The sequence below is a fragment of the Cornus florida genome, unplaced genomic scaffold (assembly GCF_030987335.1).
Source record: "Cornus florida cultivar Cherokee Brave unplaced genomic scaffold, ASM3098733v1 CherokeeBrave_3.0.0_Hap2_Chr02, whole genome shotgun sequence".
NCBI lineage: Eukaryota > Viridiplantae > Streptophyta > Magnoliopsida > Cornales > Cornaceae > Cornus > Cornus florida.
Window position 1 is genome coordinate 68,458,993 of NW_026775572.1, and position 70,608 is coordinate 68,529,600.

General features: G+C 35.9%; 1 protein-coding gene across 1 annotated transcript; it reads right to left on the reverse strand.

Moving 5' to 3' along the window:
• Window positions 1-4,981: 4,981 nt before the first annotated feature.
• LOC132295240 (ubiquitin receptor RAD23c-like) lies at window positions 4,982-35,131 on the reverse strand. The gene is made up of 10 exons (XM_059793420.1): window positions 35,011-35,131; window positions 33,854-34,632; window positions 28,009-28,548; window positions 27,704-27,878; window positions 25,010-25,157; window positions 24,871-24,938; window positions 24,736-24,783; window positions 24,519-24,628; window positions 24,360-24,438; window positions 4,982-5,469 (listed from the first exon to the last, which is right to left on the reverse strand). The coding sequence occupies exons 3-10, from the start codon at window positions 28,107-28,109 to the stop codon at window positions 5,353-5,355; spliced, it is 846 nt and encodes a 281-aa protein (XP_059649403.1). The 5' UTR covers window positions 28,110-28,548; window positions 33,854-34,632; window positions 35,011-35,131; the 3' UTR covers window positions 4,982-5,352.
• Between the last annotated feature and the right edge of the window lie 35,477 nt (window positions 35,132-70,608).

The following is a 70,608-nucleotide window of genomic DNA, read 5'->3' on the forward strand; positions in this document are numbered from 1 at the left end:
GAGAGCTCACCGTTTTCAAGTTTTTTCATCATAAAAATCTGGTCAATCGATAAGGACTTTATGGTCAATCTGTTCTCTCCCTCACTCACACCCACAAAAAGTGGAGGAAGACTATATACATGCACGGTTCAGTGGGAGAGACTGATGAGGATAAGCAAGCGGTCCACTATGAGTGAGACTCTAGGATTGGAGTATGGGACCCACGATGGGCTCATCACACGTGGACACTGACACCTTCCTAATCTCTTTTAGTTTTTGGAGGTTATCATTGGAAATGGGTATGATACTAAGATGTGTGTAATGTCCTGTCCGGAGGGGTGCTATTCCGCCACTCCGCACAATCGCTAATTTAGTAACTTCAAATATTTAAATATGAAATTTTATAAAAAATAAAATTTTAAAGAAGATGAAATTGTAAAGGTATATGGAGAGAGAATTTTCACAAATGATTTTTTAATTTATTTTTAAAGGTAAGAGATTAGTATAGTAATTATATATAATGAGAGATTCAAAAATAATTTAGTAAAAAAATAGTAATTAATTATAAATAAAAAAATATACACGCATCAATTGCTGAGGTAGACACGGAGATTTCACAATCGCAGAACGATTGTGATTAGCACCCTCGTTTGTGTATATGTGCGTCTGTATATATAATGCACTAAGATGGTGCGCGTTTACAATGAGATAGACGATCAAAGTCAACAATATTTCAAAAGATGTTTATTATATGGCGTCTACCGTTGACGAATAGTATACTTTGATTTGAAAACTCCTCATAATTGGGTATTAAGATAAAATGAGAGTTTTTATTACTATTCATTATTTGGGTACCTCGTATAAATATTCAATTTTTTGGATTTCAAACTTTTATTTATTAAAGAATAATGCTTGTCTTAGGCCGTAGAAGAAGAAACTCCCTTCTTATGATGAGGTGGCCCAATAAAATATCTACAAGTATTAAAGTTTTAAAAGAAAAAAAATTAAGATCACATAGAATTAAAAACTGATCCACCTTCCTCTCTCTTTCCATCTCGTCATCAGTATTTCTTGAGGCAACAAGAAATTGAAAGAGATGAGGGGAAATTGTGAAACTATAACATCAAAATATGATAGATATCAAAAGGGTTCCAATTTAAATAGGTTGTACATTGGTGTTGATCAGGTTTGGCGCATGATGGGTCTTTCTCTATTGACAGAGATGTTGGGAATCAATATCGTCTCTCTCCATTGAGAGTATCATATCCCAAGAACGAACCCAGAAATTGTAGGCGAGGACTTGGTCTTGAGTTTGGCAACTAACAATGATTGTTGGGATTGATTGAAATTAAGATGTGGGTTTATTGTAAAAGAAGATGATGATGGAAGGAAATGAATTACATACATGTGCAGTGGATTTTATTTTTATTTTTTCCTAATCATATGGTGGATTTGGTGAAAGGATATGGGTTTTAAAACTCTAGGTGGCCATGGGCGGACATTGGAGGTGGTAGCCATGGACAGACATATATATATATATATATATATATATATATATATATATATACCCACACATATATATATATATGTATTTGTATATAGATAGCTGCGTGCGAGAGAAAGATGGGATGATCAGTTTCTATTCCCTGTACTCATAAAAAAAAAATTTATTTTAAAATTTTAACACTTGTTGATGTTTTATTGGGCCATCTCATCATAAGAAGGAAGTTTCTTCTTATGCGGCCTGAGGCAAGCATTGTTCTTTATTAAATGATGAAAAAATTAAGGATGATAAAGTTTGACACGATTGGTTAATATGACACAAATTAAGCGAGTTTAGATTGACCTTAAACGAATTTAGGTAATAAACGAATAGATAACGATTAACCCGTTTAGTTAATTATATCGTATTAGGTTTCAACCCGTGTAACCCGTTTATATTAATTTAGCCATACGTGTCATAAAAAAATTTATATTTAAGTTCTAAAATAATTAAATAAACTTGTATCTTATAATTTATTCTTTTGTAAATGAGAGATTATTTTATAATTTGTTTAGATTGAAACTTTTATATATATATATATATATATATATATATATATATATATTATTGTTTGATTGAGTATTATTATTAATTTAAATAATATAATATTTTATTTTATTAAATAGGTCATTAAATAGGTTAATAAATATGTCGGTTAGTGTTGAGAGTTTCTGACACGATTATTAAGCGGGTCATTTTTGAATTGGGTTATTTAATATAATACTTTTAGATTGACACGACACAATTACGATTTACGAACATGAATTGCTACCCCTAACCCTAATGAAAATGTAAGTTCATTAACTCTTGTCATAATTATTCACCAAGTCTTTGATTTTTTGAATTTTTTTTTAATTTATAAAAACTCAATTTTATTTTATTATTTTTTTTATGGCAAGAATGATAGGAATTAATAGTTTAAGGAAAGAAATTTGTAAGGTTCGAACACGAACTCTTATACACAGAGTAATTCAACCACTTTTATGGCAAGAATAATAGGCCAGAGTTACTAGTTTAAGGAGAGAAGGGTGTAAAACTCGAACATAAACTCTTACAAGCAAAAAGCAACTCAACCACTCTAACAAAATGACATTTTTTTATTACACGAAACGATTTGAACGTGTTGCGGCTCGAAGGAAACTTCTTTATCAATGGTTTCAGTAGAGAAAAAGGGAATAATAGGGATATGAAATAAAACGAGAGTTTGGTCAAAATAAATTTCTTTCGTAGGTAAATGTGCTTCTGACATAATTATTAAACAGAATTATGTTTGAATTTGATTGTTTAGTAAAATATTTTTATATTGACACGACATGATTGCTATCTCCGAACACAAATTGCTATTCCTGATTCATTGACTCTTGTCATAATTATTTTCTAAGTCTTTGCTTTTTTGAATATATATATATATATTTTTTCATAAAAACTCAATTTTATTTTTAACGCGAGATAAAATAAACTAATGCAATTCAATTTTATTTTATTATTTTTTTATGACAGAAATGATAAGAGTTAATAGTTTAAGAAAAAAAATTAGTGTAAAGTTCAAACACGAACTCTTACCCACAAAATTCAATCACTTTTATTGATAGAGGTTAGTAGTTTAAATACGAACTCTTCCGAGTAAAGATCACAAAAAAATAAAAATAAAAAAAAATAAATAAAAAAAAACGACATTTTTCATAACACCAAAAGATTGGTGGGCCCCCAAGGAACTATCAATGGTTTTAGTGGAGAGAAAGGGTATGATAGAGACATGAAGTGGATTTTGTCCGACAATGAAATAATATGAGTCTGGTCAAAAAGTTGTAATCTTTATAGGTGTGACAAGTTGTAATCTAAAGTTTTTGGCACTATTTTCTTCCATAGAATAATTTAATTAAAAAATATGATTAAATATTTGTAACCTTCTGCTTTAATAAATACACACTTGCTTTTCTGACAATTCTGGTGCTGCTAAACTTTTTCACATTGTGTCGGATGAAAAATTGTGAAAGAAAAAAAAATAATAATTCATCCATCCTCCTTTTTTTAATTTATTATCTCCGCTTTTTATCAGATGGAAGAAATTTATTTATTCTTTTTTTATCTTTTCTTCACCCATCTCCCTTTATTCCTATCAAACAAAACATAAAATCTCTACCAAACCAAAATTTATACTTTTAAAACCAAAAAAAAAATCCCCTTTTATTTTTTATTTTTTATTTTTTATTTGTTATAACCAAATATGTCTAATGGATAATTTTCAAATTTAAAATTGCTCAAGAAAATAGAAAATATGGATAATTTTGTAAGATAGGTAGCGAGTATCTGCGTAACCCTGTTTCACCCACAACCAAAGGCCATGATCAAAATATCCTAAGAATTCACACCAATCATTATTATTAAACAGACATTTTAGCGTGCAAGTGCCCTTTCATATTGACACCACATCTTTTATGTGGTCAGAAGCTGAAAATGAATTTAACTGTGTAATGGTTGGAGCACGTTCTAATGGTTATTCGATTTGAAATGACTTAATGCTATGTTTGGGAGCACCAATTTAATATTCAAGCTTGCCAAATCTAAATTCATTCTAATTTCAAATTCAAATTCAAATTCAAGTTGTCGATTCGGTACTCTAAAAAATAGCACAAGTTTATGGCCGAAACAGAGAAACTTCAACTCGAAAAGAAGAGAGAGAGAGAGAGCATATAGAATGAATTTAACTGTGTAAAGGTTGGAGCATGTTCTAATCGTGGTTCAATTTGAAATGACCCAAGTTTATGGTTGAAACCGAGAAACTTTAGCTTAAAATGCAATGCTCACCTCCACTTTATTAAAGGAGGTGAGGGTAGGTTTGTAATGACATGTAGTCCCTTAGCTCCCCTGTTTGTTTGAGAAATTACTACAAAGTCACTGGAACATTGATCCCGACCAATCTGTGAATGAAATGCAAGCAAAAAAGTTAAATAAAACGGACACATGGTCCCGAGAACATGTAATAATAATTTCTTTGTTTGCAAGAAGAAAACTTTCATCTTCTTAAAAGTCAGCTAGCAAGAAGAGAGCCCATACCAATGTTGAAGACAATAGCATTACATCCAAAATGGAGGATTAGGGTTGAAGATTCAATTCTTATTTCTCCTAATGACAAAGAGTGCAAAAGATAAAATATAAAGTGGGATTTAGATGATGAGCCCAGTTCTTCCTATGCTTAAATTGCTGCAACACTGTCTACAGATATATTTAAATGTGTGCACTTAAATTTCAAACCGATCACACTTTTTTTTTTCCATGGGCTAAACCAATCACTCTGATTGAAACAATACTAAAAGTTAAGCCTATTTCTAGTTCTCGCGTAGAGAAGAACATTGCCAGACCAGGAAACTCGATGGGAAGTGCCGTCTCAGACAAGAATTCATGCCCTAAGACATTATTTGGTGACAAAAACTATCATAAGACCAATACGGGACCATGTTACCATTTCAACATACTTGTGTATACACTGAGAATAATCGCAATTTGTTAATGGCATGTGCCTAAACACTCAAATGTTCAAGCATAGCACGTAAACAAACAAACTGGCAAGAGTGTTATGTATAGAACTACTGTATAGAATCCTAATAAGGCAGAGATACAAAAAGAAGAGGGTGAAAACATGATAAGAGTAGCTTTTTCACATTTCATGTCCTCTCGAGCAGCCAAGATTATAGGACTCCCAAAGCGAAGTGTTGTGGATGGAGCGTATGCAATAAGAAAGAGAGAAATCAGGGAAAGGGAAGAAAGAAAATACCGGATGAAAGTGTGAGAGAGAGAGAGAAGAAATTGTTCCAAAGTTACTCTTAACATCAATCCTCAAATTCATTCATGCGATCTAAAAGGTAGTTGGCCGCCAATTCTTCATTCTTGTTACAGGCAAAGAACGCCTCCAGAACAATTGCTCGATCAAACCCCATTGCTTCAAGCTGGAAAAGAAGAGGGGGGGGGGGGGGAATAAACACCATTAGTGATGAGAATTTTACACCAACACTATCTTATTTAACTAATGACAACTGCTACCCACAACAGGTATATTCCTTGAAGCTGAACCTGAAATATCACAAAGCATAAAAATGCAACAAATTTCAAATCCAAGTTGAGAGGAAAGATGATCCATCTTGAATTCAGGACTACAACCTATAATCTACATCCAAATCCAAGATAAAGAGAGAATCACTTTAACCTACAATGGTAATTTAAAGCACATATAGATAGAATAAATATCCAGTTATTCTTATGATACATTTGGAAACATCCATGGTTTAGAATTGCACTTGGAGAAAAAACATATTTTAAATTTATCCACAATTTCAACAAGAATAATTTCACGTCACCAAATGCAGCATTATTTAACATTCACACCAGCACTATGTTCACAATTAAGACTATACGGACTTAAATTTGACATAAGAGACTCCCCATGATAAACTTCTAACAATTCCTCAAATTTGGTCAAAAACTAACTTCAAAGTTTATGGAATGGTCATTCTCATTCCATTGTTTGGTTGCAATCATGGAATAACGTAATCATTCCTATTCCCGTGTTTCAATAGAGACTAGTTCAAAGGTCAGAATATAATGGGATTTAAATTAACTTTTCCAAATTACCATTTTTTAGAAAAATTAAATTAAATAGAGTGACATATATTTTAATTATCTAATTAGAAATAATACAAGTTATAATATGATATCAAATATATGATAATTCACAAGGACATGACGTCAAAGAGGTGTTAACCATAAAATTGAAATTAGAGTTAAAAGCATTCGGTTATATCGCTAAATCTCACGCCCAACAAACACTTTAGACTTCAACTATACGAAGCTCACTCTCTAAGCCCAGTCACTGTGAAAGGCACCATAGCTAGCTCTACTGTTCCCCATTTTTTCAACTTCCTTCAAATTCTGTTTTAGAATTTTTACCAGAAGTCACTAAAGGGGATTGAAGAATCCAAGATTGACCCAATCGTTTTGATCCTCTCTCTCTCTCTATCTCACACACACACACACACACACATATGTATATGAATATATGCTCTCATTACTTGCTTCAAAGATTTGGCATTTACAATGCCTTCTATCTAATTTGGTCTTATCATCTTCTTGGATTCTTTTTACCTTGAGCTATTTAATCTAGCCTTTGAAACTTATTTTCACCCAAATATTAGAATTCTTTAAGAATTGGAAAACGCTCTCTATGCTAAGCTCATGAAGAAGGACTTCAGTTTTCCCGATGTTCTGCTTTCTATAAAGAAAGAAACATGACACCTTGATTAAAGACCTAACAGGGTTGGAATCAATGTACTAAGTTTGAGGGCTCCATTGAGGTTGAGAGGAGAGAGTATGTATGTATGTATGTATGTTCAAGGTGATTAAATATACCCTTGAGATTTTGATTATACAGGTTGACGCCATTGATGAAGAACTAGAGCTTGAGAATACAGTTTCTAAAACGAAGAAGTGAAGAAGATTGACAAAATGATTGGGTCTTTTAAAAAAGAAACGGCTTAAAAAAGCGCAAACCTACACTGGGAAATCGTTAACACAGACTCATAGCATTGCTTGGTTGTGTTGTACATAAACACACACACACACACAGAGTTGAATGGTGATTAGGGTTTGTAAAATAGGGGTTTATAAATTTACTGCAAATATAGACATTCCGTATATATTTTATAGTTCAGGGGGGTTAACAATCAAGAATGAGAGCCAATTACGTCATTTTAAAATTTTGCCCAGTCATGTGATACGCAATCCCTACTTGACGTTAGATCTCAAACGATCAGTTCAATTTTGGTGGTTTCTGCAAAAAAAAGGGGGATAATACATATTATATCATATATTAATGTTATATTTAATAATTGCGTGAGCACATTTTGGTCTTAATATATCTTATATGACTATTACTTTGATTCTCTGATAGAATGAATGCGTATTTATAAACTGTTGAAGAGAAATGATCATTCCAACATTTATGGCAGTGCTAATTCAAAAGTAAATGAAGTACGCAGACACACAATACTTGGACATGGATATGGGGATGTGTGTCTAATACTTTTACTTGGATATGTATCTAAAAAAACTTAACCAATAATTAAATTATATTACATTATTATTTCAAAACAAGTGAAAATGTCAAACCCCTCAACTTAACACTATATTATCTAAATACATTATTTTACTCTAAAACATAAAATAAAATCTTAAACTATGAATATTTAGTACTATTCATCTGTCTTTTTGTTCCAAAATTTGATACGTCCTACGCGTGGATAAATACCCGCACCCAACACACACCCTAGTTCATTTAAGACAAGTTGTGGCCTACCAAACATGAGAAAGGGGATGAAAATTTGGAATGGCCATTCCATTCCAATGTACCAAAAGTAGGCTGAGCTCATGGCAAGGAGAAATCATTATCCAACGAGGTGACAGTTCACTACTACAGGATTGTAAAGTATGTGAAGAATAGCAGTCAAGTGAAGCCAAAGGAACTCATATATTGTAATACCCCTAATTTTAAAATGATAGTCTCGACATTTTAAGTATTGTTTAATTGTATTTTTTTTTTTACTTATTTAATTGTTTATTTGCTTGTTTATTTGAATTAATTGTAAATTAAGTTATTTAAATGAATTGTTTTATTTAGGTGTTTATTTAATTGTACTTGTTGTTCTTTTGAATTGAATTAATTGTATTCTTTATTTTATTTAAATGTTTTGTTTAATTGTTTGTTTTAATTATTTGTTTTCCTTGATATATGCTTATGTTGATTAGTGAATTAAATGTTTTAATAGTTTTAGGGTTTTATTTTCTTCACGGATGTAGCCGACTTGGTTATGTAAGTAGGTTAGTTTTTCTTTCCTTCTCTCAATATAATTAGAATTAGGGTTAGTATTTGTATAAGCCTATATATATACCTTTATACGTCTGCCAAGGGTTTATAAATCCTGTTCACGCATACAGAGAGACAGAGAGAAACAGAGAGAAATAGAGAGAGGAAGATTAGGGTTTGGCTTAGACTAAGACTGAACCAAGGAGAGGAAATTGGCTTGCTCGTGGGTTGAACTAGGAGCAACAGTGGTCGGTGAAAGCAGTAAGGTCGCCGGAATTATTAAAGACGACGGTTTAAGGTTTTGAACGGAAACCTAAAGGCAAGTCTCTGTTCTAACTTTTTCCCCTAAACCTGTATTATGTGCATGCCTAAGTAGACTCCAGGGGTTTAATTAATGCTAAAACAAATCTTTTATGCATGTTTAAACTGTATTTAAACTCGTTGAATTAAACTGGTTTGCAAATTCTTAAAATTCTGTTAACTGGTTTTTGCTGTCTTTGAGTTTACACTTTATTTAATTGAGATCGTTAATGTATGTCGATGTCTTATAATTAATCTGGGACGTTGAATGAACACTAGAACAAGTATGTAAAACATTACAGAGGCCCTGAGTATAGCCGGAGGCGAGGAAGACGAAGCAAAAACACATAACGGCTTCAGGGAGTGAGAGAGCAGGCTCCCAAAAGGACGGAGCCAGCTCCCTCATTGATGGAGCCGGCTCCAAGGAGTATGGAGCCTAATCCCAACTCCTTAGAGCAAGCTCCCAAGTTAATGGAGAAGGCTCTCAACTTATGAGAGCCTGCTCTCGCCCGAAACGCACAGTTTTGGTCTTTTTAGGGGCTGTTTGGGCTGTCCGGAGTATTTTTAATCCATTTAAATTGCACTGAAGGATGTAATTAATTGTGATGGACCTATGAAAATATTAGGAAGCATTATCACATTAGCGTATTAAAGAAAGAAGCAACATGAAGATAAAGAAAGGCCTACATGTTGAGCACTGTTTTGTTAAGTTGTTTGCTTACTGAAACTTATCAAATTTTTCGCATATGATTTAATAATATTTAATCATATTTCAACAGTGTTATAAGGGTGATGGAATACCGGCAATTAACTAGGCTTGGTTTGGATTAAATTGATATTTAATTTATTAAAACGGTATCAATTTCTGGACTGTTTGAAGGATTTATTTGCTTACTATAATGCTAGCATTTTGTGTATGTATGATTAAACAGTATTAATCATGTTTAAGCACTGAAACAAGCATAATTGATTAACTGAAACTGTAGTATGCTTATATGGAGTTAATTGATGTTTTAACGATTTAGATTGCATCAATTGTTGGATTTATGGATTGTTATGAAATTTACGTTTAAGAATTTCACTATAATGTGTTCAGTAACGATTCTGATTATTAATATATGGTTCTGGATTATAATTGATGAACTGCTTGTACTGCTTTGTCAATTGTTGGATTGGTTGTGTGTGTATGCACCAGTATGGGACGATGGCATACTAGGGACGGATTAGTTCAAAACACTAAATCCTACCTATCCTGGAATAAGTTGGATTAACTATAAAAGTTAAATCCTACTTATATGTATGTATATGCACCAGTATGGGACAGTGACATATTAAGGATGGCTTAGTTGAAAACACTAAGACCTACCTATTATGGGGATGGATTAGTTCAAAACACTAATCCTACCTATTCTGATGTAAGGTGGATTAACTATAAAAGTTAAGTCCTACTTATATATATGACAGGTCAATAAACATTTGAATGTCATACCTTGAACTGATTTTTTATATATATCTTTATGGTGCCGTGATATGAGCTTTAGTCTCAGGATCATAGTTAGGGTGCGTATATCGCCTAGGATGGATAACTGGACATAGTTGTTGTTCCTTGGTAGGTCTAGGTATACACGACCACGTTACGTGCGATTTGCATGTTACCTTCTATTCAGGCTGAGATTACACTATAGTCTAGTGAGCGTCCTATAGTGTGTTCTTATATCTATATAGACTACTTTAATTATTGTTGAGCTATCTAGGATGTATCTGCGTATTGGGTTTCTGTATGGATTGTAGTAGGATAGGACTTACCTGTGGGCCTAACCCACTCCCTTATTTTTCAGGTGTTCGTCACTTCCAGGGTTAGAGCTTGATCGTGCAGAGCAGACACAGTCACTCACTCCTCCGACTACGTAGGACTGCTTTCTATGTTTCGCTTTAGATTTTATTGCAGTTGTTTCCTTTTCAGTGTGGGATTTGGATAGGGGTCCATTAGATGGATTCCCGAGTTGTACAGATATTAGAAAGTTTGGAATTTATATTAATTTATAAATTTTGAGGATTTTATAATTAGAATTCTTTTCAGCTTATTATTTTATTCTTATTTCATTTTAATATTCTGTGCTTCGTTACATATTAATTGTCTGTATCCCTTGAATCTGTACTCGGACTTGATCACCCGTGGTTCTAGAATCGAGGGGTATCACAGTTGGTATCAGAGCATTCCAGGTTCAAGTATCTCTAGGATTCTATCGTATAAGACTTCCGCGTAGTGTATTCTCTTGTTTAGAGCTTTAAGTATAGGATTCGTTGAATTCATTTACGGTCCGTTTAACTCGTATTGATGTCTGTCTTTCTATGTTAAAAGTATGGTTAACGCTAGAAGATGACAGAACATGCAAGGAAACAGTTGACAAAGGAGAGCGGCACGTAGGCAGCAAGATCGCCTATGGCGTCGGCAAATGGAGGAAGAGCAACAACTGCCTAGGCTTCAGGAGAAGGAGCAGGGGGAAGGAGGTCAGTTGCGCACTGAGCAGGAGGATGTACAGCAGACTCAGGGGTCTCAGGATCGGGGCTATAATCAAGGCAGGAATCCAGAGTTTTCTCCTCCATTGGTTTACATCATTGCTCAGGCTGTAGCTGCAAGCGTAACAACTGCACTTCAGAATCAGTCACACGTTTAGCGAACACTCGAAGCAGTACCAGTGGTGCAGAATATGGTCAAGGTTCATTGTTTTGGCTGCGGAGAGGATAGGCATACATCCAACCAATGTCCTGGGTTAGCTCAGAGACAGCAGAATGGAGGACCACAAGCAGGACGGGATCTGCTACAGTCTAACCAGCAGAGGAGGCCATTTGGTACTTTTAGAGGTACTTGCTATACCTGTGGAGAGTCTGGTCACACTTCCAGGTAGTGTCCTAAACAGAGGGATATCGGGCTGTTCAAGCAGGAGGATACCGAATCACAAGGAGAATAGCTCTTTTAAGAGTAATTTTAATTACTAGTAGTAGTGGAGATATTAATAAAAGTGTGGTACGGATTTAATCACGTACACTGGTAGTGTGTTAAAGAATATTTTACAATTATTCTTTTGACCGTTAATGGTTTAAAGAAGTTCTTAATAAAGTGAACTAGTGGTTTTGGCTATCTCTATTATGATTTATGATAACATTTTAATGATTTATTCATAAATGGTTTTAATAACTTATTTTGGAATGTGATTGTCACGATAATAAATGATTATCACAGTGGGGTAATTAGTTTTTGGACAGGCAAACGAATATTTGCTTGTAAGTCCATTGTGTTGAGACGGGACGATTGCCAGGGAGTTTGTAAAAGAACTTGTGTAAATTAATAAGGTAACTTTGATTTCGAGGGAAGAATTCCCAAGATGGAGCGATAATCTAAAAGTGAGTAGATTTCAGAGCATTTTGTATTACCTTATGTGTTTTGCTCTACGGAGTATTCAGGAGTTTTGGGTTTTGTAGTTTAGTGGACACAAGTATGTTGATAGATCTCATGGTGTTTTTACACTTTTAGGCGATGTTGCCATTTTACATGAGAGTGATGGGTCTGTGACACTAGATAATGGTAGACTCAGATTTCTAGCCAAACTATTGGTCCTGGACATGCACATTTATGCGGTGTTACTTGGGATGGATTGGTTATTTCACTACCATGCCCAAGTTAAATGTTTTGATAGGATTATTGTGTTCACCATACCCAGACAGGATAGGTAAGTCGTCGCTATGCCACGTTCTAACGGAGTTGCTAGCACTTCTTTGTTACATATGGAGGAGGAAACGGAAGAAGGGATTACTGTATCATTGGATAGTATGTCAATTGTACAGGACTTTCCGAATGTATTTCAGGAGATTCCAGGGTTGCCACCTAGTCGCGAGATAGACTTTGGGGTTGACTTAGCTCCAGGCGCTGTGCCTATTGCTGGAGCAGCATACAGGTTGGCACCAGTAGAGATGCGAGAGCTGAGGGGTCAGATTCAGCAGTTACTCAGCCAGGGTTTTATTCGCAGGAGTACTTCACCCTGGGGAGCACCAGTGTTGTTTGTAAAGAAGAAGGATGGTTCGTTTCGCCTGTATATAGATTATAGGGAGTTGAACAAGGGTACTATTTGAAATAAGTATCTTTTGCCGAGGATTGATGATCTTTTCGATCGATTGAAGGAAGCTACGTATTTTTCTAAGATTGATCTGTAGTCTTTATGGACTTAATGAACAGAATTTTCAAGATTTATTTAGATCAGGTTGTCATTGTCTTTATAGATGACATTTTGATTTGTTCAAAGTCAGAGGACGATCATGCTAGACATCTTCACATAGTCTTGCAGACGCTTCGTGAGCACCAGTTATATGCCAAGTTCGAGAAGTGTGAATTTTGGCAGCGGGAAGTGAAATTTCTGGGTCACGTGGTGTCAGAAAGGGGAATAACGGTAAATCCAGCCACGGTTTCAGCAGTGGTTGAGTGGGGACAGCCTACTTCACCTACTGAGATTCAGAGTTTCCTCAGATTGGCAGGATATTATCGTAAGTTCATCCAGGGGTTCTCGAAGATAATAAGACCGCTCACTTATCTAACTAAGAAAGGAGTACGGTTCGTGTGGAATGAACACTGTCAGAAAGCTTTTGATGAGCTAAAGCGCAAGTTGACTTCTGCACCGGTTCTGTCTACTCCACAGAGCGGGATTGAGTATCTTGTCTACACAGATGCTTCTTTGCAGGGTCTTGGATGTGTTTTGATGCAGGAGGAGCGACCAATTTCGTATGGATCTCAGAAACTTAAGCCTCATAAGCTTAATTATCCAACACATGATTTGGAATTGGCAGCTGTAGTCTTTGCTTTACGCATTTGGAGGCATTATCTGTTGGGAGAATCCTTCAAATTATTTAGTGATCACAAGAGTCCGCAGTATTTATTCACTCAGCGGGAGCTGAATATGAGACAGCGCCGATGGTTAGAGTTTGTGAAAGACAATCATTTCTCTATACAGTACCATCCAGGGAAAGTGAATGTGGTGGCAGATGCACTCCGTCGCCGACCTGTTGCTAGTCTTTCTGCTCTATTTACTACTAAGTGGAATGCTTTGAAGACGGTGGATGCTTTGTCGGATGCTTTTATGGCTTGCATGGTAGTTACGCCTTCTATTATTCACAAAGTTTTGAAGGCTCAGCTCACGGATCAGCAGTGCATTGACAAAATTGCAAAGATAACTTCTAGGAAGGTCGGATGCTTTTATGGCTTGCATGGTAGTTACGCCTTCTATTAATCACAAAGTTTTGAAGGCACAGCTCACGGATCAGCAGTGCATTGACAAAATTGCAAAGATAACTTCTGGGGAGGTCCCATTTTACTATGTTGGGGCTGATGGAGGTTTGAGATACAAGGGACGGTTGGTGGTACCTTTTGCTGATGATTTGACGAAGGATGTAATGACTGAGACTCACTACTCTGAGTTTTCTGTTCATCCAGGTGGAGACAAGATGTATCAGGATATGAAGCGGCAGTCTTGGTGGGCAGGTATGAAAAAGGACATTGCTATTTTTTTTGTCTCTCGATGTAATACTTGTCAGATGGTCTAGATTGATCATCAACGACTGCCAGGAGCTCTACAGCCACTACCTGTACCAGAGTGGAAATGAGAGAACATTTTTATGGATTTTATGGAGGATTGCCTAATTCCTTTAGGAATCACAATTCCATTTGAGTCATCGTTGATAGATTAACTAAATCAACTCATTTCTTGCTTATTTGCACTAACTTCACTTTGGAGCAGTTGGCGAGACTTTACATTGCAGAGATTGTAAAACTGCACGACATGCTGTTGTCTATTATATCGGACAGGGATTCGAGCTTTGTGTCAGAATTTTAGAAGAGATTTCACCAGGCTTTGGGTACAGAGTTGCATCTTAGCACTACTTATCATCCTCAAACTGATGGACAGACTGAAAGGGTTAATCAGATCGTGGAGGATATGCTTCGTTCGTGTGTTCTTGATTGCAAGGGCCATTGGGAGGATTATTTGCCACTTGTGGAGTTTGCATATAACAATAGTTTCTAGAAGACTATTGGTATGGCTCCATTTGAGGCATTGTACGGCCGACCGTGTCGGTTGCCTGCTTGTTGAATGGAGGTTGGCGAGAACAGATTTTTGGATCCCGAGTTCATTAAGGATACCTCTGAGAAGATTGCTCATATTAGGGATCGCATGCGCACTGCCCAGAGTCGGCAGAAGAGTTACGCAGATCGTCGTACTCGTGCATTGGAGATTCAGATGAGGATCGGTATCAGCATATCAATGTTAGGGAGATCGAGTTGACGCCAGATGCAACATATTTGGAGTCACCGTGTCGTATTGTCGACCGTCGGGATCAAATCCTTCGTAATAAGGTTATCCCTTTAGTGCATGTTCAGTCTAGTCATCACAATGAGGCTGAGTCTACTTAAGAACGAGAGGATGTCATTCGCTCGCAGTTTCCTAACATAATGGAAGAAGGTAAGAGCGAATTCCGAGGACGGAATTCATTTTGTTAAGGGGGAAGAATGTAATACCTCTAATTTTAAAAAGATAGTCTCGGCATTTTAAGTATTGTTTAATTGCATTTTTTTTTTTTAATTATTTAATTGTTTATTTGAATTAATTGTGAATTATGTTATTTAAATGAATTATTTTATTTAGGTGTTTATTTAATTGTACTTGTTCTTTTGAATTGAATTAATTGTATTCTTTATTTTATTTAAATGTATTGTTTAATTTTTTGTTTTAATTATTTGTTTTCCTTAATGGTGATTATGACAAAGATTCTCAAATTTCATCTGCATAGTTCATATAAAGTTTATCAATGCCTAGTAAGTCTCCCTCATAATTAATGTGCTTTTATGACTAATGTTTGACTTTCCTCTCAACTTTTCTTTTCTCTTTTGACGCCGAAGTCTTCTACTCCGGCGTTTATCGTTCTCTTTCTTTTCTCTTTTGGTTTTGACAGATCATGCTACGTTCGTATCTCAAAGTAGCGACCCTACCATGTCTCAATTTTCACGGGAAGATCCAAAGTTGTTCAATTGATAGAGATGTGATCCTTAGGGTTGATCGTCAGAGCATTGCAAAACGTGAATATATACTGAAATCTTGTCTGCTTGGTCGATTTGATCATGATGTGGGGTGCATTAAGAGGATTGAGGAGTGGGCAACGATATCTTGGCAGATCTCGTGTGGAGTAAAAGTCTCAACCCTACCTGACGGCCTGTTCTTGTTCCGTCTACCATCGGAGGCCGAAGCTTGTAGAGTTTTGCATGTGGGGAGGAAGAGATGGGGTGAAGCTTCCTTACACATCGACAAATGGGATTTCGAGGTGGGTTGCTCAGCCGTGGTTGATCGTGACAGGTTACGAAGGGTGGTGTTGTTCAGATTGCTCCTCCATCTCTGGTGTCACAAACTGTTTGTAGCTATTGGTGACCTCTGCGGTGGGTTTAGAGGAGTGGAAGCGGATGATCAAGCAAGAGGCGAACGAGTTCTCATTCTTGTTTCCGCCGGAGCTGTGGTGCCGAAGTTTGTTTTTGTTGAAGACCAACGAGTAGCATTCAAGATCAGGTTGATTGAGAAAACCTCACCTTGCATTCTTCCAAAATCCTATTATGGGTCTGGTGAGGCCTCTTTCCTCCCGTTTGATAGAGAATTCAACGGCGGGCGTCATCGGCATTTGCAGGCTCAATTGAGTTCTCAAGGAAAACGAAGAGCGTTCGCCGATGCGCCAGAAGCGAGTGTGGTTGATAGATTTCCAAGGTGTACGCATAACGCCCGTTTTCCACGCTTTTCAAATCCTCGTCTTGATCGCCTTGATGGTATTCAACCACGTGCTTCACGAGGGCCTTTCATACAGCAGAATCAAATGGGCGTAAGTATGGGCCTCTTTCTTCTAGGTTGAACAATGGGCCTTTAGGTTCTTATGGACCACAAGCTTCACTTAAAAGGAATGTTATGTGGAGGCCCAACAATAAGCTATCCATTTCTTTCCTAAATGATGAGCCCAACCCACATTTGCCCAAGTCCTTGGGCCATTTGAAGACTTAAAAAGATTGGTTCATTGGGGGCCAATGATAAGAAATCAGCTTCTTTTTTTAATACAAAACCCAGTCCAGCCACCAAACCAATTCATATACAAGATTGTCTTCCTCATGTTCCCTCTGTGAAATTCTGGAGCTCACCAGAGAAGAGGAGGTGGATGAAATTCTGGAGCTCGTCATCTACAATGTTGTGCTGATGCTTTAATCAAGCCCCCTCCAGCTACATCTCGGATAATGGGAAACAGCTCTAGACTTTCATTTCGGGATTCACACAGAAGCAACCATGTTTATAGATGGTCGAGGAAAGATAAACAAAAATGGACCTCCACTGACCCAGGTATGTCCTCTGTTTCTCATTCTCAGAGCTCCCTTAACGCACCTTCTTCTTCTTCCTCCCTTTCTGGAGAGGTGAGGGGCGATGTTGAGATGTCAATGGAGAAGAGTTGTGTTATGATTGATGTGCCTTTGGCCCCTGCTGAAGAGTTTGGGCTGATTACAGAGACGACTGCCAGCGAAATTGTCACTTCAGGCCAAACAAATTCACTCAATTGTGAAGTTCAGGACTCATCAGATGGGGTCTTGGTTCGAGTTGAAAGAGACCTTCACTTTCAGTTGTCTAATGAGTCAACCATGGCTCTGCTCAAAGAACTTTGCCTTTATGTTGCTTTAAAAGGTTTTAATTGTACATCATCTGTTGGGGAAGAGGAGAAAAAATTGGTTAGTTACTTGAGCAGTGGACTGGGAGACTGTACTGATTCTGACTCGTTTTCAGAGCCTTTTGATTTTGGAAGGGCTTGTGATGAGGAGGTGGCTACTGATTTGGTTTCTATCCAAGAAGTCTGTTCTAACGAGTTTGTACCTTGGATGGAGAATGATTTTTCTGAAGTGATAGAGGAGGAACCTTTGGCAATTGAGAGATCTGGTTGTTCAATAACAAATGTTGATTTGGGTAAGGATTGGATGATTGAAAACATAGGAGCTGCTAGTGAGTTGCTAGGTGTTTCTTCAGAGGGAAACAGTAACCAGACACTTTCCATTCTTCAAGCTATAGTGGAAGGCAGAGAGGTTGCTGTGACTGAAGAAGTAGTGAGCGCGAAGCCTTTATCATCCTGGAAAGGGACACAGGAGATCAAGAATCTGATCTCTGAAGTCAATTATGAAGGAAAGAAGGGGGTGGTGAAAGAGAGGGGAAGGACTAGGAGTCGGAGCGCGAAGAAAGGAGGTGGGGAGATTATCTTATCTGGTTTTTAATGAAGCTACAAAATATTTCTTGGAATGTTCGTGGTCTCAACGACCCGAATAAAAGGAGGGTGGTTAAGGTTGCTTTAAGGAAGTGGGGGGGCCATGTTGTATGTTTGCAAGAAACAAAGTTGGCATCCATTACGGATGGGGTGGTTAGGAGTTTGTGGGGAGGAAGGTTTGTAGAATGGGAGGTTTTGAATGCTACAGGTACTTTGGGCGGTATCTTAATTATGTGGGATTGTAGATGGGTGTCACGGCTGGATGTGTGGGTGGGAAGATTCTCAGTGTCTCGCAAGTTCAAGTTGGAAGAGGACAATTTCAGTTGGGTTTTCACTGGGGTCTATGGACCAGTTGTTGATATTGATCGGCCTTTTTTCTGGGAGGAGCTTAATAATGCTCAAGAAATGTGGTTTCTTCCTTAGTGCTTGGGTGGGGACTTCAATTCTGTTAGATTCCCATTAGAGAGGTCCACAGGGGGTAGGAGGTCGTCTGAAATGGATCAGTTTTCTGATTTCATTGACAAGCATCTTCTTATCGATTTACCTATGCAAGGCGCAACCTATACATGGTCTAATGGCAGGGACCAGTCACTTTTTCAAGGCTGGATCGTTTTTTGATTTTTGGGGTGTGGGAAGAAAAATTCCCGGATGTCGTTCAAGCAGTTTTAGCTCGAGTCATTTCTGATCATGTTCCTTTGGTCTTAGATTGTGGAGGTTTGAGTTCTCAAAGGTCTCCGTTTCGATTTGAGAATATGTGGCTAAGAGCGGAGGACTTCCAAGGGAAAGTTCAGTCTTAGTGGGAGGGAGTTGTTGTCATAGGCTCATCTAGCTTCATGTTAACTACAAAGTTGAAGGCTCTCAAATTCGATCTTAAAAAGTGGAATAAAGACGTTTTTGGGAATCTTAAATGGAGGAATAGTAGAGTCCTTGCTGATTTTTATGAGATTGATCGCCTTGAAGAGGCGGGTGGGGATGTGGAGTTCTTGCGTTCTAGGAGAGCTTCTTGTCAGGCAGCTTTTGCAGAGATTGCTAGTATGGAGGATATACCTTGGCGACAAAAATCTCGGGCTCTTTGGTTAAAAGAGGGAGATCGCAACACAAAATTTTTTCACAGACTCGTTAACGCTCATAGAAGAAGTAATCACATAGGACGTATTCGGGTAAAAGGTGTAGAGATGTGGAAGGAGGAAGATGTGCGTAATGGGATTGCTTCTTTTTATTAGAAGCTTTATACTGAACCGCTTGTTTGGAGACCCAAACTTGATGGTCTTCATTTCAAGGCCATTTCTGAGATCGATAGGGAAGGGCTTGAGATTCCTTTTACTGAAGAATAAATTCTAAAGGCCTTATCTAGTTGTAATGGGGACAAAGCTCCGGGGCCAGATGGGTTCACTGTGCGGTTTCTTTTGGAAAGTTGGACAGTTGTGAAAAATGATGTCATGGGCACTTTTTAGGAGTTTTATTCTATTGGTGCTTTTGAGAAGTCGTTTAATGCAACTTTCATTGCCCTTATCCCTAAGAAGGGAGGTGCTTCTGACATTAAAGACTTTCGTCCTATCAGCTTAGTGGGTTGTATCTACAAGCTTCTGGCTAAGGTCCTTGCTCTTAGGTTAAGGGGAGTGATGGATGGGATTATTTCAGATTCCCAGAATGCTTTTGTTGGAGGACGACAAATTCTTGATTCAGTTCTTATTGCAGGTGAATGTGTGGATTCCAGATTGAGAAGTAGAGTTCCTGGAGTTTTGTGCAAACTTGACATTGAGAAAGCATATGATCATGTGAATTAGAATTTCCTGCTTTATTTGTTTCAGAGAATGGGGTTTGGAAGTAAATGGAGGAAATGAATTGAGACATGCCTTTCGTCAGTCAAATTCTCTGTTCTTGTGAACGGGTCTCCTGCTGGTTTCTTTGGGTGCTATCGGGGTTTAAGACAAGGAGATCCCCTGTCATCTTTCCTCTTTCTTATTGTTATGGAGGGCTTAAGCAAACTTATGCGAAGAGCAGAGGATCTTGATCTTATCAAGGGCTTTATGGTGGGAAGAGATCCTGTTCATTAGATGGAGGTCTCTCATTTACTTTTTGCAGACGACACCCTGGTTTTTTGTGATGCTAATATGTCTCAGCTTAGATATTTGAGGTGCATTTTGGTCTACTTTCAGGGTGTCTCTAGTCTGAAAGTTAATGTGGCTAAAAGTGTGCTTGTGCCAATTGGAGATGTTCAAGATATTTCTTCTTTAGCGGAAGTCCTTGGGTGTAGGGTGAGTTCTTTTCCAATTCAGTATTTGGGCTTGCCTTTAGGGTTTCCATTGGAACAATGGGGTGTTGGGACCCTGTGATTGATAGGTATGCGAAGAGATTAGCGGGATGGAAAAAGCAATACTTGTCTAAGGGAGGGAAAGTTACGCTTATAAAGAGCACTTTATCGAGCCTTCCTACTTATTTTTTATCTATGTTCCAAATTCCATGCTTTGTTGCTGATAGGATCGAAAAAATTCAAAGGGATTTCCTTTGGGGTGGAAGATGTGATGAATTTAAGTATCACCTTGTCAATTGGGAACAAGTTTGCAAGCCAATGAAGTTTGGTGGTCTTGGTATCAGAAGACACCATCCCTTTTAACCAAGCTCTTCTGGGTAAATGGCTGTGGAGGTATGGAAGGGAAAGGCATCGCCCGTGACTACGGTTAGTTTCATGTCGATATGGGGAAGAGAGTGGTGGTTGGTCTACTCATCCGGTTTCTCTAGTGGGAGGAGTTGGGGCGTGGAAATTCATAAGGAACGGATGGGATGCTTTTTCTACTCATATCAGATTCAAAGTTCATAATGGCAGATGTGTACGCTTTTGGGAGGATCTTTGGTGTGGAGACCAGCCTTTATCTCGTTTATTTCCCAGGTTATACAGTATTGCAGTTGATAGACTTGCCTACGTAGCCAACTATTATCAACTTGATAGTAGAGGGATTACGTGGGACGTGCAATTTTGACGCTCTTTTCAGGATTGGGAGGTGGATGAGGTATGTCTTTTCATGGATTTGTTGTATCGAAAGGAGGCAGAGGTAGTGATGTCATGACATGGATTCCCTCTTCCCATGGTCGCTTTGAAGTTCGTTCCTTATTCTTATGTCTTTCTGATTTCGATATTGTTGATTTTCCATGGAAGACTATTTGGCGTTCTATGGCTCCAACTAGAGTGGCATTCTTTGTTTGGACCGCTGTTTGGGGTAAGATGCTTACGATTGATAATCTAAGGAAAAGGGGCAATTCTCTTGTTAATTGGTGTTGTTTGTGCAAACAAGATGGTGAGTCAGTTGCTCACATTCTAATACATTGCCCTATAGCGACGGATTGTTGGAATCGTATCTTTTGTCTGTTTCATATGCATTGGATTATGCCTCGTTATCCTAAGGATTTGATTTGTATATGGAGAAGATGCCGTGTGAGTAGCGTTGTTCGCGATTATTGGAGAGTTGTACCACATTGTGTTTGGTGATGCATTTGGAAGGAGAGGAATAATAGAATATTCGAAGGGAAAGAATCATACGCTCTCTTTTCAGTTATGTGAAGAGGAAGTCCTGTTCTTCTTCCGAAGATTTAATTATTTTTTTGGCTTCTTTGGGATCTTAATCCCTAGTTCCACTTTTGTATAAGGGATGCGTTCCCCTCTTGAACGCCTTTTTTATTTCAATTATTACTTGTCAAAAAAAAAAAAATTTATTTGTTTTCCTTGTTATATGCTTATGTGGATTAGTGAATTAAATGTTTTAATAATTTTAGGGTTTTATTTTCTTCACGGATGTAGCCGATTTGGTTATGTAAGTAGGTTAGTTTTCCTTTCCATCTCTCAATATAATTACAATTAGGGTTGGTATTTGTATAAGCCTATATATATACCTTTATACGTCTGCCAAGGGTTTGTAAACCCTGTTCACGCATACAGAGAGACAGAGAGAAACAGAGAGAAATAGAGAAAGGAAGATTACGGTTTGGCTTAGACTAAGACTGAACCAAGGAGGGGAATTAGCTTGCTCGTGGGTTGAACTAGGAGCAACAGTGGTCGGTGAAAGCAGTAGGCAAGTCTCTGTTCTAACTCTTTCCCCTAAACCTGTGTTCTGTGCATGCCTAAGTAGACTCCAGGGGTTTAATTAATGTTAAAACAAATCTTTTATGCATGTTTAAACTATATTTAAACTCGTTGAATTAAACTGGTTTGCAAATTCTTAAAGTTCTGTTAACTGGTTTTTGCTGTCTTTGAGTTTACGCTTTGTTTAATTGAGATCGTTGATGCATGTCGATGTCTTATAATTAATCTGGGACGTTGAATGAACACTAGAACAAGTATGTAAAACATTACAGAGGCCCTGAGTATAGCCGGAGGCGAAGAAGACGAAGCAAAAAACATATAACGGCTTCAGGGACGGCTTCAGGGAGTGAGAGAGCAGGCTCCCAAAAGGAGGGAGCCAGCTCCCTCATTGATGGAGCCGGCTCCAAGGAGTATGGAGCCTGCTCCCAACTCCTTAGAGCAGGCTCCCAAGTTAATGGAGCAAGCTCTCAACTTATAAGAACCTGCTCTCGCCCGAAATGCACAGTTTTGGTCTTTTTAAGGGTTGTTTGGGCTGTCCGAAGTATTTGTAATCCGTTTAAATTGCACCGAAGGATGTAATTAATTGTGATGGACTTATGAAAATATTAGGAAGCATTATCACATTAGTGTATTAAAGAATGAAGCAACATGAAGATAAAGAAAGGCCTACATATTGAGCACTATTTTGTTAAGTTGTTTGCTTACTGAAACTTACCAAATCTTTCGCATATGATTTAATAATATTTAATCATATTTCAACAGTGTTATAAGGGTGATGGAATACCGGCAATTAACTAGGCTTGGTTTGGATTAAATTGATATTTAATTTATTAAAAACGGTATCAATTTCTGGACTGTTTGGAGGATTTATTTGCTTACTATAATGCTAGCATTTTGTGTTTGTATGATTAAACAGTATTAATCATGTTTAAGCACTGAAATAAGCATAATTGATTAATTGAAACTATAGTATGCTTATATGGAGTTAAATTGATGTTTTAACAGTTTAGATTGCATCAATTGTTGGATTTATGGATTGCTATGAAATTTACGTTTAAGAATTTCACTATAATGTGTTCAGTAACGATTCTGATTATTATTATATGGTTCTGGACTATAATTGATGAACTGCTTGTACTGTTTTGTCAATTGTTGGATTGGTTGTGTGTGTATGCACCGGTATGGGACGGTAGCATACTAGGGACGGATTAATTCAAAACACTAAGTCCTACCTATCCTGGAATAAGTTGGATTAACTATAAAAGTTAAGTCCTACTTATATGTATGTCTATGCACCGGTATGGGACGGTGGCATATTAGGGATGGTTTAGTTCAAAACACTAAGGCCTACCTATTCTGGGGATGGATTAGTTCAAAACACTAAGTCCTACCTATTCTGATGTAAGGTGGATTAACTATAAAAGTTAAGTCCTACTTATATATATGGCAGGTCAATAACCATTTGAATGTCATACCTTGAACGGATTTTATATATATATATATATATATATATCTTTATGGTGCTGTGATATGAGCTTGAATCTCAGGATCATGGCTAGGGTGCGTATATCGCCTAGGATGGATAAACTGGACATAGTTGTTGTTCCCTAGTAGGTCTAGGCATACATGACCACGTTACGTGCGATTTGCATGTTACCTTCTATTCAAGCTGAGACTACACTATAGTCTAGCGAGCGTCCTATAGTGTGTACTTATATTCTATATGGACTACTTTAGTTATTGTTGAGCTATCTAGAATGTATCTGCGTATTGGGTTTCTGTATGGATTGTACTAGGATAGAACCTGCATGTGGGCCTGACCCACTCCCTTATTTTTGAGGTGTTCGTCACTTCCAGGGTTAGAGCTTGATCATGCAGAGCAGATACAGTCACTCACTCCTCCGACTACGTAGGACTGCTTTCTATGTTTCGCTTTAGATTTTATTACAGTTGTTTCCTTTTCAGTGTGGGATTTGGATAAGGGTCCACTAAATGGATTCCCGAGTTGTACAGATATTAGAAAGTTTGGAATTTATATTAATTTATAAATTTTGAGGGTTTTATAATTAGAATTCTTTTCAGCTTATTATTTTAATCTTATTTCATTTTAGTATTCTATGCTTAGTTACATATTAATTGTCTGGTATCCCTCGGATCTGTGTTCGGATTTGATCACCCGTGGCTCTAGAATCGAGGGGTATCACATATATTTTATGTAAACTCTGCCAATAAAAACCTTAGTGTGCTCATCCAAACCCAAAATAAAGTTTGGAATGGGCATAACTTACACGTTCTACGGCTTCTTGTTCCTCAGGTGTTACAGTTAATTCCTCGGGCATGACCGAAGCAAGCTGCCCCAATATGTTCCTGATACCACAATACCAGTAAATTAGCATGGTGAACATTCATTATTATTAGTTCAGGAAACATGCAAATTAGGAACATACCCTCCTCCATCTTCAACAGGCTCATTGATGAGACGAAGGAAATCAGCCTGATGCTCTTGAATAAGCCTAATCAGGTTAGGATTCTGTTTCCCTAACTCCTGAAGCATTGGCTGTCAACAAGAAGAGAGTGATAGAGGCCCTTTAACCAATGTGTGTGTGTGTGTAAGTGTTAAACACAACAAAGTAATAAATAGGTTGGAGAATAGTAGTGAAGAACCTGCAAGATTTGTGGATTGGCCTGCACCATAGCTTGCAAGGCTTGGAACTGAAGCAAACAAACAAATAATGAGTAATATAGTAGAATACAAACATAATGTTGCCTAATATGACACACACAGATACATATGCATACCTGTTGACTGTTGCGTAAAAAATCTAGGGTGCCTGCACCAGCAGCACTCGAACCCATGGTGGATGGCCCTATTGCCAGAAAATACAAGTCCATTGCCAAAGATGTCATGACAAAAATAGTTGAACGTGACCACAAACACCTACTTGGGGAAATAGATCCAACGGATTTGCATTGGGTCCACTTGAAGGAACAGGTGCTGGTTGTGGAGGCTGAATTGGAGGATTTGCAGCCTGCCTGCTATCCTCGGATTGGACCAGACGTGGAACCTCAGCTTGCTCAGGTATACCCTGATATAGATAATATAGAATCGTTGCACGTAAAGACCCAAATAGTTCAATTTCTTTCTTCAAGAAGTCAAAAGGAGCTATAAACCATACATATAATTAATAATAATAATAATTCTTGTTTCTCTCTCTTGTGAAGTAGATGACCAAGAAAAAGAAGTGATGTGTTAATATTTGATGAACTAGAAAAGAAAAAGAGAAGGGAAATACTAAACTCAATTATCAGTCCCACCATATCCACCTACCACACCCACATACACACAGGGGAAGACAAAAGAAAATAATAAACTAAAATAAGTTTTTTTTTTTTTTTTTTTTTGACAAGTAACATTTCATTAAAAATAGCTCAAGGGGGGACTGCGCGCAAGGAACAAATCTTACAAAAGGGAATAGCTATACTCTTAAGCTATCTACAAACTCCAAAGATCTCCCACAGATTTACAACTTTGCCCGTTAACCCCAAAGAATAAAGAAGTCAGAGTAGTATATTTGAGATACCAAATTGGAGTTTCCTCCCCATCAAAAGAAGACAAATTGCTGTCTCGCCACAACCCCCACCATAAACAAAAGGATGTGGCCTCAAAGCATCATGAGCTTGGCTATCCAGTTTCCACTATACACCCTCTCCAAGCTTCTATTGTGCCGACCGTAAAAGATAGAAAAGAACATGGCCCAGACATCAAGTCCCACAGTGCAGCGCAAAAAGAGATGGTTCACCGACTCCTCACTCTTTATGCACATACAACACCAATTTACAATAATCTGCCACCTCCTCCTAAACTAAAAGAAATTTAAATTCCTCTCTTTTAAGATAATCTTAAAATGAATTCATCATTGCTCACTCATCATGCAAGACCAATGACATATCTCTGGGAAAAAGAAAAAGAAAAAAAAAAAGTAGATAAGAAAAATCTTCCCATGAAGAATAAACCAAGTAAAAGTTCTAACTAATAGAATGCAAAGAAGATATACAAACAGAAGTATTTATCAACTTAGCAAGAGAGGTGATGATGGAGTGTATTTTGAGCTATGTTACATGGACTCAGCTACGTGTGGTGGCTATGGGTATGCAAGTGGAGGCTCTGATAGCCAAGGGCGAGTTAGCCGAATACTTAACCGACCCGGGCCATAATCGAGTTGCCAATCAAGACAAAATTTGAACTACGTAGAGAGAGATAATTGGTTAGGTTCAGTAGTCGATCAGATCAAGCAAGAGGTAGAAGATGGAGTTATGGATTTTAGAGACATATATATAGGGCATGTTTGGTTCATCCCCATGTCATACATGTCACATCTCCAAATAGAATGACACATGGACACTAACAAATATTCATTTTAATTAATCTTTTTATTTCATTTTCTAGAGTAAAATAATGTATTTTTGTAACTTAATGTTCAATATAGGCATTTCACTCATTTTGAGGTAATAATATAATAACATTGAATTATTGGATACATATTGTTTAGGTGCATGTCCAAACAAAAGAATCAGACACATATCCCATACCCAATGTGTGTCTGACACGGGACTTCACATACTTTTAAAGAGTACATGTAACATAGATTTTGAGTGGTAGAGAGAGATTACTTCAATTTTCAAAAATGTGATTCTCTCTGGTAACACTTCATGCAAAGAATATACATGCAAGAAGAAAAAAGGGTATATAATGCTCTGCCACTACATCTTCAGATTCACCAACCACCACTCCGACTACAGGAGTATATAGAAGACACAGACATGCAAATATGTAGTACAAGTCACTAAGCCTCAGTCGAGCATTAACTTAAGTGGTACCTCCTCCACCTCCCCTAAAGAGGAAGTTGATGGTCCAAGTCTCCACTAGGACAGTAGGTCATGAGTGTTTTTCAACCCCCCAAAAACACACACACACAAAAAAAAAAAAAAAAAAAAAAAAATATTGAAAGAAAGAAAATATTAGCCTAAAAATATGCAAACAAATATCTCCCCCCTCATGTTGTATGTCCTATGTTTACAACCTTAATACTTCATGCAACTGATACATATAGAGCAATGATAAATAGATTCAGGATAATGGATCGTGATCTCTCCCTGGATCATCCAATGAAGACAAAAGAATTTCTTATCATTCATAAATTTTCAAGCTATTGAATCAAATACAGCAGAGACAATTCGAGTGAAATGCCATGCTAATATTTTCAGATTCACATCCACCACTTGGTTGGCAAAACAGGAGCTCTTACTATGAAAGGATAAGTTCGCAAACATAGCAGGACAATACAGCATAAATGACAAAGTCCAATCATATGCTAACGCATATGGAATACACGGAATCATATGACATACTCATGCCGCCCCCTGGAAATTATTCCCTGACAAAACAAAGTGGACCTTCATTTTCTATAAACTTCCAACAAGTAATAGAGAACATGTAGGAACCATCCACCAAGTAAGCTGTAATCTAACTCTAATGAGACAATGCATCTCTCCAACGGAAGTCCAGCCAAACTGCACTTCCCAGGTGAATGATTGAAACACAAATAAATCAAGTAAAAGTGAACATACTTACAGAATATAAATATTCAACAGCTCTCTTGGGGTTGTTGTAAGCAGCAAGAAGGGCACGAAGAACAATATCCCTATCCCAAGTCCCTCCACCCATATCAAGAATTTGCAGGATTGCTCCCTCAAGGATGATTCCTGCAACCAGGTTTGATGCTGTTTGACCATAGACCGGCTCTGATCTGGTTGAATAGACATAATTGGATATTAATAAGAAACAAATTCAGGAGCTATCCAAATAGAGTAAACACGGACAATATCAGATTGAAGGGCGTACCAACCACAAGTTAACTGAAAGAAGAAAATACTCACCCAGCAACAACAGAAGAAGCAGGAGATGCTGCAGGCGCAAGAGTGGGTGTAGGACTGTGAAGTAGGAATAAATATGCATATCGCAAACTGTTGACAGCCATCTACTATAAAAGCTTAAGCTGTTAGAGAGGATGTAACTTTATTATTTATATCCTCTAACACGCCCCCTCACGTAAGGCCGCCTTTTTGTTCCAGCACGTGTTTTCAATTACTTTTGGCTCCGATACCATGTTGAGAGGTAGAGAGAGAAAGGTGTTTTGTGGTGTTCTCAGAATTACAGAGAACCCTAAAAATCTGAGATATTTATATAGATAGATAGATAGATATATTTATGTACAAGTATAGCTTATTTACAAGATGACCACAACTCTATCATTAATTACACTATTATCCAACACAAACCAAAGGACAGAAAGCGACAAAATATAGCATATCAATGCCATGCGAAACTTGAACTCACGATGCCAATATAGTTACAGGAGGTTGAGGATCAGCTGATGCTGGAGTTGAACTAGGAGCTTGAGCATGTCTCTGTGGTGCCTATATGGCAGAGAGAACTGTTAGAACCACCTTAAAACAAACTCCCAAAACAAAAAAAGAAGACAACTTTTACGCAGACTGAAAGAAATGATAAGAAATGAAAAGGCATGGAACTACAATTCAACCTCAATTATATAAAACATAATATAAATACATGTACATTTTCTTGTGCAATTAAAAGTTCTATAGAACAGTTTGGCATGTCAATGGATGAAATGCAGAAACTAGAGATGGAATAAGATTAAGATTAAAATTAATGTAAAAGATACATTCTCTTTGACCCAAGAAACAAATCATTTCCCAATAGTGTAAACAAAATTGAAGCCACAATTCACCTTGTCCCACAATTTGCCAAACCATCTCATCTTACTGACAACCAAAGGCCAATTATGAATAATTTCATTCCACCAATTCAACAAGACACAATTCACCTTGTCCCACTATTTGCCAAACCATCTCATCTTACTGACAACCAAAGCCTACTTATGAAGAATTTCACTCCTAAGAGTAATATTTGTTTACAACCTCACAATGAAAAAAAAAAAAAAAAATTTGTATTTTGCTGGGAAAAAGAAAAGAAAGAATGGTAAAAAGAGGGTTAAGAAAGAGGGGAAAAAAAAAAAAAAAAAAAAAAAAAAGAAACAAAGGAAAAAAGAGGATTATGGTTTTGGTAGAATAAGAATTAGGCCTTACTTAAAAATAAAGGTAAGAATCCATAGAAGAGAAAAAAGTTCGTGGGGAATAGAGGAAAAAGGAAAAATAAACACAAAAAGAAATTTATTGTGAAAAGGAAATAAAGCAGTATCTAGGAATTGTGAAGAATAAGAAGAAAGAAAACAGGAGGATGAAGAAGAAGAGAGAAAAGAGAAGAGATAGAGAGAGACCATTCTCCGGTAGCGAAGCTAGGTTGGTGGGAGAACAAGAGAGTCAAAGATGATTGTCCAAGAGTTCGAACCTTGAACAAAAATATAAGGATAAATATCTAATTGTTTGAATATAAAATTGTTTTATAAAACAAAACTTTTAAGTAATTATGTAATTACCATCATATTGCAGAAAGTTATCAAACAATTTCCAATATTTATACTTCAACTCAACATTATTTCTAAAACTTTCTTAAAAATCGCAAAGGAACACGTGTGTCAAACATGTATCCATGGCATGTCGGACGCGTGTCCGAAGCGTGTCCAGATATTCAAGAACATAAACAAATATTCGGACACGTTTTTTGGCGTGTCCGGCGCATGTCAGTGTCCGACACGGATTCATTGCTCTTTTAGGCATGTTCGTGCTTCATAGAGTAAAATTAACATGAAGATTGTAAATTTTAATTCCTAAACTTTTAGATTATTTTCTATTTTTCTTTCTTTTTCTATTTTTACTGTCTCGTTTTTAAAAACAATTTTTTTACATTATCTTATAATAGTTTGAAGAAATACATCAGAGAAAAAATACTTTGGTTTTATTGGAACTCACATGAAGATTGTTGATTTTAATTTTCGAAATATTATAATATTTTATTCAAATTTATATATTTTAAGAAAATTACATTGACCTCCCTGACATTTGCTTTAATTACACCGTCCTCCACTAAAAGAAAAAGGGCTAACCTTGTGCACGAGACTCCCGCCATTGCAAAGTCTGAAAAGGTCATATGTACATTTTTACCTCTTCATACGGGGAGGGTTGTTTCTTGAACCCGTGACCTCTATATTGCAATGGAACAACCTTATGGTTACTGTTAGCAGATATGATAGCACGATTTAAAGAATGACTTACCATATTAGCAGAAATTTAATTATGCTATAGAAGATGCCATAGAATATGCTTTGATTTGATTTAGATTTCATTTCATTTCCTTTTTTGTAATATGAGCATGTGATTTAATATCTTTTTTTGTAATATGAGCATATACTCTTTTTATCTATATATACTAGAGCTGTGAATAAGTGATTTATCTCATTCAAGTCTTTACACAATTCTCTCCTTCTTCTTTTTATATTTCTTATTGGCATCAGAGCCAACACCTTTCCACACCTTTCAATAGCCTTGCTACTTGTGCAACAACCACCTTAAGTTGTTGCGACATCGTGTGACGTTGCCTACACATGATTTTCTGTGTTGCTATTTTGTGATCGAAAACATGTATTTTTAAAGTTTTATAATTTCTTTTTTGCTCTTCTAGGGTTGGGTAAATTGGGATAGTTGGTCTCCAACACCTAGAAGGGCTTAGGTAAATTTTTTTGAGTCTACAGAGAAGTTCCGGATATTGTGCAGGAGGTTGTCCAGCTATATGTAAGAGGACAGCGCTCTTTGAAAAAGTCTGTATTTGGACTTTTCGGAAATGATCTGAAGAGACATTGTTATTATTTATGGTCTGAGGAAACCCTTTGATTTATTAATAGAATTTGTAGTGTTTTTGGAGTTGTTTGTTGTCGTATGACAAATAATGGCAAATTTAGGGTCCTCGACTATTAAATTCTCTTGGCTTTAGTTTTGTGGGTAGTGGTGCCATTTTTCCCACTAACTCATTAGAAAATCCAGGACTTCAAATCACCACAGTGAAGTTGGATGGCTCTAACTATTTGATTTGGGCACAGTCTGCCAAGATAGTCATTAGTGACAAAGGCAAGATTGGCTATATTACTGGCTCTGAAAAAGAGCCAGCTGAGTTAGAGAAGGCATATCCACGGTGGATTGCAAATAACGCTATGTTTATGTCTTGGCTAGTCAATTCGATGTAGCCAAACATAGCCGTTGGCTATATGTTTATGAAGACTGCTAAGCAGATTGAAGATTCAGTTCAACGCACTTAGTCTCAGAGGCACAATAATGCACGAATTTTTCAGTTATGGCGAGATATCACCAGGATTTCTCATGGTGACTTAATAGTTTCAGGTTACATCGCCAAGCTTCGTACTATTTGGGAGGAGATGTCATATTATGATTCCTTCCGCTCATGGAAGGTTCCAGATGATGCAATTTTATATGCAAGGATTGTGGAGAAGAATCGAGTGTTTCAGTTTCTTGTCGAGTTGAACGACGAGTTTGAGTATGCTCATATTCATTTAATGGGCTTATCTTTATTCCCTACTCTCGAGGATGCATACTCCTATGTGTTGTTAGAGCCATCGGACTCATCCATTAGGTGTTGCTTCTGTTGATCGTTCTATGAGGGCAGTTTGTGTTCCCAACCTTTCAGGAACTGCACCATCCCAGTCAATTCAGAGTTCTACCATTGGTCCTCCCCTGGGACAACAACGTGGGCGGTGTGACCATTGTGAGAAAATTGGTCACATCAAATCTCGGTGTTATGCACTACATGGACGCCCACCGCAACAGAAACAACCTCGATCCTCTACACATTCTGTCACACAACCAGTCTCGTTGTTAACTATTGACAACTCTGCCTCGTCATCTTCTGCCACAGTTACCTTGATTCAAGCTGATTTGGACAAGTTAAAACAATTTTTCAATCAAATGGAGGCATCATCTCAGCCAACCTCAACTTATGCCCACTCAGGTACTATTGCATCTGCACATAGTGTATCTACATCTTCGACACCATGGATAACTGATTCTGGTGCTTCAGACAATATGATTGGTATGCCCGCATTCTTCCAATCTTATAGTATATGCTCTGGCTATCGCAAGGTATGCCTTGCGGATGGCTCTCCATCTTCCATCACTGGGAAGGGTCACATATCAGTTACTCCTTCATTAACATTATCTAATACACTTCATGTTCCATAGTTGACTACAAATCTTATTTTTGTTAGTATCGTCACTAAACAATTAAATTGTAGTGTAACATTCTTTCCCTCTTACTGTATTTTTCAGGATCTGGTGTCGAAATGGACGATTGGCAGTATGCGTGAAGTGGACGGCCTATACCTGTTGGATGCTCCTTTGTCACCTCAAGCTCATTCAGCTTCTTTTTCTAATTTTGTTTCATCTAATAAAGCGCAACTTATGCATTGGCACATGCGTTTAGGACATATTTCTTTTGATTATTTAAAACATTTGTTTCCTTCCTTATTTTGTAACGTGGCAGTCTCAAATTTATCCTGTGAGACATGCTACCTGGCTCCAATTATCCTGCTAGTCGTAATAAATATGCTTGATTTCGATATTTTGTGGTGTTCATTAATGATCATAGTCGTGTTACATGGGTTTATCTAATTTTTTTTTTTTCTTTTTTTTTAATTAGTATTACATGGGTTTATATATGAAAACCAAAAATGAGGTGTACACCATTTTTAAAAGTTTTATGACAATGGTTCAGACTCAATATAGTTGTACCATTAAAAATTTTAGATTTGACCAGGGTACGAAGTACACTTATGGAGAGGTACAACGGTTATGTACAGAATTTGGGATTAAGCATCAGATCTCTAATGTTAAAACTCCTTAACAGAATGGCCGTTCTGAGAGAAAGAATCGCCACATCCTTGACTTAGCTAGAGCAATCTGCATTGGCATGAATGGTCCCCAATCATTTTGGGGAAATGCAGTTCTTACAGCTGTCTACATCATTAATAGGACCCCTTCTAGGATTCTTAACTTTGCAGCCCTACTCTCAATCTTACATCCCAATTTATCTCTTTTTTTTATTCCTCTGCGAATCTTCGAGTGTGTATGCTTTGTTCAGCAGTTGGGGCAGACACGTTCAAAGCTTGACCCTAAGGCTTTAAAGTGTGTTTTTAGGCTATTCTCACTCTCAAACAGGTTATAGGTGTTACCATCCTCACGATTTATATCCATGAATGTTTCTTTCTTTGAGCATACACCATACTATAGTGGTTCAGTTGGTTCTCGAAATGAATGATTCCCATTGAGCACAATTGGTGATCACCTTCTTCCGTCTTCAACTTCTCTACCTTTGCTTGTTTCGTCTTCTATTATTCCTCCTCGTGATACCCCTCTAGCAGGGGGAATTGTTCCTTTTCCACAGGTTTATAGTCGCAACAGGTACAAGCTTCTACTCCCACGATCGACTACCTTGTTCCTTCGACACCAGCTCCGCTTTCTCAAGCTATTGTTTCACTTGATGATCGCCCCATTGCTCTTCGGAAGGGTAAACATTCTTGTACATACCCTGTTTCTAATTTTGTTTCTGACTGTTTCTGATCGCCCCATTGCTCTTCGGAAGGGTAAAAATTTTTGTAAGGCAGTTTCTAATTTTCAATCATGCATACTTAAAACATATTTGAGAATCAAAATAAGTTATAAACTTGGAAATTAAGAAATCCTAGATAAGCAATGCATGTACCCTGATTGGAGAGAGTAAATCATTGTGTATTACCTTTTTACCCTTGTTGATGAAGATTATCAAGGTGTCCTTTGTCGTGGCATGTAGTTCATCATCAATTTGGAGAGGTAACCAACAGTTAGCTAACTTTTGACAATTTCTAAACTAAACTAGAAATTAAGTAAAAGTTCTAACTTAATGTCACGATCTACAAAATTCACCAACATACGTCCTATTGACCTAACAAAGTCAATGCCGCTAAATCACTGATAGATAGAGGGGCAGAAAAAATGAAATATGGATAGATACATAGATAGATAGATAGACAGACATATTGTAAAACATATAGATGGATGAATGGTTAAATATATAGACCATTCATATTGCTTCGTGCTTCATGCACCATATTGTAAAATTAGAGATTGCTTTGGTCCAGGACAAAGAGGGAAATTAATAACTTCCATGTGTCTTGGGTCAAATGCACAATTTTGACTTCAAATCAAATTCATTCTTGAAAATATAAAAGCAAACATCAAGTTACAGAAAAAGAAAAAAATAGTTATTGACAAAAGGACCATCAACGCATAAAAAGTCCAAAAAACTTCGTTACAATGGTGACTGACCAATCATGACAAATCAAATGACAGAGGTTGCAGCCCTCTTTTTAATGCTGGAACAAACAGCTCTGCTACTGAAGTGAAAAGTGTATTACTCCTTGATTAAATTGGTGATCCCATGTAGGCATGATGACATGATACCACTGCTATGCCCAAGTTTTTCTCCTCTTAGAGAGCGAAATTATCTTGACAAAGGAGTAGGTGGAAAATGCATAACTGCCACCCAATTTTAAGCAATGAAACTCATGAATCAGAAATAATGCTAATCACTTCAGCAACTTTACACCCCCAATTTCACATTCAAAGTCCATAATCAACATGGTAAAGAAATTATAACACAAACAAAACCGAACATCACAAATAGATATGAATGAATTTAGAGAAACAAAGTATAACGAATCCAAAGCACAATTCAAATTCTTCAGTCGAATTCCACAGTGTGACAACAAATCAAGAAGCTTATGAACATTCTAATTCTTGATCAAAATTGAGTGGAAAAAACAATAGAATTGCAAAACTCTATAAGACACGTACATATATGTGTGTGTATGCGTGTGTAATCACAACACTTTCAGAAACGAAAAGAATGCGAACCGTGTCTTCAGGTTTCACGTCGATTGCGAAGTGAGTACCATTTAAAGTCTTCACCAAAATCTTCATTCTTATGTATGTAAACGATCTCCAATCGGAATGTACTCTATTCCTCCGGCGACTCTCCTCCGATCCACCCAAAGAGAGAGAGGAGAGGAAGAACAAGAAACACAACCCGAATGCGCTTATGAAAAGATGAGCAGGGACGCCGTTTAGAGTGTCACTGTTTATAGAGCGCGTGGTTTTCACATTTCCGGAGGAGTGTCGGGGTTGGAATAATTTGAAAAAGAAAAAAAAAAAAAAAAAACCTCCGGAGGGAAAATAAGTATTTTTTTTTACATTTAATAGATGATTTTATTAAGATATTTTTTTAAGATGTGAATGGCCATGTTGGATAATGGTGTTACAGAAAGTAAAATAGAACTTTGCTAAAATGATAAATACAATTTAAAAAAAATAAAAATAAAAATTAATAAATGTGAATGCCATTAATTAATGAAGTGTGAAGCAATATTGCGCTTTGTTTGTTTTTTTTTTTTTTTTTTTTTGGAAGGATATTGTGCTTATTATTTATCAGGAAAAAAATACTTTCTGCTTGTTATATACTTAATATGAATGCTTCTTTCTGAAAAGAAACTATAAATGATTAAAATGAATCTCATTTTTTCAAACAGAATTTGGGCATTAACAGATTACCAAACGGATAGAAAGGAATAGGGTGTTAGTTGATATTTAAAAAGAAATTAAATTCAAATGGATTAATTAATAAATTTATACATAGACTCGTTGCAAAGTGCTTTAAACAAAAAATAAAAATAGAAAAGAGTATTATTTTGATACCACCTGTTAGTTTTTCATTTGAAAACTATTTTTCTAAATGGTAATCTTGATGAAAAAGTTTTAGGGCAAATTACAATGATCTCTTATGAGATTTAGACTAATTACAACTGAACTTGAGGTTTGTCATTTTTTTGCAATGTTTTATTGAAGTTTGCTATTTTTTGCAAAGACCTCCCCAATGTACAAAATTCAATCATTTTTGTCATAAAATTTGGTTGTGGTGACTAAAATACCCATCAACTAAGTTTAAAAGACCATATTACCCTTATAATGTTATGAAATAACCAAAAAAAAACCATGCGTGAGTGGACCAAACTACCCCTTAATTAGGTTTTTTGATAATACTAAATTAATACATTTAAAAAAGAGGCCCCAACCAATCCACCGACCGCCACCATCACTGCCAAACAAACGGCCCCATCATCACCAACCAATCGGACCCACAACAAACCCAATCGCACCCATGACAAACCCAATTGAACCAAGAGAACCCCAAGTCAAACCTGAAAGCTTGGTGATCACCATCCATGGCTATCTTTGGTATCAACCACAACAACCAATCAAAGACCGATCGAAGGAAATTCCGACATCGGCCTACTCTAAATAGAAAAGCGATCGAAAGATGTAATCATCGGTGGCTGCCAGAATTTGAGCAGCGTGGAGGTGGAATCGGTTCTGTATAAGCACCCGGCGATGAGTGAACAGCGACTATTTTTCTGGTAAAGTCAAAAGTATGCTGCCTTAGTTGGTGTTTGGGTTTCTGATTGAACCAAACGCACACCAAACACAAGTTTGAATTTTATTTTGTGAAGGGAAAACGGGTGCAAGCAGACAATCGCACCAAACTCAGTCCTCAATTGGCTGCCACGGACGGCGGCCACTGATTCAGACTCGTCTGGAGCTCCATTTTCGAGGGCTGAGAGAGTCACAATACCCATACTACAGACAAATTGAGATGGTCTAGAGCTTAGTTACAGCAACAGAGAAATGGAGAGATAAGTAGTTGAGGCAGCCATTAGTGTCGCCGGAGTAGTGGAGGAGAGAGGGAGAGCAGCGTCGGTGAGGTGGTGCTTGGATTCTATTAAAACAGTGGGTGTTTGAATTTTGTTAGGTTAATTCAATTGATGTTTGGATTCTATTAAAATAGTGATTGTTTAGTTTGTACGATGTTGTGTTCTTTGTGAAATTCTTCAGTTTGATTTGGTGTCGACGGTGGTTGTGGGGTGATGATGGTGGCTGTGGGTGGTGGGTGGTGGTGGTAAGGGGAGGGGGAAGGGGGTTGACGAAGTGCAAGAATTTGGTTGCAAGTATAAGGGACAAGATAGTCCTTTGACATTTTTAGATATTTTGATTATTTTTAACAATTATAATAACAAGGGTAGATAAGTAAATTCATCCCAAAATCTGACATGGGGGTCTTGCAAAAAAAAAATGGCAAACCTCAAGTTTAGTTGCATATAGTCCAAACATTGTAGTTTGCCCCCAAAGTTTTATATGAAGCCTTTCAGATTGGTCACAAATTTCCTTTCATATCATATTGTTTCCAACATACCTGCTAAAATAGAAGGCACACGCTAAGGCTACGTTTGGTACACAGGAGTGGCATTGAAAGCAAATGGGAATGAAATAAAACTAAATTATTTTATTATTTGGATGCAAATATGAAATAATATAGGAATAGAATGACCATCACTATTCTATTATTTGGTTAGATCAATTTTAAACCTTGAATGGAATATATTTTAAATTGAATTCTTCAAAATGTAAAAATAAAAATTTAGGGTTAATTACACGAATTTCTCATATGGTTTATCATAATTACAGGGACCTCTCATATGTTTTAAAAAATTACTTGGACCTCCACTAAAAATGAAACTAACTTACACGGACCTCCCCTCCTAGTGATAAACTGTCAAATGCATTAACGAGCCTATCTAATTTACTAAAATACCCTCAAATTGCTATTATAAATTACTAAACTACGCATATGTTATTGATTAGACTATAACTGTACAATTTCTCTCTCTAAATAAATATCTTTCCTTCCCTCTCCACATTAGCTATTCTAATTCCTTGGCCCAATACAATATTACATACATATATAATTTCTCTCTCTTTTTCCCCCATATCTCTATCCTTTCGATCCGGTTCACCGTTGAAGCTCTAATGCAAAACCTTGAAAGAATATATTTCTCGCTCTGTACACCTCCTCCTTTACCAGAGGGGATACAACTCACAATTTTAAAGCTTCAAGAAATTGCAAAGTTGACCGTGCCAGGTACAGCACAAAGAACTCTTTTTTATTATCTAATTCATGGACCAATCTTATGTCCTCAGAGTCGTGGACCAACACCTTTTTCCTCCATCACCATGTAAAATTTTTCTTCGCTGAATAGAACTTCACAATAAATGCTTCCTTGCCCAACCTATGATAAAAACTTCGCCTTGCTCTCACCAAATTCAACATTGCCAAGCATAAATCTCTACGCACCGTCAACGCCAACTTCCCCGAGGAGTACACTGCGAGGTCATTGATTCCCTTCTTGTGGGCATTTACGGTTTTGAGGTGGATGAAAGGGTCAGCATCATAGATATAGCCAGAGCCATCGTCAGAGGCGGATAGGAGGTTGCGGGAGAAGGAGAAGGAGGTGTGTAATACCCCTTAATTTTTAGAGTATTTGTTTTATTATTTTAATGGTATTTTTATTTGATTATGTGGCTATTTATGCATGTGCAATGATTTAATTGTTAATGTTTAAATGTGTTTTATTATTTTAATGGCATTTTTATTTGATTATGTGGCTATTTATGCGTGTGCAATGATCTAATTGTTAATGTGTAAATGTGTTAATTATTTAAATTGTTATGTGATTAATTGTTTTTAGTTGTGTTGTCAGCTTAGTTAATTTAATTTAAATTTTTTATGGTTTATTATATGTTTTAATTAGTTTATTTTATCTATTTAAAAGTGATGGATTGGCCTAAGGGTTTGGACCAACTAATAGGGTCTTGGATCACTTATACTTATATATATATATACATACATATATATATATATATATATGTATATATATAATTTTTATTATTATTATTTTAAATTGTCAAACGTGGTTTTAGATTAGGATTAGGGTTAGTATGTTATAGTAGTATTATATATATATAAATGTAGTATGTAGAAGGGGCTAGGGCCGGGAATGAAAATCACAAAGAGAGAGAAGAGAAAAGCAGAAGAGAGAGAGAAAGAGAAAGAAAGAAAGAAAGAAAGAGAAGAGAAGAAAGAAAGGAAAGAGAGGGAGGTTGTGAAGCCTATCCAAGGGAGAAGGTAGAGGACTGTTGGAGTGGTGGAACCAGATCAGTAGAGGCACACGACGACAACCCTAAGGCTGCCGGAGTTGAGGAAACGAACAGAGAAGAAATGAGTAGGGTTTTTTATCCGAAACCCTTAAGGTAAGTTCTTATTCTACTCTTCTCCTTTGATTTCGTGTTTGATTCATCCTTAGGACGATGTTAGGGTTTTAATAATAGATTAAATTGAACTGTTGCATGCTTAAACGGATCAAAACAAAGATATGTGTGTGTGTGTGTGTGTGTGTGTATAAATTGTTGAACCTTGAATATGAATATGTTAAAGTATGTTTTGATGGCATAAATCATGTACCCATGCTTTATATGGATGTTTGGGATGCTCTGGAACTTAGTTTTAAAGCTTAAGACCCTTAACTATGGCGATCGGAGGGAATTACAGTGACCAGAATTGGAGAAGAAGGAATCCTGCAGAACAGAACCGGCTCTATTATGTAATACCCCTAATTTTTAGAGCATTTAATTTATTATTTTAATTATTTTATTTGGCTAATTGTTCTTAATTATTAAATGATGAAGTGGCTATTTGATTAAATTGTGTTACCCAATATTTGACTCTACAGGCCGGCAAGGGAAGGGGGTGAATAGAGTCAATGGCCAATATTCGTAATTTATAGATTTACAATTTATAATCAACAACTTAAGCAATTATGCAATAATCAAGATATGAAAGTAAATAATTAATAGCACAATTGTAAAAAAGATAAGGGAAGAGAAATTATAAACAATGACTCGACGATTTTAGCGAGGTTCGAAAACTCCTACTCCTCGGCTCAAGACTCCTCTTGAGACTTCCTAATCCACTGTGGCTTCTCCTTACGGGTGGAGAGCAAACCTTTACATGAAGCAAGATGTTGCTTATTTTCCTTGTTAGGAGAACAACTTTCTCCTAGACTTCCTTTGGATCACACCAACCCCTACAATTTGAAGATCAGAATTTGTAGCACAAGAATATATCTTTTAAAGATTGATATGCAAAGTTTCAGCTCACTATAGAGTATATATGAATACAATAAAGCTCAATACTCTTCTAATGATATGGAATGGTGAGAGAATGATATGAATGAAAAACAAAAGCTCTTATGATGCTTGATGAAGTCTCTCAAGTGTAGAATAAACCAAAAGCTCTTTCAAGATTTGAACAAGAGCAAAAACCCTTTAAATCCTTAATTGAATATTTTGAGATTAATATATGAATGAATGAGAGAGATGAAGAGAAGATGTGAGAACAAAATCTCTCTGATGCACTATAATGTCTCTCAAGTAATGTCTCTTGCATATTCAGACATTTCTCATTCTATTTATAGAGTTTCCAAGCTCAAAAGAGCTGTTGAGAATGGAATGCACAAGGCTCAAGGTCAAAAGAGCTGTTACATTCAAATCTGCCCACAATTTTAAATTCTGGGCATATGGAGATGGCTCCTTTTGAAGGGAAGCGATTCACTTAGCTCTATGAGCGGCTCCCTAAAAAAGAAGACGGCTCCCTTGCTGAGAACAAGGCTTTCCTCTTGAAAATTGTTATTGGAATGAAAAGAGTCGGCTCTTTTTACTTGGGGAGGTGGCTCTTTTACTGGGTAGACTTCAAATGGGCATATCTCAATCCTTTTATCTCCAAATGAGGTCAAATTTATGTCTAAATTTATTGCCTTAAATTTAGCTATCTAATGCCACCAACCTTACTCAAAAACACCAACCATAGAAATGGTTATGATAGTTTTAGTGCAACCTAGTCCGGAATTCTGCTGTGTAAAAACATGCAACTTGTGATGGTCATATCTCAGTGAATTCAAATCCAATTTAAGTGAAATATAAGTCTAACTTTAAAGGTCCTAAGTCAGATTTCTAATGCCAATGTCCTTACTTAAAAACTCCAAATACAAAAATAGTTATAGCAGTTTTAGTATAGGATGGTTAGGAAATTTTCTGGGCTGAAAATTACTTCTTATGAGATAGCCATCTTTTTAGCACCTAGGACTTTGATGTATGATTCAATTCAGTTCAAGTCCAGATTCTAAGAGTTTAGGAACATGTAAGAATGATAAATATCAAGTGCATTTTGTCCTAGAGTCATTTACCAAATCATGGTAACAAAGGCTTTAAAGATGAAAGATTAAGTTTAATGTGTTTATCTTTACTTTCTAGAGACCAAAATAAATCATATAATTGATGTGCATGGTCCTAACATTTCTAGCTTAAGTGTTGAGTTCTTTCAAAGCTTATGCAAGCTTGAACTAACTCATTCTTAGCAAAGATTTCATATGTCAAATATATATGTAATAAAGTTCATAGTCAATTGCTAATAAATATGGGAAAATATGAAAGATGTAATGATATGCATAGTCCTATAGAGATGAGCTTCAAATGGATTCATAAATACTCTGATATTGAATTCTAAACACTAACCAATCTATCTACCCCTTTCTTCATGCTTTGGTCATAATCATTTATGCTTCAAGGTGTTCTTGTTTCTTCCTTTATTTGAGTTGCTTGCTTATTCATTGTTATCCAAGCTATCTTTGGATGGACTTTGCATTGATTCCTTGCAACTTCATATCTTCTTTGTATCCATTGATTTACTTGATGTGATCTTGAATAATGGAATACTTGAAATAATCTTTATAATTTCATTAAGGTTATTCTTTGAATGTGAATAATCTATAACACTCAATGTAAATATTAGTCCTTAAACACCATTAATGGTTTGTAATCATCAAAACAACTAGATTGTCCTTGGATGAAATCCTTAAGGTCAACAATCTCCCCCTTTTTGATGAGGACAAAATATTGACGTGTTCATAAGCAAGTGGAGTGTCATTTGAAAAATACTCCCCCTATTAAAGTGTATATAATGAACATAATGTCATAAAATAATATGCTTGTTCTTTCTACATTCATTTTAGACATTTACATGCATCTAAGATCATTTTAAGCTTCAAGAGATTTCTACAAATCTCCCCCTGTCAACATGCTTCCATCTAAATATACATGTAAGAATAAGTATGATAACGTAATGATATATAACACGAAGCATTTGATCCCAACAACTAGTTTGTCCTATGATATAAATTAACATATCATTTCACACATCACATTTTTCTCCCTTTTTGTCATCTCAAAAAGATGGGAGGCCTAAGTAACTTCATTCAGCATTATGAAGTAATAGTAATCAAGAAATGGCAATATACTAGTAATGACTATATAATGTGCTTTGGAATGAAACATATAAGCAATTATATCATAAGAGGCTAATTTCATTGATAGTATGAGTTCAATATATCATTAAGGTTCATGGCATGTACAAAAGTATACATAAAACATAAACCAAAGATGAAATATAAACTCAAATAAGCAAGAAGTATACAAAAGTATGCATAATAAAACTTAAAAAATGAAGCATGAACTAAAATAAGCCAAAAGACAAACAACCTTTGTAAAGGCAAATCTAGGAATTTAAGTGTACTTTAATTCTAATATAATTTTCCCATTTGATATCTTCAAGAAGGAGGGAAAAATTATCAAAATCATGGAAGCTAATATGAATGAATATAATGACCAATAAGTCATTTTGTAGCATGCTTGTCAATTTCCAAAATAAGTCAATGAAGCTTAACAAATAATGCAATAATCATTCATAAGAGATTATTAATAATCTCCCCCTATAAGTGTGCTTCCATTTACATCATATATCAATCACTGTGGATATGTAATAAAATAATGATATATGGAATATGTAACGACCCAAGTTTTATTCGACCCGGTGCGTCAGTGATGAACAGAAGGTTGACCCGTAACGGATCCAGATACGGAAGCAAGAAACAAGAGAATGGTCTCCCAAGGCATAACACACCTCTAAGACCCTTTGATGACCTTTCATTAGGTCATGGAACTCAATGAGAATTGACGCGGAAGCAAAAGATCGAAAAAATAACAATTAAGCCCCCAAGGGCAAAATAGTCATTTTTAAAAATATAGATTCAGGTGTCACTGAGCACACCGCTAGAAAGAGAATGAAAAACTAATCAAGATGGACTCAAGAATCGTATGATTCGGAGTCCGAATGAAGGAGAAACGACAAGATGCAGAAAAACGAGCAAAACCCGTTAATCAAGGGCAAAATGGTTAAGTTACAAAAGAGAAGGGAGATTTGACTCTAAGCAAGTCAAATGAGGTCCAAAAAATCTAAACTAATCATTTCACAACATTCCAAGAGGTTTTAAGAACTTTAGCCAAAAATACCACAAGAAACCCATTCCCTGTTCAGCAAAATCTTACACTGTCTCACTAAAACATAAATAACTCTCACTATGATTTGAATCTAAGAATGGAATTAGTACTATTGGAGAGCTAATTCAAAATCCTTGAGTTTAGGCTCAAGAATCACCCCATTTGGATTAGAAATGAAGGAGATATGACCGTTTGAAGTAGGAACATCAACGTTGAAACAAAACTGAAGAGGTTGGAGTATAAAAGTTATTTAGGTCGACTGAAATGGCATTTTGGTTGACCAAAATGAACAGAAAACTTCTAAAAATCCTGAAAGTGAAGAAAAATCATTTAGGTCGACCGAAATGGACCTGCACATTGATTTTAGCTACTGGAATTGAGTTTTTACTGTACAAATGAATTGAACTAAGAACCGGTTAGCCGAAATGAGCCACCGTCGATTGAAACAAGTCGAAAATGTGAAAATCAGGCCTATTATGCATCAAGGCTGAAAAGCGTTCATATGTTTCATTTGCATCTCCCATGACATGATCAATTTACTTTATATGCTACTGTGTGATGATGTGAACATACACGCAAGTGTAAAATGGTATTTTAAACATGCTACAATGGCCCATGGCCTTATTACAATTCATTTACAAAATTTGACATGCCAAACCTCCACAGTTGGAAAAATTACATTTTCAAACAAAATGTGGTGCCAAATGAGTACAAATGCAAATATAAACATGATTTAGCCCTTGGCCTCATGTCATACATATCAAATACATTACAAAAGGTGTACTTATGCACACATTACATATTTAAAAACAAAAATACAAGTTTTGTCATAAGAGGCCACATATCACCCAAGGCAAATGAAGTCTCCAAGTCTTGAATCCTGTACCTGAAAAATACCCCCGGTAACTTTAGGGTGAGTAACATAAAGATACTCGTAGGAGATGAGTATGCAAAGACCCAATGTTTTACAAGTTTTCATAATTTAATCATTGTGATTTATTCCACCTAACGTCTATGTCAAGAGTGAGACCCGAGGAGCATCCTAAGTTACTTTAAATCATTTCTAGTATAAATCACATCATTCATGCAATTCAAATAACATAAAAGCATGTTATACAATGTAACAAGATATAGATTCTCAAAGTTATCAACTTGAAATCTAAATGCGAAAACAACTAAAGTGGGTCATGCCACCTAACGTCTGTGTCCCAAATGAGTCTAAGGAATCATCCTAGGCTATATTAGAGTATTTCTAGCATAAACTACAATATTTATGTGATTACACAATATAGAAGCATACTATACAACGCACTAAGATATAGATGCTTAAAATTATCAACTTGAAATCTAAGATACGAAATCAACTAAAATAGTTCATGCCACCTAACGTCTATGTTCTAAATGAGTCTAAAGAATCATCCTAGGCTACATTAGAACAATACAACACAAATCACAATATTGATACAATTTAACCAACATTGGAACTTCCAATACAACGCATAAAGCATGATTTCTCAAAATTAACATCTTGAAACTTAAAACAGGAAATCATATAAGGAACAACAAGTTATAACATCATCTAGTTATCAACTTGAAATGAAATGCAAAATTAAACAAGGTGGATACTTGGACATCACGTCGGATCAAACCGACAACATAGTTACTTTAGGGTTACTAGCCCACGGGTAACCTCTCTATGTGTGCACTAGACTTATAGAGGGACAATCCCGCGTACTAGAACCATGTCCTAACCGTAGTCATACAACGACATCCCCAAGTTTCCAAAATCAACAAGTTGTGCAACAACGTATATATTAACATGTATATACAAGATAATCAATTATCTACTATACACAACCAAATTTGGAAACAAATACCATACATGCTTTAAGTCCACAACTACTATGGCATGACAAATGTCGAATATTCAGTGTGCGATTCGTTACACGCTATGACAATGTTACTCAATATTGAAAACATAAACTCAAGAATCTAAATATAATAGCAATGTTATCCAATACTCAAAATGTAATCAAGTGAATGTACAACAAGTCCAAGTCCATGATTTAAACATAGAAACAACTTCCAAAAAACATAATTAAATCCATGGAGCAATTAGATAGAATTTAATTAACTAAAAATAATTAAATTCTCTAGATGCCAAATCAATTCCAAACAATCTTAAATCAATACATGTTAAAGGACATAGCATGGTCATCACCGATATCTATTCAAAAACTTAATTAGATTATTGGATCAATAAAGTAAAATTTAATTAAATCATGCTAATTTAAATCCCAAGGTTCTAAAGCAACTTCAAATGGTCCCAAATTATTATATACTAGTAAACAAGTCCTAGTCATTACAAATATCAAGTTAAAAACTTAATTAAGCCAATGGAATCATTAAATAGATTTAAATTAATTTCTTTAATTAAAATCTCTAGATTTTTAAGCTCACCCAAATGCTCTCAAATTAAAATATGTTATAAAACATGCCAAGACTTGATTAATAGCCTAGTACAAGTGATTTCTATGCAAGCTACAACCATGATAATTAAACCTTTATACAAGGAAAATAATAAATGAAATGTTTCAAAACCTAATCAAATGTTATCGATATAATATATGTGAAAGTATATGGCATACGCATCAATAATATCAAGTCGAAATTCCAATAAAGTAAAGAGTGCACTTGAAAAAAAATTTAATCAAATTAATTAATTATCTGTGGATTTTAAAACATCTTCAAATACTCTCAAATTCACATATATTGAAGAGAATGCTAGGGCCTAATATAATATGACATCACACATTAATTTCAAGCTAGATAAGGCCACATGAATTAAATTTTCATTCTAGAAAATTATTAAATAAAAACTTCAATACCTGTCCAAATGCTCTCAATTTAATATATGTCAATAAACATATTAAGGTGTAATATAATAGCATGTCACAAGTTTAAACTAAGCTATAACCAACCGGGAGAATTAAATCTCATACAAGAAAATAAATAATAAAATCTCTAGATTTTATATAAGATATGTAAATGAGTTGTATAAGCATCAATAGCATGCAATACATCAAGAATATAAACTATAACACCCCCTACCTCTATTTGAGATGAAATCTCAAATCCCCACCGAAAGAAAAATGCTCCGAATCCGACGATACTCATAGGTTATGTCGGGAACAACAAGAGGAACATTAAAGACCAAGGAGGTACCATGAAAATCCAAACTTGGCTTTAAACCCGAACTCAAAAAATGGCCAGAAATGGGTTCTAATAAGGGGGAAAGGTAGAGCAGGTTAAGGCGAACATAAAACGCTAAAGCACTACAACATTTTACACAAGGGAAGTGGCAGAAAAATAAAAGAGAAGGATGGCAGCCGTGGCTGCCATGGATGGCCGGCCAAGAGAGGGGAAAGAGATGGAGAAATCTGACTTTTTCTCTTAAGTCACCCTATTTATAGAAAAACCCTAAAAGTGCCCCGAAAGGGCCCCACCGGGTCAGGAAAAGTGGAATTTGGGCAAACGCGCTCAAATGATGAAACTCCATGAACGAAAAAGAACCGAAATGAGAAAATATGAACAACGGAAGAAACGGCGTCGACAACCGAGTCCTGGACAAAGAGATATACCTCAAACAAGTTCGGCGACAACTAGGGTCAGAAATCCCTAAAACTGGGGAAAACGACCGGAAGGGAATTCTAAGAGTTCACGACTTGACGAAAAGTGCAAATGAATCCCGTGCGAGGATCCAGGTTCAAAATAAGGTATTTTGTAATAACTTTCGTTAATTATACAATAGCCCCCAAAAAGGGTTAATTGCAAAACTGGGTAGAAAGAAAATATCTTCTAAAAATATTTTCTTAAAAACCCCTGAAATAAAATATCTTTAAAAGATATTTACGAAAAATACCCCAAGAAAAGAAAATGATTCTGAAGAACTGTGCATCCATACCCCTATGGACACCGGGAGCAACCAGAGTACTTTTCTACAAAAGTAAAGATACGTAATTCGTGAAAACCACATGAAATAAAGATACGTTAAATCAAAAACCAACTCCGAGCATGAGAAGTAAGGTTGTGCCAAAAAGTGACAAACAGGGAAAAAGACGAAAAGTGAATAGTGTCTAAAAAGTGAAAATGTGTAAATGATTCGGTCCTTAAAGGAAGTTGTCAATCCAAACAAAAGAGTCTCGGAAACCATTTTCAAGCACTCGAGATGACATTAAGTGACGAGAAACAGAACTCGGAAAAGGAAATTAAACAAAAAAAATTTATCCGTAAAATTTGAGAAAAAAGAAAGGAAGGAAAATGACCGGGTTATTACAGAATAAGACATTGATACCGAAAGATCTTCTTTTATTGAAGAATATAATATGTTATATGATTTAATGCTGAAAATATTTTTAGAAACAAATATGACATGAAAATCGTATATCATATGTAAGTAGTGGCACTACTCCTGGTTATATGAAATGAACTCTTAATTATGCAAAAGCATATCTTCTTTGAGAAATGTGGTGAGAGATTGGCTACATGATTGTCCATGTGAAAAACTTAATATCTCTTTTACACACATTCTTTAAGAAGTGATGTACAACTATCACATGAAGTTTTAAAGTGCTAAAAATGGATACATGAAATAAAATAGCACTTGTAATATCACATTAGTCATCTAAGGTAAAACAAAGTGTTCTTCGAATAACATATTCTATAGACTAAAGTGTCAAATAAAGATAAGAAATTTAATTTTCATGACACTTAAGGAGTTTAGATCATTAGAAGAAATCAAGTTTACTCATTATGCTTATTTCAAATCATTTTGCATGCTAGTGGTAAACTTCTTTGCACAAAACTTGAATGTTGATTCAAAAATAATATAAAAGTGTAATCAACATATTTTCATCAATGGTTTTGAAAACTAAGATATACAAATATATATATCAATTTTGTCAAAAATCATCATTTATAAGAAAATCACAAAGCCTTTCAAAGAGAGCTCTAGGAGCTTTTTTTTAACAACATAAGGCTATTGATAATTTTAAACATGTAGTTCAAAATTTTATATATTTCAAAACTGGGTGATTCATCATAGACCTTTAAATATAAAGTCACTTAAACATGCATTTGATCACATGTAAAAACATATAGCATTCTTATTGCTTCAATTCAAGTCCTACGTGCACAAAGATATATATTTAATTTCTTCTTCTTGGATTAACCATTGGGAATAGTCTAGCCTAGTTATCAATGATTATACATGATGCCTTATTTTGATTTGAATAAAAGATCAAGGAACTAAGTTAATATCGTAACTTCCAAAAAACATTAGATCCAATAACTAGCACATTGAGAATGTTCACCAATAATAGATTAAAATAATGAAGGTGAACTATTCTTTAACCCTTAGGAAGGAATTATAAACTCTCATTCTTAAATCTCATAAGATGGCTCTTCCAATGAGTTTTGTTTGTTGAGGTTTTCAAGTAATGACTTATTTGATTTCTCATTTTCTTAAGTTCATCTAAACATTTTCAAGTTCAATAACCTCATTTCATATATACAATGAGTGATACCAATAAAATGTAGATATAACAATAAAAATTGCAAAAACACATAAATGAATATCTATTTTAATAGATTTGATTAACTTTAAATGAAGTAGTATTAGGTATCAACAATATGCCATAACACACTACTTTCATATAAATGATCAAAATCTATAATATAGACATTTTTAGCAACAAGTAGCATTCATGTCAACATCATCATTCATATTAATTATTTCATGAAAATAATCATGCATTACCTTTTATTTAGCACAATCAAGTCATATTTAAGCTTATAAACTAAAAGCACATTTGTGATAAAGAAGGGGATAGTTACCGAAGCAATTAATTCTATTAGCTTTGCCACAGTTTCTCAATGTAGTGCATCCTTCATCCTTTTGTGAGATAGAAGAAATTTTGGTTTGATTTCTCCTTATCTGCTTTAACCATCTATATTTGAATCCACTTGTTTTTTTATTGAAGAGGTCTTTAACCAACAAAATATGTTCAAGTGGAATTCTTTGGTACGCAATACTTTTAGGGCCCTCATGAGTTAGTACACATTAATAAGGTGCTTTTTTTTTTTTTTTTTTTGGAACATAATTCAATACAAGGCACAAGTATGATACTCTCTTTAATTAGCATGCTTTAAACTAAAATTAGCAATTTAAGTTTCTCTAGCATGATAACGCATTTTTCAATTCAAGTAATAAATGTCTAGGATCACATTAAAGCTCAATGAACCAATATTATACTTTCATATATAGAACACAAAGTAATTCTATGTGCATTGTCCGTGATCAACTTCAAGAAATGACAAGAAGAACAAGATTCTTCCTAAGTAGGCAAAAATGAATTATATGCCTCCTTTTTTAAATCCTTAAAGGATTCAACATTTATAAAGAACATATATTTCTTTTGATAATCAAATTTACATTTCAAGGAATGATAGCATATTGGAAAGTAATGCTTCTCTTAAGACCTACATTTTTCAAAGCAATTTTATCAAGTTCTAAGTGTAGCATTCCAAATGCAATTTTAAGTAATTCATTTAAATGTAATGCATGTAGAAGATAATTTTTTAAGCAATGAAAAGCGTGAACTAAAAACAGTTAGTATAATTGAGGAATGTTTGTACTAAAATACCCCAAAAATTCCACAAAATAGCATAACATTATTTTTAGGGAATTAAGGACTTCAATGATCTAATACATTTTGTTTAAGCAAAATTCATATATGATAACATAAGGCTTGAAGAATACATTTACATTAATTTAGCCTTTTAATGCTTATAGATGATTCCAACAAACATTGAAATAAATAATGAAGCAATACATAACATGGAAAGATTGTGTGGAGTTTTACCAATTACCTTACCCTTGGGGTTGTTCCTAAGTGTGATGTTTCCTTCCGAATCCTTGATTGAAGAAGATTCCATCAATTAACCTTACAAGAAAATATTGCATATTCTCCTTTTGGTACCCAAATTTTCTTGGGGCCATATGAGTTAGGTAATGGAATATAAGTTCCTTTTGGAACCCAAATCTTCCTTGTCCTTGTCTTCTTTCTAAATGGACTGATAAGAGCTCAAATGTGACGCATTTTAGCACCTAAGTTAGGATATTTTAGTCCATTCATCTATCTTATTTTTATATTTTAGTACTTATTTGTATTTTTGCCTATTTCAGGTCAATAAAGTTCAAACAGGCTAATAAGAGCCATTTAGCTCAATTTTGGAGCTAAGGAGTACAGTTAGAAAGAAGTCAAAGAAATTGCACCAGAGGAACTTCAATCGATCGAAGGGAATCCCGATCGATCGAAGTCGGCTACAACAGATCGAAATGAGGTGGTGCCAGCTATGCAAAGTGGATAAGACCCAGAAGATATTTTTAATGCCACATCAGCTTCGATCGATCGAAGCTAAGTGTTTGATCGATAGAGAATCTTCGATCGATCGAGAAGACTGCTAGTAGTGTGCTGTCTAATTCCCGAGTGCGCCGAACTCTACTTAACTTATGTATCTGTGCATTTCCTCCACTGTATTTCTGACTTGGTGCCTACTCAAAGAGGCTTGTAATGAATTAATTAAACATTATCTTGTATCATTGATAGAGGATATAGTTTTTACAAAATATAGAACCAGTTTTCTCTCTAGAACTAGGGTTTTGGGAAGAAAGCAAGGATGAAAATGATAATGCCAACCTCCAAGCTAGCCCTTGAGGGTTCCATGACCACTACAATGAGTGGCTAAATCCTTTTCTTGGGGCTAGAGATAGCCCCCAGGCTTGCTTCCTAAACCTAGCTTTTGTATATTTTTGGGGATTTTAGTTGTAATAAATATTTTGACCTTGAATAAATATAAATCTTGTGATTTTGACTTGATTTTTATGGATTAATGATTCCTATTGACCATTTAGTTCTATCCATATGTCTATGTATGCTAGAATAAATGTTCATGTGTTTTTCTCTAGATTTAATGAAATTGATGCATGTCTATATGTATTGATATTGTTAATCTAGTGATGGTCAAGGCATGGTGCTTAATTGACTACTCTTGTGGTTTATTTGATGGTTCATACTTATTTCTTGATGGATTGTGCCACACCCTTAGTTTAATTAGCTTAATTTTCACGTCACTAGCCTAGTTATAGTGTAATTACTTTAATTTCTTAGATAGGTGGACAATCCATTCTTATTATTTGATGTTCCATACTTATGAGTGCAAAGAGTACATTTCTCTAGATTTTTGTGTATGCACTAATTGTGATTTAATTGAATAGTTAGTGGTCTCATTTGATAGGTTGTGATATTCACTAGATTGACTCGACAATCTATGCTTATTTGCCATCCATGCTTAGTTTTCAATTAATGACACACATACACACATTTTATAACTTAAATTTCCCTATTAATTTACAATTGCTAATGTTTGGTGAAGTGAAACTTACTGGTGAACTCTAAGCCCTAAGACCTTTTCTCTCAATTATCTTTCCCTAATTTCTAGATTGTTACACTCTTACATTATTTTAATTGAACCATAGTTTAATCAAATCAAATCTATCTTTTAATCATTCGCCCTACTAATCCATCATTGATTCCAAAGTGCCGTTCATTTCCTTTGAGACGATCCCTACTCACTCTTGCTATATTTTAGTTAGTAGTGGTAGTGACATTCTATAAATTCAAACTTGGCCACATTTCACATTACCACAATTGTGCTTTGGTACAAACGATACGCCAAGTTTTGGCGCCGTTACCGAGGATTTGGCAACGCCGTATTTTGAAACCAATTAAGAATTAGCACTCTTTGATCTTGTCTTTATTTTATTTTACTTTAGTTACTTATTGTGTTCATTCTTGATTGGTTAGGTGCATTGATGTAATACCCCATAATTTTAAAAGGATAGTCTTGGTATTTTAATTAATGATTTTATTGCAATTTTGTTTGATTAATTGAATTATTTGCTTATTTGTTTAATTGTTAATTAGTTATTTGAATTATTTGCTAATTTATTTATTTAATTGAATTACTTGTTTTTATTATTATATGGTTATGTGAAAATTTAAATATTTGGTTGTTATGATTAAATGTTTTAAATTCGTGTCATTGTTTTATGTATATAACTATAGGTTTAGGGTTTTATATTTTTATGTAATCACGTGGGTTATGAAGTAGCTGACTTATAATTAGTTTGGTACTAGAATTAGGTTTTCATAGACACTTATATATATATATATATAAGTTATGTGGCTGCAAGGGTATTAGAACCCTTTTCCCGTAACAGTGGAGGCAGAGAGATTTGAGAGGAAAACAGAGAGAGACTTGAGAGAAAACCAGGGAGGCTCAAGGAGGAAGGAGGTGATTGCTTCTGGATTGAACCAAGAGCAACGGAGGTGTTGAACGACAATCTAGAATCTGTTGAAAAACTCAGAGACGGTAGTTTAAGGTTTCCAATTTGAAACCGAAGGCAAGTTCCTATTCTAACTACTTCCCTTAGACCTGTGTTCTGTGCATGCCCAGATAGTCTCTAGGGTTTAAATTGATGATAAAATATATCTTTAAAGCATGTTTGAACTGTATTTAATTGGGTGGAATTAAACTAGTTTGTGGTTGATTGAAGTTTCTAATTAAAGTTTTGTTGTCGTTGGTTTTAAACTTGTGTTTAATTCATGTCGTTGATGCATAATAATGTCTTATAACTAATCTGGGACTGAGATTGAATCCTAAGAATATAAATATAAGTAGTACAGAGGGTTTGCACATCGCTGGAGGCGAAGAAGATAAACAGAATGGGAAAGACGGCTCTTAGGGAGAGAGAGACGGCTCCTTGAATAAGGGAGCCAGCTCCCTCAAAGACAGAACCGACTCCCAGGAGTATAGAGCTGGATCCTAGGCCTCTAAAGCCTGCTCCCACATGTTGGGAACCAGCTCCCATGTGTATGGAGCTGGCTCTCAACTTTTGAGAGCCTGCTCTCGCCTAGGAACGCGTAGAAATTGATTTTTAAGGCACTGCTTGGCCGTCTTGGGTATTCTTAAGTTGTTTAAATTGCAATAAATGATTTAATAACTGTTATGGACCTATAAAAATACTGGGAAGCATTATTAGATTAATGTATTAAGGAATGGAGAAACATAAAGTTAAAGAAAAGCGTACATGTTGAATATGGATTTGTTGATTTATTTGCTTACTGAAATTTAGCAAATCTTCTGTATATGACTTAATAGTGTTTAATCATATTTCAACAGTGTTATAAGTGTAATGGATTATCTAAATATAACTATGCTTGGATTGGATTAAATTAATGTTTTAATTTGTTTATAAGCTGCATCAATTTATGGACTGTTTGTAAGATTTAAATGCTTAGCCTTATTTTAGCAATTTAAAGGATTGGAACATGATTTGTAAGTCTTGTAATGAATGCATAATATGGTCATATATGTATTAGACTTTATTTATACTTATCTTGGAGTATGGTTGATGAGTTACTTATTATTGTTTTATTAATTATACTATTTGGAGGATTATATGCACGGGTATGGGACGATGGCATACTAGGAACGAATTAGTTCAAAATACTAGGTCCTACCTATTCTGAAATAAGTTGGATTAACTATAAAATTTAAGTCCTACTTATATATATGTATATGCACTGGTATGGGACGGTGGTATATTAGGGATAGATTAGTTTAAAACACTAAGTTCTACCTATTTTGGAGATGGATTAGTTCAAAACACTAAGTCCTACCTATTCTAAAATAAGTTGGATTAACTATAAAAGTTAAATCCCACTTATATATATGTCAGGTCAATAAACAGTTGAATGACATACCTTGTTTTAGATAGAGTTTATATATATGATTATGGTACTGTGATATGAGCTTAAGACTCAGGATCATGGTTAGGGTGCGTATATCGCCTAGGATGGATAACTGGACATAGTTGTTGTTCCCTGGTAGGTCTAGGTATACATGCCCACGTGATGTTCGATTTGTATGTTACCTTCTATTCAGGCTGAGACAAAACTATAGGCTAGTAAGCGTCCTATAGTGTGTATTTATACATATATGGACTATTTTAGTTATTGCTGAGCTATCTCGGATGTATCTGCATATCGGGTTTCTGTATGGATTGTAGTAGGATAGAACTTGCTACTGGGTCTGACCCACTCTTATTTTTCAGGTGTTCGTCAGTTCCAGGCTTAAAGCTTGATCGTGCTGAGCAGATACAGTCACTCACTCCTCCGACTATGTAGGATTTTTTTTCCATGTTTTAGTTTTGGATTTCATTTCCGTACTTTACTTTCGTTTGGGATTTTCAGGGGTCCACTAAATGGATTCCCAAGGTATACGTATTAGAGGTTTTGGAAAGTTTAGATTATTGGATTATTTATTTTGGATTTATAACTTTTGAGAATTTAATTAATTAGAATTCTTTCAACTTATTATCTATTCATTAAATTCTTTTGTATTCTGTGTTCATTTAAGTATATTAATTGTTTGGTATTCCCTCGGGTTTTGGCTTGGGCCTGATCAACCTATGTCTTGAAGTCGAGGGGTATCACAGTTGGTATCAGAGCACTCCAAGTTCAGTGTCGCTATGATTCTATCGTTTAAGACTTCCGCGTTGCGTATTCTCTTGTTTAGAGTTTAAGTTTAGGATTCGTTGTATTCCTTTACGGTTTGCTTAGAATGTATTGATGTCAAGTTTATTCTGTAATTTCAGAATGTTTGGCACTCGGAATAGGATGTGGTCCGTCATGAAAGAAAAGAAGGACCTAAGGAAGAAAAAGATTATTCCGACGATTCCCCTGCGAAGGTCGACCAAGAAGGCAGTATTAGAAACTAAGGAATTGGTTCCAATAAGTGTTGCTTCGGAGTATAAGTCAAAAAAGGTTTCTGGTGTGTGAGATTGGCCACCATACTGTGGACCTAACACAACTTCGGTGGTGCTCGAAGCTGAGCCAAGTGGGTACCGGAGTTCAAGGATGACTGTTATTTTAAGAGTAATATTAATTATTAGTAATAATAGAGGTTTTAGTAAAAGTGTAGTACGGATTTAATCATGTACACTAGTAGTATGTTAAAGAATATTTTACGATTATTCTTTTAACAGTTTATTATTTAAAGAAGTTCTTAATAAAGTGAACTAGTAGTTTTGGTATTTCTATTGTGTTTTATGAGAACATTTTAGTGATGATTACACAAATGATTTTATTAAACTATATTGGAATGTGTATGTTGCGATAATATAGAAATATCACAGTGGAGTGATTAGTTTTGACAGGCTAAACAAATATTTGTTTGTATGTACGTTGTATTGAGACGGGACAATTACCAAGAAGTTTATAAAATAACTTGTGTAAATCAATATGATAAGTTTGATTTCGAAGGAAGAATTCCCAAGATAGACCGATAATCTAAAAGTGAGTAGATTTTCGAGCAGTTTGTATTACCTTACGTGTTTTTGCTCTACGGAGTATTCAGAAATTTTGGATATTTATAGTTTAGTTGGTGACACAAGCATGCGATAGACCTTAGAGTATATCTACACCTTTAAGCGATATTGCCATTTTACATGAGAGTGATGGGTCTGTGACATTAGATATTGATAGACTCAGATTTCTAATCAATCGAGTGGTCCTGGACATGCACATTTATGCTGTATTACTTAGGATGGATTGGTTATCTCAGTGCCTTGCCCAAGTTAATTGTTTTGATAGGTCTATTGTGTTCACCATACCTGGTCAACATATGTACGTTGTTGCTATGCTACGTTCTAACGGGGTTACTAGCACTTCTTTGATTTATGTGGAGGAGGAGATTACTGTGGCATTGGATAGCATACCAATTGTACAGGAATTTCTGGATATTTTTTTTTTTAAGAGATTCCAGGGTTGCCACTTAGTCGCGAAATAGACTTTGTGATTGACTTAGCTCCAGGCACTACACCTATTACTAGGGCATCATACAGGATGGCACTAGTGGAGATGCAAGAGTTGAGGGATCAGATTCAGCAATTACTCAGCCAGGATTTTATTCGTAGGAGTACTTCACCCTGGGGAGCACCAATTCTGTTTGTGAAGAAGAAGGATGGTTCGCTTCGTCTGTGTATAGATTATAGGGAGTTAAATAAGGTTACTATTCGTAACAAGTACCATTTGCCCAAGATTGATAATCTTTTTTATCAGTTGAAGGGAGCTACATACTTTTCTAAGATTGATCTGTGTTCTGGATATCATCAACTTCGGGTTAAGGAGCAAGATGTTCTGAGGACAGGATTTCTCACTAGATATGGATCTTATGAGTTTCTTGTCATGCCGTTCGGATTGACTAATGAACCAGCAGTCTTCATGGATTTAATGAACAGAGTCTTCAGGTTTATTTAGATTAGCTTATCATTGTCTTCATTAATTACATTTTGATTTATTCAAAGTCAGATGATGATCATGCTAGACATCTTCGCACAGTGTTCCAGACGCTTCGTGAGCACCAGTTATATGCCAAGTTTAAGAAATGTGAATTTTGGCAGCGGGAAGAGAAGTTTTTGGGTCACGTCGTGTCAGAAAGGGGAATAGCAGTAGATCCGGCCAAGGTTTTAGCAGTGGTAGAGTGGGGACAGTCTACTTCACCTACTAGATTCGGAGTTTTCTCAGATTGGCAGGATATTATCGTAGATTCATTCAAGGGTTCTCGACGATAGCGGGACCACTCACAAGAGTCTGTAGTATTTGTTCACTCAGCGGGAGCTGAATATGAGACAACACAGATGGTTGGAGTTTGTAAAAGGCTATCATTTCTCGATACAGTACCATCCAGGGAAAGCGAATGTGGTGGCAGATGCACTCAGTCGCTAACCCGCTGCTAGTCTTTCTGTTTTATTCACCACTGAGTGGAATGCTTTGTAGGCAATGGATGATTTGTCGGATGCTTTCATAGCTTGCATGGTAGTTACACCTTCTATTATTCATAAGGTTTTGAAAGCACAACTCACGGATCAGCAGTGCATTGACAGAGTTGTAGAGATAGTTTCTGGGGAGGTTCCATTTTATTATGTTGGGATGGATGGAGGTTTGAGGTACAAGGGATGTTTAGTACCTTCTACTGATGATTTAAGAAAGGATGTGATGACTGAGACTCATCATTCTGAGTTTTCTGTTCATCCAGGAGGAGACAAGATGTATCAGGATATGAAGCGGCAGTTTTGGTAGGCAGGTATGAAAAAGGACATTGTTATTTTTATCTCTCGGTTTAGTACTTGTCAGATGGTTAAGATTGATCATCAGCGGCCTCCAGGAGCTCTACAGCCACTATCGATCCCGGAGTGGAAATGGGAGAGTATTTCTATTAATTTTGTAGAGGGTTGCCAAATTCTTTTAAGGATCACAATTCCATTTGGGTCATCGTTGATAGGTTGACAAAATTAACTCATTTCTTGCCTATTCTCACTGACTTCACTCCGGAGCAGTTGACGCGACTTTACATTACAGAGATTGTGAAGTTGTATGGCATTCCGTTATCTATTATATCAGATAGGGATTCGAGCTTTGTGTCAGGGTTTTGGAATAGTTTTCAGCAGGCTTTGGATACAGAGTTGCATCTTAGTACTGCTTATCATCCTCGGACCAATGGACAGACCGAGAGGGTTAATCAGATCATAGAAGATATGCTTTGTTCGTGTGTTCTAGATTTTAAGGGCCACTGGGAGAATTATTTACCACTTGTGGAGTTTGTAAATAACAATAGTTTCCAGAAGACTATTAGTATGGCACCATTTGAGGCATGGTATGACCGACTGTGTCGATCTCTTATTTATTGGATAGAGGTTGGCGAGAGTAGATTTTTGGGTCATGAGTTCATTAAGGATACTTCTGAGAAGATTGCTCTTATTAGGGATCGCATGTGCACTCCCCAAAGTAGGCAAAAGAGTTATGCCAATCGTTGTACTCGTGCATTGGAGTTTCAGGTTAGGGATTAGGTTCTACTCAAAGTGTCTTCTATGAAGCGTGTAATGCGTTTTGGGAAGAAAAGGAAGTTGTCATTGCGGTTTGTCGGTCCATTCATGATTACGGATCGAGTTGGAGCTGTAGCTTATCGGTTGGCACTTCCAGATCATTTGGATCGCGTCCATAATGTGTTTCATGTTTCGATGTTGCGGAAATGTTTGCGTGATAAGGATCGGTATCAGTATATCGATGTTGGGGAGATTGAGTTGCAGCCGAATACAACATATTTGGAGCCATCGTGTCTTATTGTCCACCGTCGGGATCAAATTCTTCGTAATAAGGTTATCCCTTTAGTGCATGTTCAGTGGAGTCACCACAATGAGGCTGAGTCTACTTGGGAATGGGAGGATGTCAATCACTCGCAGTTTCCTGAAATAATGGAAGAAGGAAAAAGCAAATTCCGAGGACGGAATTCCTTTTGTTAGGGGGGGAAGAATGTAATACCCATAATTTTAAAAAGATAGTCTCGGTATTTAAATTAATGATTTTATTGCAATTTTGTATGGTTAATTGAATTATTTGCTTATTTGTTTAATTGTTAATTATAATTATTTGCTTATTTATTTATTTAATTTAATTACTTGTTTTTTTTATTATATGGTTATATGAAAATTTAAATAATTGGTTGTTATGATTAAATGTTTTAAATTCGTGTCATTGTTTTATGTGTACAACTATAGGTTTTAAATTCGTGTCAATGTTTTATGTGTATAACTATAGGTTTAGGGTTTTATATTTTTATGCAATCACGTGGGTTATGAAGTAGCCTACTTATAATTAATTTGGTATTAGAAGTAGGTTTTCATAGGCACTTATATATATATATATATATATAAGTTCTGTGGTTGCAAGGGTTTTAGAACCCTTTTCCTGTAACAGTGGAGGCAGAGAGATTTAAGAGGAAAACAGAGAGAGACTTGAGAGAAAACCAGGGAGGCTCAAGGAGGAAGGAGGGGATTGCTTTTGGATTGAACCAAGAGAAATAGAGGTGTAGAACGGCAGTCTAGAATCTGTCGGAAAACTCAGAGACGGTGGTTTAAGGTTTCCAAACTGAAAACGAAGGCAAGTTCCTATTCTAACTCCTTCCCTTAGACCTGTATTCTGTGCATGCCTAGGTAGTCTCTAGGGTTTAAATTGATGCTAAAATATATCTTTTAAGCAAGTTTGAACTGTATTTAATTGGGTGGAATTAAAGTGGTTTGTGGTTGATTAAAGTTTCTAATTAAAATCTTGTTGCTGTTGGTTTTAAACTTGTGTTTAATTCATGTCGTTGATGCATAATAATGTCTTATAATTAATCTGGGACTGAGATTGAACCCTAAGAATATAAATATAAGTAGTACAGAAGGTTTGCATATCGCCGGAGGCGAAGAAGATGAACAAAATGGGAAAGACGGCTCCCTGAATGAGGGAGCCAGCTCCCTTAAAGACAACCGACTCCCAGGAGTATGGATCCAACTCCCAGGCCTCTAGAGCAAGCTCTCACATGTAGGGAGCCAGCTCCTATGTGTATGGAACTGCCTCTTAACTTTTGAGAGCCTGCTCTCGCCCTGGAACGCGTAGAAATTGAGAAGCATTATTTTAGGGCTCTGTTTGGCCGTCTAGGTATTCTTAAGTTGTTTAAATTGCAATAAATGATTTAAATAACTGTTATGGACCTATAAAAATATTGGGAAGCATTATTATATTAATGTATTAAGGAATGGAGTAACATGAAGTTAAAGAAAAGCCTAAATGTTGAATATGGATTTGTTGATTTATTTGCTTACTGAAATTTAGTAAATCTTTTGTATATGACTTAACAGTGTTTAATCATATTTCAATGGTGTTATAAGTGTAGTGGATTATTTGAAAATAACTATGCTTGGATTGAATTAAATTGATGTTTTAATTTGTTTGTAAACTGCATCAATTTATGGACTGTTTGTGGGATTTAAATGCTTAGCATTATTTTAGCAATTTAAAGGATTAAAACATAATTTGTAAGTCTTGTAATGAATGCATAATATGGTCATATATGTATTAGACTTCATTTATGCTTATCTTGGAGTATGGTTGATGAGTTACTTATTACTGTTTTATCAATTATACTACTTGGAGGATTGTATGCACCGGTATGGGACGGTGGTATACTAAGGACAGATTAGTTCAAAATACTAAGTCCTACCTATTCTGAAATAAGTTGGATTAACTATAAAAGTTTAAGTCCTATATATATATATATATGCACCGGTATGGGACGGTGGTATATTAGGGATGGATTAGTTTAAAACATTAAGTCCTACCTATTCTGGGGATAGATTAGTTCAAAACACTAAGTCCTACCTATTCTGAAATAAGTTGGATTAACTATAAAAGTTAAGTCCCACTTATATATATGTCAAGTCAATAAATAGTTGAATGACATACCTTGTTTTAAATAGATTTTATATATTTGATTATAGTATCGTGATATAAGCTTAAGTCTCAGGATCATGGTTAGGGTGCGTATATTGCCTAGGATGGATAAATAGACACAGTTGTTGTTCCTTGGTAGGTCTAGGTATATATGCCCACGTGATGTGCGATTTGCATATTACCTTCTATTCAGGCTGAGACAGAACTATAGGCTAGTGAGCGTCCTATAATGTCTATTTATACATATATGGACTATTTTAGTTATTGCTGAGCTATAGGATGTATCTACGTATCGGGTTTCTGTATGAATTGTAGTAGGATAAAACTTGTTAGTGGGTCTGACCCACTCTTATTTTTCAGATGTTCGTCAGTTCTAGGCTTAGAGCTTGATCGTGCTGAGCAGATACAGTCACTCACTGCTCCGACTATGCAGGATTTTCTTCAATGTTTTAGTTTTGGATTTCATTTCCGTACTTTACTTTCGTTTGGGATTTTTAGGGGTCCACTAAATGGATTCCCAAGTTGTACATATTGGAGGTTTTGGAAAGTTTGGATTATCGGGTTATTTATTTTGGATTTATAACTTTTGAGGATTTAATTAATTAGAATTCTTTCAGCTTATTATTTATTCATTATATTCTTTTGTATTCTGTATTCATTTAAGTATTAATTGTTTGGTATTCACTCGGGTTTGGGCTTGGGCTTGGGCCTGATCAACCCATGTCTTGGAGTCGAGGGGTTTCACAATTGAGCCAAGGGAAGTGAAGCAAAAGAATTCTAAAGCAAAGAAGCAAGCTAAGTTAATCAAAGCAAAAGCAAAAAAAGCTAAAAATTAAAAAAAAAAAAAAAAAAAAAAAAAAAAAATTGCAAAGCAAAGTAAGGCAAAAATTGAAAATAATTTATAGTTGCTTAAGGAGATTTTGTGAGCTTTTCTAACTCTTTCTCTAGTTAAATCGTCGGCCCACGTGGTGGTAAGTTTTAATTTCCTAGATAAATTGTGAGCTCGCGTGGAGGCAATTTATTTTTCTTGCATATTATTGAAAGCATGGGAGTATGGGAACAATGTATGTAGAGGTTTGTTGATTGATTTGTTACAGAGGAGAAGTGTTTGCTACGTGCCTGTTGTTGAGTTGTTTGTTTTGATTGTGTATGCATGGTCGTAGGTCGTTAAATCTTACTCTTGTCCCACTTAATTTAAATCTTGAATCCATTGTTCGTAATCCTAAGGGAAGGGGTAATTCTAGTGACTCCATTTCATTAATGGAGGAACATAATGAGGACCATGCGGAGGACCTTGGTCACATCGACTAATAAGGTATCCTTCACCCTAATGTGCATCATGACATCATCCAACTACCATTAGGCATACCAAGACCTTTCATTCCACAACAACAAGGCCAAGTTCCATTAAGAATGCCTCGGCCAATTTTTGTTCCACTTTCACCTCCTGTTAGTCAAGTAAATCATGGTGCTCGTGTAGAGCCACCGGTTATGAATCCTCATCTTGCTTTAAGAGATCATTATGTGCCAAATGAGTATAATGCACCAACATGCATTCAATTACCTCCATTTAGAGCACACCATTATGAGATTAAACCACAAACAATTCAAATACTTCCCAGTTACCATAGGCTACCAAGTGAAGAACCTTATAAGTATTTGGATGAGTTTCTTGAAGTGTGTTCCACCGTAAAATACATGGACATGCCAGAAGAGGTTTTGAGACTTAAAATCTTCCCTTTCACCCTTAAAGATAAAACAAAATACTGGTTTAATAATTTGAGGTCTTTTTCAATAACTTCTTGGGCAGAGATGCAACAAGAGTTCTTGAAAAAGTACTATCCAGTATTAAAGACCAATTCAATAAGAACTTCAATTCGTGAATTCTCATAAGGGGATGGGGAATTGTTTCATGAGGCATGGGAGCGATTGAATAATTTGCTTAGGAAGTGTCCACACCATGACATTCCTAAATGGCAATTAGTTTAATTTTTCTTTGAAAGTTTGTCGGATAATTCTAAAGGAATGGTGGATGCTTTCATGGGTGGTTCTTATCTTGATAGGCATGAAGATGATGTATAGCGCTTATGTGAGAGCATGAGTGAGAATTCAATGCATCGATCTTTATCATCAAAAAATGGTAGAAACATAGGTGGAATGAAGAATGTCAGCTTATATCTAGTTGACCATTCCAATGATATAGTCGCCGAAGCGAAGTCTTTGTCCCAAAGGTTTGATCAACCAAAATTCGATGAATCAAGTGTCTTCCTCTCCTAATCATACTCATCATCCATCTAATGAATCATGCATGACTTGTTCTAATGTTTTACATTCTACTTCCAATTGTCCCCATGAACATGTCCAAAGTGAACACCATGAACAAGTAAATGTCGCTTTTGTTAACCAAGGGAATAATCCCTATGGCACTCACTATAATCCCGGGTGGAGGAACCATCCAAACTTCTCTTGGAAAAGCCAAGGGGAAGGCGCAAACCCTCCCCAAAGTGGTTTCCAAAACAAGTATGTTCCGCCCCCAATGCAAGGCTAAGGTTCCCAAGGTTATCATTCATCTTATCAAGCATCACATGGTAACCAATTTTCAAACTCTCATTTTCCAAACCAATCTTCATATTCTCAAGGAAATTCAAAGAGTCCCGCATTTGAAGAGAAAGTTTTAACCGCTTTGGGTATTATGGAGGTAAATACCCAATTGCTTCATTCTCATTTCCAATCGATTGCAAAGCTAGAAATCCAAGTTGGGCAAAAAGCTAGTACATTGAATGCTAAGGAAAAAAGGAAAATGCCTTTGAATCTACCACCCAAGCAACAATTTATTGTGGAGACTAATTCTTCTTCGAAAGGTCACACACTTGAACATGTGAATGCGGTGACCACTTTGAGAAATGCAAGAGTTGTTGATAATCAAGTTGGTGTTTCCAATGAAGAGAGTGAACCGGTGCAACCAAAAGTTGACACCTGTCCCGTTTCACATCCTATTCCTCCTTCTTTGCATGTGAAAGAATCCATTTTTGAAAATGTTTCCAAAAATGATTTTGAGAAAGTTTTTGAGTCTAAGTCTCCATTTCCGGATGCTTTGAAAGCATCTACTTCTCTTGAAAGGCAACAAAATAAGGCAAATGAGATTATTGATGTGTTTAGGCAAGTGAAAATTAACCTTCCTCTCTTGGATGTCTTTAGACAAATTTCAGCCTATGCCAAATTTTTGAAAGATCTTTGCACCCTTAAGAGAAAGAACAAAAGCCAAGCACCAAAGAAATTTGTTTTAACCGAGCAAGTAAGCTCAATCTTGCAACACAACACCCTACCAAAATTCAAAGACCCCGGTTTAACAACCACTTCTTGCACTATTGGTTATCATGTTATCAATCGGGCTCTTTTGAATTTAAGAACGAGTGTGAATCTTTTCCCTTATTCAGTTTATGTTTAATTGGGCTTATTAATTTGAAATCGACATCGATAGTTTTACAACTAGCCAACCGATCAATTAAAAAGCCCCGGGGTATCATTGAGGATGTTTTGAATAAAATTGAGAAGTTCTTCTTCGCAGTTGATTTCATTGTCATTGACATGGAACCGATCCCAAATCCAAAGAGCCAAATTTCCATTATCTTTGGCCATCCTTTCTTGGCAACCACTAATGCCAACATTAATTGTAGGATGGGGATAATGAAGATTTCATTTGGTCACATGAAAGTGAAGTTGAACATTTTTAATCCAACCCCGAATTCTATAGACAAGCATGAAGATGTATGTGTTGTTGAAAAATGTCTTGAAAATGAATTTGAAAAAAATGAATTTTTGTTTGATGTTGGAAATTCAAATGGTTTATCTTCAAAAAAAAGTTTCAAAAGATGTTGTTTTTAAACCCAATGTTGAAAGGGCATGGAAGCCCAAAAGTTTTGTTGACAAAGGACTTTCAATCTCATTTGAATCAAATCCAACAAATTCCTTAGGGAATAGTTTGTTAGGTGGGATTCAAAATTCTATTCACCCCACAAAGGAGGGGATGCATTCTAAGATTTTTGATCCGGGCTAAAAGAGTCCAACGTCTTGCTAGAGACGTTAAAGACTAGTGTGTTTCGTAGAATTTCCCAACCTTATTCCTCCCTCATTTCTTTTTTTGATATTTCTTGCGTCGTCTAGATATGTGTTGAATTGATAAATCCAACTTCTAGGCAAGTTCTTGCATTTTGTGCACTTCCAGTGAAGTTTCGATCGATCGAAGCTTAGTTTAATTAATCGAAATTCCACTTCGATTGATCGATCCCACTGGATTGAGGACTTTTCAAATTCCATTTTGATCGATCAAACTCCATTTCAATCGATCAAAGTCCATTACTATCGATCGAAGCTAAGTGTTTAATCGATCGAAGTCCTTCGATCGATCGAAAATGCGTCATTTGAATTTTCGAAAAATGTTTTGACTGTTCACTTTCTCCCACCCTAAACCCTAATTTATTTTTCTTTTTTCTTTTCTTCCTCCTCTATTTTTCTTTTTCTTTTTCTTTTTCTTTTCTTCCTCCTTCTCCCTCTTCCTCCATTTCTCTCTCTCGGCCAACCCATCTCTCTCTCTCCCCGAATTTCCATTTCCCTCATATCTCTCAATCTCAAACTCTTTCAACTTCACTCCCCCTCACCAATAACCAAAACACTACCAATCAACCTTCTCTTTTAAGTACCGCCGGCAACCTCAAGGGAGAACCGAAACCCCGCCGCCGTGCTCCATAGATTCTAGTAAGATTTTTGGCCCAAAAGTGGCTAAAAACTGGTATCTCTCTCTATCACTCTCGGTCTCACTCAAATCCACCATCTCCGACTGATTTAGGCCAAGGAGATCTCGAATCAAGCTCCGGCGAGCTTCTGAAGATTCCGGTGAGTCTCCAGTTATCTTCTCCAACCACAATGAGGCCGGAAAACCTCCATTTTCACCCGAATCTCTTCGTTTCACCTCCTCTTCACTTCTTTGGGTCGGCTATGTTCCAAATAATTTTTATTTTTATTTTTATTCTGTTTTTTTTTTACTTTATTTTTTATTTTATTTATTGTTGATTTATTTTCATTTTCTTTTGTATTTTACATGTTATTTGTCATTTGTACATATTCTTGTATATAATCAAAATCAAAAATAAATAAAAAAAGATGGAAATGAAAACTTAAAAAAAACTAAATACAAATTGAAAATTGTTTATCAAAAAAAAAAAAAAAAAATAGAAGAACTCACCTTTGGATTTGATTTTGATTTTGGTTGCATGGTGATGGGATTACATTGAAAATGGAGAATGAAATATGGTTTGTTGAGTAGTTTAGAAAGAGAATGGGCAATTTTACTTGGATTTGTGAATTAATTGTGGGCGGTGTCCATTCTTGATTGATTTGAATTTCATATAATTTTTTATTGTTGATTAGATGATAAATACATGAATATTTGTTGTGCTTAAATTTTTGAGAATGTCCATTTTTAAAGGGAACCCATACCGGATTTTGCAAAAATTGACTTTGAATTATGAGTTTAATTCTAAAAGGCATGTGGTCTTGTTTTGTGAATTGAAATTTGAAGTTAAAAAGGGTTTTTAAAGTTAAAAGGTTGAATTGAATTTTAAAAGGAAAACTTTCAAGTCTTTGAAAAATAGTTTTGAAATTTCAAGTTGAAAATGAAATGTGTGATTCTTGATTGAATTTAGACTTTAGAAATTTCATGAATTTGGAAAGTTGTATGTTGATTTGAAATGCAAAACTTGAATGTCAAATGGATTTGTTTTTCTCAATATTTAAAATGAAATGGAAATACTATTGCACTTGAAAAATTCTTGAAAATTTTGAACTTGAAATGGCATTGAAAAATTTGACTTGTTGTGAGCATGATCCCGACTTGTTTCACTTGCTTATCTTGAGTATTAAATGCATGGCTGTGTAGCTTTTGAATGATCTAAGATGCATACAAGTATGTTTTGACTTGAATTTTGTCATTTTGAACTTGAAAATGCATAAAAGGGTTTCAGATGGACCTCTTTGAAAAGTTTTGATCTCCAATTGACTTTTGCTTGTCATAAAGTGCCTTGTTTTGGTAAAATGAACTTTCATTGATAAAATGCTTTGTGATCACACTTGTTGGGTCTCAAATAATTTAAAAAAGGAAATTTTTGAACTTTGTTTCGAAAATAAGAAGTTGAGTTGCATGATTCCTTCTTTTGTTGTTCATTCATTGCATGATTCCTTCTTTTGTTGTTCATTCATTGCATGATTCTTGTCATGAAGCTTTTATACAATGCAATTGAATTTTTTGACTCCAAAGTTTTTAAAAATTCCAATTTTGCCCCAAAAGTGTTGAGTAATTCCAAAATTGACCAAAATGCCCTTGTTTAAGTTGAAACTTATTCCATTTGATTCCTTTCCATCCATTTGCATGAGCTAAGTGCTTTTGAACTTGTTTGTGATGCAATTTTTTATTTTTTCCGTGCTAGGGCATAAGTTTGATGTCTTTTGACCTTCTTTATCATGATTTTGATCTTTTCTTGCAAAATGAGATTAATTGCCATTCAAGCCCAACTTTTTAAAGTCATATGATTCCTTTGTTGCTTCTTGACCTTGAAACTTGTCAAATGTGTTCCTCTTTGAATAATTGTGTGTACTTTGGGAATAATTGCAATTTTTTGCTTGTATATACACCATTTTGCACACATTTATGTCACATTAACAGTTTTTGAGAGTTTCAGTGCATATTTTGGACTTAACTTCTTGGAATTAATTTCTGACTAAGTTTGGGGGTATGTGATGATTTTTTTATTGAGTTCAAAATGCATGATTTGGATGTGGTTTCTATTCTTTGGCCTTAGCATTACTCTTTGAACTGAACTTGAATTTTGAAATACAATCTGACATAAGTCTGAGGATATGTTTGTTTTATCTTGCCAATTATCTATTTAAATGCCATTTGTTTGATATCATGTACTTGTGATCCATTTCTGAGAGCCAAGTAAGGGCTTATGATTGAGGTTCTTTCCAGTACTGATTTCAATTCCATGATGGTAAGTTTCTTGTATTCTCAGTTTTTTAACCATTTTCTGCTTCATTTAAGCCTTAGAGGGAGTCACGAGCCATGAGTGATCATATGATGTTGATTTTGTTGCATTAGAGTACAGGATATTTCTTTGTCTGGAGTTTGTTCATATATGTACCTCATTCAAATATATGCCATCTAGTTGCATTCCTTCTTGCACTTGTCCGTCATAACATACTTTGGATTAAAGTGTTTGCAATCGTGCATTCTACTTAGTCTTTATTACATGACATACCTGCTTGTTGAGTCCTAAGTTGACATTTGCCATGATTATATGCTCCATGTTATCCTATTTGCTCCATTTGATCTTAACTATTGCACTTATAAACATTCTTGCTAGGAATTGATACGATGTCATCCTAGGGTCTACTTGTCATATCATTGCAGCATCTACTTGAGTTTTAGGTTTGTGAATGCACATTGCATCATTTATGCACATCACAGCCTATGTTTATCATGTTGATCATATTTCTGCTCAAACTGTTACAAATGTGACTTTTCTGCCCTCTATGTCATCACTGGATATCTGAGTTTGCTTATTATGCTTTGATCTATCTTATCTAGTTGAGGCATGTTGAATGATAATTTTGGAGCTTTCTTAATCATTTCTTGCACAAGCATGATCCTATTTGTCTATTCTCTATTTCTACTTGATTCAGGCATGCTTTGTGTCTTCTTATTAGTTGCTTACCTTATTCTCTACCTGTGCACTAATTTATTCTTTTTGCTTTTGCAGATGCAGCGCAGACAAAAGACTCTTGCTAGAAAGCGAGTACAGAGAGCTACACAGCCTCCTCCTCCATCTCCATTGGCAGAGTCTTCTTTTTCGTCTTCATCTTCAGCATCGATAGCAGTTCATTCCATGCCATCATCTATGGATGTTAAGCACCCTATTATTCGAGAGGTTCTTGTTGAGACTTACTCTCGTAAAAAGCTGGAGCCTGAGTATAGATTTGACCGTGATCTATTTTCTGACTTGGACCAGACCAAGTGGTCTTATGATGAGTTCGTTCAGAGGGGCATTGATGCTATTATGACACCGGCAAACACAGTTGTCTATCTCCGGTTGGTTGCACTGTTCTACCAGCACCTCCGGATGGATGAGGATGACAAACTTCTTCTACATCCCACCATTAACGGTCAGGAGATCGATATTTCTCTCCCGGCCATAGCTGCTGCTTGCCGATGCCCCCACTATTTTCCATTGGCTGCTTATTCTCAGGATCCAATGTATCACAGTGCTCCACCTTTTCCATCTGAGCTGACCATAGTAGCTACACTATCTTTACATGCTACCTTTAAGGGCCATACCTTTGCAGATTGCGTTGAGATTGATCCCTGGTATTAGTTCTTTGATTCCGTGTTGCACCTCAATGCCTTTCCATCAGGCCATAGTACTCAGAGGTGGGAGGAGATTTTTCAGGCTCTATACTATTTGAGGCAAGGTTATTGGATTTCTATCCATGCACTTATCTCAGAGCTCATTCTCAAGTTCTGGAAGAATCTGCATCATACAAACAGTTCTAGAGCTACGACTTGGCCTTTACCTTATGGCCACATGATTACACAGCTACTACTTGATCAGGGTTATTAGTTTGACCCGGATGAGATTCCATAGACTGATGCAAAGAGAGAGGAGAGCCTATGATCGAGCCAGGTGGACGAAGACTTACAATTCTTGCCTTAAGAACAGAAAGAACAGGGATATGAAGAGACAGCATGAGCAGTAGAGGAGGCACCTCCTGAGGATGATACTGCAGATAGATCTCCCCCCAGACAGAGGCGTCGTATTACCACTTTAGGTTCTACCTCACAGCCAGATGTACCAACTGTATCTCAGCAGGCTGGCCCTTCACATGTCCCTTTTACTGCGCAGATAGCACAGACCGACACTCGATCTCACCATACCAGTACTGATTCTAGCTACATATCTGAGGTAGCTCAGCTGTACATGAGGATGTCACAAGGTGACATGACGACATGGTAGGGAGACACGATGATTTAGTTAGGTGTTCTGATGACCTGAGGGCAGATCTAGCTAAGGTGAGGCGTAAGCTTGGAGCTTTGCGAACTGACCTTATAGTTTCTCTCACTCGCCACAGAAAGGAGATGTCTGACATACTGCAGCATATTACTGATATGATGACCCCAGACCTGTTCCCTGATTCCATCATTTTCTTTCCGCTATTTACTATCTAATACACTGTTATTACTGAGATATTTTTGCACTATCTTGACACTTGCAATGGTTTTACATATTTTGGATATTATTTCTTGCACTGCATACACTTGTTACACATTGATTTTTGGATACTTGATTTTGCATTTACTTGTTATATATGGATTTTTGCGATTCTGATATTAGTTTTGGATATTCTAAGTTTTACATTGCTAGATGCCATGATTGTTGCCCAGTTCTCAGTTTCACCTCTCATTTATATCATTGATGCATATGCTTTGACAGTTGTTAGTGTGACCATTTTCAGACTGGATTTCAGAATCTAAGTTTAGGGGTGCGCCTTCCAAATCTAAGCTTCTGTTGCTGGGTCCCTTTTGCTTCAACTATTTGGTATACTCTTTCCATTATCTATTACTGCTTTGCACATTGAGGACAATGCACAGATTAAGTTTGGGGGT

Bases quoted from the DNA above. Each gene is read 5' to 3' on its own strand.
- LOC132295240 (XM_059793420.1), bottom strand. From the start codon at position 28,109: ATGGCTGTCAACAGTTTGCGATATGCATATTTATTCCTACTTCACAGT. The intron at 27,879-28,008 runs GTGAGTATTTTC...CTATTCAACCAG, and splicing joins GCTTCTTCTGTTGTTGCTGG to ATCAGAGCCGGTCTATGGTC. The intron at 25,158-27,703 runs GTAAGTATGTTC...TATCTATATCAG, and splicing joins CTGTTGAATATTTATATTCT to GGTATACCTGAGCAAGCTGA.